We start from the raw sequence: 53,368 nt of genomic DNA, 5'->3' as shown, positions 1-53,368 counted from the left end.
AGGGATCAGAATTATCATGTAGCAATGCTGTGGGCGAAAAGTTTTACCTAAAAAAAGTTTGTTTTGTTTGTTTGAACATACAACAAAATAATAAGTGCGACATGATCATCAACTCACTCATTGTATTTACATGAAGCCTTGCATGAAACTCTTTCACATGTTCACCTAAATAAATGCAAAGCTTTGTCATATTCTCAAATCTCAATCATTTCTATTTGATTTATTTACAGGTTAAAAAATAAAACATGATCAGCAGCAGCACATTATGGTTCTGATACTGAGTTTGAGTTACCTTTGTGATTTTACATACGAGTTTCAGTTGAGTGGTGGATAATAGTACATAGTATACTCAACTGAAAGGATTCTAGCAAGCTTCAGTATTAACGAGACTGCAAATTTACACTACTATGATGACGTTTTGTATGTTATGAATATTCATCAGTGTGCCCAAATGCGCGCGCTTTCAGAGCAATACGCATGCATGATTAATGAGCGCCGCACCGCTTATGCATTTCATTGATAATCACGATGGCTGCTCGGGTGGAAAAGAGCGGAGAGGTAACTTGTTTTTCGATTTATTTCACATTTATGCGCTGATATTGATAGGAGATGAAATAGGTGGATACTATAATGTATTTTAGTTGTCTTTGAAATATTTTCATCACTTGATTATTCGTGTTTAAGGTGAAATTTTGATGATGCCGGGTGTTCATTTTTTGGTGGTCTCTGCATTTGTCTTGCAAGAATTGGGGTTTGTGTGTATACTGTATTGTGTGTGTGTGTGTGTATATACACGTTGTGTGAATGCATGCCGGCTGGTTTCCAAATGTGCGCCAGCTATGTCGATTGCACATGGTGGAAATTTTCCATTTGGCCGGAGGAGAAATAACGTAGATTTGCAGCATCAATCATTATCATATGAAAAGGCAAATGTATGATAATTTGAAAATTTAATTTTCATGGGCATGGCATATGCTCATTATGTAATATTTCTTGTTCTCGTGATTATGTTATGCCTTAAGTTATGGGCTTCAATGTCTAACTCCTTGCTTGTAAGTTGTAGTATAAATTCAAAGAAGTGGACATGATGAACATTTCATGATTTACATGTAGCCTAGATTATGTTGTGTGATTTATTTTTTTACATGAAAAATTATTTTGATCAGGTTTTACTTCGATCGTCTTCAATACGAAACTGCTTCTCAACTTGAGTAGGCCTATGCGATTTAGGGTCTTATTTTCTTAACTTTTATTCTTAACTCGATCTTAAAAAAAAGTGAACATCAAGCATCTTAATAATAACTAATACCATGGTCACATTTGTTCTACGGCGGCCGTACGGCGAGTCGAAAACAGCCGTTTTAACATTTTTTGTCAAACTACATATAGGTGGTTTGAATCAAAATTAATAAAACGGCTGTATTCGACTCGCCGTACGGCCGCCGTAGAACAAATGTGACCATGGTATTAATCATGTAAATAGTGTTTTACTTGATAAATTTAGTGATTTTACATGAAAATTTATCGGGTTTGAAATGAAATTGCTCAACTTGCGAATGAGAAGGGATGATCCAACATTAGATTAGGCCTTCATTATCTTCTTACTTGTACAGCTTTCTGATTAAGATCTAACAGATCTAATCACTTACATGACTTACTTAGTTTGAAAGACATATATTCTCAAACCGCTCAAAGGACCTTTTTAAAAGAAAATGTAAAATATTACAGAGGGAGATCGGGAGAGTGCTAGTTAATGTACGGTATGTACTCATGAAAGATGAAGGCCTTGATATTTTTCACAAAGAATGAGTTTTTTATTACAAAAAGTAAATAGATAGGCCCAACCATCTCGAAACTCTATTCATGTTAATTGTAACTGTAAGATTAGAACGTCAAGTATGATTAATTCATATTATTGCCCCTTTTCAGAAAGCTCTAAAAGAAATTAAAAAGTTGGATCCAAGATCTGAATCATAAGTCAACTCAAAGTCTAGTATCAGTACTTAGCATCTCTGACAAAGAATTTCTTTTGATTTTGATAATTTTCTCATAATATTTTTGAGTTTGAATGCAATTGCCTGGCATTTACTGAGCAGATTGATGCAGAACCAACCCACATGACCCAGGCATCAGCCCCAATTTTTGCCATAAAGTTAGCCAAACCTTAAATAGGAGAGTCGAATAACGTGAGATAGATAAATGGCAAAAGTCAAGTTAAAAAAAGTTTTGAATGCTTGGATGATCATGTTGAATTGAATAGATGAAGGCCTAATTGATGAAATTGACACCATTCAAATATGATTTTTTTTTTCAAGTAGTGAGAAAGAAAAAAAAGAGGGGGAAAGGAAAGAAGTAGGATGAAGAAGAGTATGAAAAGAGAAATCTGGGCGATTTTAATTGTAACTCTACAATTGAGAAAATAATATGGCATCACCTTTTTTATTAAGCTGTCTCCCCCCCCCCCCCCCCATTAAAGTATCCTGGTGCCATTCCTTTAAATTTGAAATCATATGATAAATGTATCTTGCATACAAATGTACACTTGAAACCAGTAGCCAGCTTGTAAAACACACACACACACCACCACCACGATTCCATGAAACAGATGGATATTGAATTACAAAATAAAAAAAAGAAAATCTTTCAATTGGCAAACAAGTAGATCTACATGTATGCTTGAAAATATAATGATTATGCTCATAACGTGCCCCGGAAGCTTGTTGTGCTGGTAGTGGTACTACATGGACATGTATGCGATGTCAGTAGCCTCCAGTGAAAAGGGCAACAGCATTAGTGATCCAATACTGTACATGTGATGAGCATCGTGCATCTTGCATCGCTGTGTGAGAGCACTAGTGTGTTTGGTCATTAGCATAGCTTGACATTTAGCAGTAGTGTAGCTGTGTGAATATTGGAGATTTCACTCCTCCTGTGAGCTTGTACTACAGTGATATGCTGTACACTGTACAGTACATGCATTCATACATTGACTGAACAACCATCTTTCATTTTGCAGTACCTTCAGAATCTTGAAATATAAAGCTTTGCAAGATGTTTTTAATTCAATTTAATGGAAAAAAAATTAACTTGAAATATCTCAACTTGTTCTCAAGACTGAATGAATATTAAAAAAATAATTTGGGCATTCATTTTTAGAGAGTTTGGAGCCAGTTTATGATGACGGTAGTTTACAATAGCAGAGAAAAATCAAATTACATTTCAGTTTCATCTACATGTATTTGCGTAGAATTCTTTGCAATTGTCTCTGCGAGGGCTGTACAATAGTGTAAAACATGTCTTTCTGTAGCTGTGGAAAGCAATAGTGCATACACATCCTGTTTTTGTGGTTGAAAGAATTTTGACTCAGTGTTGCACATTAGAGAAAGGAAATAACTGCTTTAGTGCTTTAAAAAGATAGCTATGTAATGTTTCCTCTCTAATGCGGGTACAATAATAACGGAAAATACTGTGGGAGAAATGTTAGCCTTATAACTGAAGTTATAGTTATTAGCACAATCAACAGACCGAGCTAATGAATCCAACACTTACAGGTATTCAGCGCCTTCAGAGCATTCCACAGAGGAAAACACAGAAGTGTCTTTATTGATATTCCTGATATTCATTAGGCCTAAAGATAAAACACTGGGAATGTAAGAAAGAATACTAATAAAAGTGTATGTGGCCTCCCAGTAGTTCTTAAGAAGCTTTGCCTGAATTGAAGATAATTTTGATCCTATACTCATGCTCTTCTAAGGTGAGGTGGAAAGGGGTATTACTATTTAAATAGACCATACATGTTCAAAGGATCCCCCCTCAAAAAAACTGAATTAAATTATAAAATACGAAAATTATATCATAAATTTAGATAGTGGTTTTGGCTCTTGTACAAAAGCAATTTGTGAGATTAAGTTTCTGGTCTCTTTACATCATATGTGCCATGGATGTTTAATTCATTCACTATGATGGTCTGTAAAAAATGCATGCAGAGTTAATGGTTGTCTTCCAATTTGATTTATTTGACAAGCCATTCTGTTTATAGCAAGATAGGATCTTGGTTCTTGTTTGAATAGTGATAAGAATAGGGTTATTTATCAGTCAATAATGTCCATGTATTTACTTATCCTGTAAGTCCTATTAAACCAAGTGAGTTTAAAAGGCTAATAGTAATAGTAGAGTTCGAAGTCCATTGCTTGACTTTGATATCAGATGTACAGTAGGCATATGTATACATGTTAAACTTTGTGACCTGGGTCCCGTAACACAAAGGTTAGCGATTGATCATACGCTTGATTTTACGATTGATTGTACATTGTAGTCAATGCAATCAATTGTAGAAAAATGTTTTACGATCATTGCTAAGCTTTGTGTTACGGGGCCCTGGTCATATTAAACTGTGCTTCAAGACAAAATGATCACATGGGTGTCTGACTGGGTGCTACAAATTGAAATGCAGAACTCTAAAAAAATCATTAAATGAGTGAAATTTGTAGAAAAAACATTCACACATTTTGCACTCTTTATTTGGCCAGGTATTTGTTATTTCATCAATATCTACATGTACCATTTAATTCTAAAGAAGTTTTTAAAGAAAACATAAAAGAAAGAAAATTGTTCGAATCTCTCAATTGGCAATGCTATTTAAATCATTATTCCATGCAAATTGTCAATTTTATAATTTCTTCAAGAGTTCTTTTAAAAATTCATTCTCTTTATTTCTTGTACATGGAATTTTTCAATTGAATAATGCCCCATAATTTAGAGAAAAAATAATTTAAAACTAAAAAACTGATCAAATACAGCAGCTTCATATATTACATGTATCTTATCCCACATGGAATTGAGGATTTTATTCACTTTGTGAGACCAAGGACTCCTTGGTGAGACAGATATTGAACTGATGTGACTTTGCTTTGACCTTCCTCTTTTAAATCTTTCTTTTACTGGCATTAATAGCACCTGTACTGTATAATTGGAGCTGAAATTTTCCATAAATCTGCATGTAAGTCAATCATATATTATAATTACAGTATGCACTTTGACCTACATGTACAGTACACAGCTCTTGGTATGTTTTACAAACCTTTCCACCAATAAAGATTTGATGGATACATGTGGGCCTAATTTGTTATCAAGAGATATCATCTTTAAACCATAGTATCATGTTATTTATGATTGAGTTGTGGATTACACTTTCAAAATTCCTTCCATGTTTGGATTTTATTTTATTTTGTTGTTGGTTCTGTGAGGACACTCGCAGAAAACCATTCACTTGATCTTTAAAAACCCAGCATTTAGGAATCTCCAGCTCAAAAGAATAGGTTTACCTTTTTAATTTATAAGGCGTGGCTACATTGGGATTAAAAATGCAGACCCACTTTTAATTGCTCTATTCATCTTGGGCTTTATTCGGGCACTAATTCACAGACAATTAGTCCTAATCCACTCCTCAATGTCTTTTATTAATGAAGGATCATGTGTATTCATGTCTTGAGGGGCCCTACAATGCATATGCAAGGTTTTGTGATGGATTGCAAATATGAAAGAGCTGTTCTGATTGGTTCTTGCTGGGTTTTGACAAAAAGGGGGTATGCAACAGTGATTTTGATTGGCTTTTGGTAGCATATAATTGATCTTAAGGCCCTAATATTTTGTATGGGTGCATGTTTTTCTCTTCTGGTGTGATTAAAATGCTTTAGACTTTCTGAGACAAATCAGACAATGTCATTTGCTGAATTGCAATGAGCTTCTAAGGTCTATTGAAGTTGCAACTTCAAGGCTTTATATTTATGTTCCATTCCAAATTGAAAAGGGTATCTGCTTGCTTGATTGAATCTTACTTGCTCTTTGGAAATGTCACAATCACAATATAGTCTATTCTATAGATGGTATGAAGTGTACAGTATACAGTATGATTCTGCCTACCTATGCAGTTTGTGAGGTTAATTGTATTCTTTGATGTGAAATATTTGATGATTTCTCACTTTTTGTGTCTCATTACGCCAGGTATCTTATCCTTTTATGGTCGTGTCATATCGCTAGATTTCATTGGAATTGTTTTGCCTTTTTTTAAAGAATCTGTATAGTTTTAAAAAGAACAAAAATGCAGTGGGGGGGGGGGAGTATTCCTTTTGCCTTTGTTTTATTTTAGGGTTTGAACTTTGATTAATTTTTGTAAGAAATCAGATCAAATGTAAGGTCAGGGGAGGGGTGCTTTTTTGTGTTTCATGTTTCTGAGCGAGATGCTAATTGACAATGACTACTTGGAATAGACGGTAGCGTGTGATCTGACCTGCAAAACAGGCATGTTCACACTTCCTGGAACATTGTACATTTCTTCATGTAGTCTGTTTTTTGGGGGGTATATTACTTTTTATGTCTATAAAATAGGTCCTTGGCATAATGATAGGACGCCCTCTGAGCATACACTGTACCATCTAAAATATTACCTGGGTATCCAATTTGTAAACTTTTGCATATTTCCTGCCCCTTTTCAAAGTTTTAGAAGGAATGGTGATGGAAAGGCAAATGCTTTACTGGCTTGTGGAGTGCTCAAGTTTGTGAGGCATGGTACATGATGAGTGTATGAGCTGTTTTTTTTGCTCTACTCTTTGGATATTGATAGCAATAAAAGAAAATAGAGAGAAAAAAAAATTCCATTATTATCTGACAGTATTTGCACTACATATTCAATTGAGATGTGTTTATATAAAAAAGAAAGGAATGGAATTGAACTGGAGTGAGTCTGAACAGTGTAACGTGACCTGTCTATAACCCCAATGACTCAAAATCCCCCTACTTCCCTTGCTAACAACTGCCTCCTCAACCGACCAATCAGAGACTCTCCCTATTCCCTTGTTAATAACTACCTCCTGTAATCGACCAATCACAAGCCAGGAACAAAAGGAAGTTCAATTAAAGCTTTACCATGAGTAAGCATGCCCCCATGAAGAGTATGTAACGATGTGCCTTACTTTCTGTGGTGGGGTTCACCGTGTAAGGAGTGGATTTACTTTAGGGGCAGCTTGGAGGGAGTTCTTGGTCAAGTTTTTTGGAAAAATCAAGCTCAAATATGAGCACCAAGAAGGAAAAAGTAAGTTGTTTCTGAAATTTATTTTTTTTTCATACAGGAATACCACTTAAAAAATGAAAGTAAGAGTTCTTTATTTTTCTACAATTCTTAGAAAAAGAGCCCATTCTTGAGGATTTCCTTCTCTGGCCATCTAAATCAGTTTTGATATTACATTTCAGATGAATTTGTGACTCTTGTGATGATGACTTTGCACTGTGAAATGAAGTGTTTTCTATTCATAGCCAAATCAATGTTGATATTCAGATCACGCGACTTCCTCTTTTTGTTTCACATTATGATAGCTGTATAATTTTGATACTTCAGTATGTGTGGTGCTGAACAGTTTTTAAAAATCATGCCAGATTTATTGCTTAGCACAGTAGCAACCAACTTAAAATTTCCAAATTTTATAATATCTGAGACTGAAGGCCTACAGTATCCTAAATTGATTTTTAGACAAAGGGGATTAATTAATCTGTAAAAGGCTGCAAGGCCCCTTTAGTTTTCAATACTGGTTGGTTTTGTAATTTGGAAGGGTTTCTTACATTCATTCATGTACATGTACTTCAGCTTTGTACAGTGAAAAGGGTACTGCACATTCTGAATCCACATGGTCTTTGGGATACGCCCACTAGCTAATCTCCAGCCAGGAGCCCAGGGTTATTGTTTGTTCCATATATCTTCCATTATCTGCTTCCTATTGTTAAGTAGTCTGACTTCAAGCCAAAGATTGCCCTTTCTGTCTCATTGATTTATTTTTCCGTCCAAGTTAATTTTGTATAGAATGTTGTTAATTTTCCTTAAAATCTGTAACCACATAATGTGCAATACACAGTGTAGGCCTACATTGGTTGTGGAATAAGACACTGTATCTCCCAAAATATTCTGTTGAAAAGATAACATAGAAAATATTTCCTTCCCATTTTATGAAAATATGAAGAGGCTACCTGGGATTGAGACTATTTTATTGTTGATGAACAAATAGAATGGCATGCTGAGCAAAGTTCGAGCATTGTATCTCCTACATAATGGCAAAATCTCTTTCTACCAATAACCTTTGTACCCAGTCAGACCGCAGGTCCCTATGCTAATGAGCAAAAAGGCCAGATTCATCCAAATCATCTCGTGGCTGAATCCTCCTCCTTGCAAAATCTCGTGATTCGTGAGATTTTCTTTCTCTAAGAATTTACCTATTTTAACCTCAAGTTAAATGAAATATTATTGCACCACCAGATAGAGTAAAGGTTACTCTTTGATATTGGTCATTTCTTTTGTATACAGTATTTTGTTAAATAAGTAAATTTCTGGCCTGAAAATGTGCCTCAAAACTGAATTTTCTTCCTCTGTTTTCTTTTGCAAATTGTGCAAAACTTTTTATTTTGAGCCTCAATGATATCTATATCAACATAAAGCTGAACTTCTGTACTTTCTCACAATGCCGCTCTTGATATGCGGCACCTTTTAATCGGGTCAAGATCACACTTTTCCCACCAAGGTACAAGACGAGATTTCTGAAATTTTGTACTTGCATGAAATCCAGAGTTCTGATTGGCTGGATAAGGTTCACAAAACAACAGGCGCGGGGTATTTGAGGAGATTACCACATGGGAAGTGTGACCTTCCCAAGAGCCCAGGCTCTAGAACCGTTGGAATTTGCCAGTGTGTGGTCTGTTTGACCAATCAGAGTGCAGTATTCTTGTTTTCAAGCTGCTTTATGTACTTGGCAAATGAAAAGTGTGATCTTGACCCGATTAAACCAATTCTTATTTTGAAACCTATATCATTTTAAAGCATACATATTCAGCTTTATCATGATATAAAAATCATTTGGGCTCAAACAAAAATAAAGTGTGAAAAAAGCAGCTTTTGTCAGGTGAAAATAATTATTTTGTAGCATATTTTAGATCAAAATTTTAACCTATATTACAAAATCTTTGAACAAATCTAAACACATGAGCTGAAAGAATGATTCTTCCTCTTTACAATGATACCAAATTTATGAAATTTGATGCACAATTAGAGCAGCAATGACCGAATGAAAAGAGGTGTTTTGGTCCGCATCAAGCTCATTAAATATGCAAAACATCTCAAGTCATGAATATCACTTGGATGAAAGAAGCCACTTTCTTGGGACCTGCCGTCTGACTGTACCTGATGAATAAGAATGAAAGATAAGCATGCAGAGGTGTAAAGGACTATCCATTGTTGTGCATGAGAGTACAGCTGAGAGAGGGGATTGAATTGATGAATATGATTGTATGGTTTTGTGAAATCAGCAAAATTGCAAATTCCTTCAAAAAAAAGTCATTTTGCAGGTCAGGTTGTAATTGGGAAGATGAAAAATAGGACAAATTAAGCCAAATTGCTGATTTCACTGAATAATTGTAGATTGTGATGTTGATGACTTTGATGTTGATATGGTAGATGTGTGGGGTCATTCTAATTTTTTTTTCATGTCAACCATCTTTCGCCCCACAGAAGCTTCCTAATCTGAATTAGCAAGCAGATTACCAATATTGCGGTTTTCAACTTTTAATATTAATGTTACAGATGTTAACAATTTCATTTGCATTATCACTGGCCGCCAAGCACAGAAGCGGTGCAATGGCTATCCATTAATGTTTAATATTGACCCGACTCCCAACAAAATATCACACAGACCATGAGCGGTTGCAAGGCTACAGGCTAAAAGATATACGGGGCAGTAATTTGTTTTTTTCTCTCTCTCTCTCTCTCTGAGAATGATATTGAATTCAAGCTTTCGCTCATGTTGTACTACCAGCCCTGTCAAATCCAATTGTCAAACCTCGATCGTCCCAAAAATGAATCGTCTCGAAAGGCAATCAGAGCAATCTAAATTCACGACGATGTCATGTTAGAATGACGGCTCTCTGTTTTTCTTCTTCAAAGTGTTGAGGAGTATTCTATCTACTTGTAAGTGGCTATGGCTCTATACAAAATGTCATGTATTTTATTTATTTTGTTTTCTCTCTTTTGACAGGGCCGTGGCGAAAGCTACCGTGTTGCTGTTCAGACAGAGGTCCCTGACGATGGCCGCAATGCATCGGGCCACCCCAAGAAGGGGAAGAAACAAAAGAAGAAGGATTTGGAGGAGCTCAAAAAGGAAATGGAATTTGTAAGTACAGTTCAACCTTTCAAAGCCACCATTTGTACGTACATGTACATGTACAGCTTTTGAAATTACAATTTAATAGTTACATGACCACCCCCCCCCAAAAAAAAAGAATAAAATAAAATAAAAATAAAAAACCTTTCAGGATATTAAGATTTGCATTTAATTACATTTTCAAAAAAATTCTACAGTGTTCCTTCGAAGGTGCACTTTTATTTTCAGTTAAACATGTTTCAGAATACACTTTATTCTGTGATGCTTTTACTGCCTAAAGTATGCTAAGTAATCAAAGTATCAGCCCCCAAAAATATTCATACATGCATATGATTAGAACAGACTGTTAGTATTAAAATGAGTATTTCCCTGTATGATGATACTGTTCAAGTACATGCATGTATTAAAGAAGCCACTGATCCTAAAATTAGTGACACATTAGTCTTGTCTTGCTGTATAAAAGGATCCAAGAAAAAAGACCAAGCGTGATTTGGAAGACTTGAAACAAGAAGTTGAGATGGTAAGATGAGGTTGCTCGAGTTACTGCCCTACTTGTTGCAGTCTTTTCAAGTTGACAACAGTTACTTTATATGAAAATTCCTGGTTTGAAAGTTCAATTTTCTTATTTTCCTGCTATTGATGTTTTCCTTGATATTGAAATTTCTATATTTTAATGTTTTCCTTGATATTGAAATTTCTATATTTTATAAACTTCATTGTAAAATCCTTATTGGACTTTACATGTTTGAAGCCCAATTGGACATCCCATAGAAAGTTGTTCCTTAGATGTTTTTTTTTTGTCTAATTCAATTTTGAATCATGCTATTTAACATTGATCTTGTAATTAAAACTAAACTGAGTTCCTTTTGGTTTTGCCCCTATTATCATGTTTTCTTTTACTAACTCTTAACCATTTAGCTTTCCTTTACATGTTCAATGTTGACAGTTTAAAAAACTAGGGTTTCTCCTTGGGGCAAGCTTTAGGAAAAATTAATGTGATGCATGAATTAACAAGTTTTCCTATTAAAAAAATATAAAGAATTGTAAGGTTTTTTTTTTCATATCCAATATCAGCACAGGAAATACATGAGGGCAACGGATGATTTTTGCCCTTTGGAGTGATCATTCTTTTAAGAGAAGATCTGTCATTCATAAACAATATTCAACATTATGGCAGAATGATATTGGCATTTATGGTCTGCTGCATAATTGCTTGTTGCCTCTAAAATTTAGTCCTTTAAAATGAAATAAATAGCCCCAAAAATTCTGCAATCGCCCCGATGTCGAATAAAATATATGGTAGCCCCTAAAGAATATTTCCTACCCTGTCCAAAATACTCTATTTAGATTATTTTGCTGTTATTTGATTTATTACAAAAAAGGATTATTTTGAATTCTGATCTTGCACCCCCCCCAAAAAAAAAATAAATAAATAAATAAATTAAATAAATTAATAAATAAAAATTAAATGAATAACAATAAAAAAATTTCTAAGATAACATCTTTTTTTAATGAAAAAGGCTTGATATACTGGAATCCAGAGTTGTCGATGTTCCACACTTAATTGAATTAAAAGTTGAATGGAAAACTCATGAATTTGAAATCACATTAGCCCTCTCCCCTATTGAAATTGTCCCCAAAACAAATCCCAAAACAGAAAATTGTAATATGAATATGATTATACCTTGGTGTCTTTGGCTAGGCGTTATTATACTTTTGTCACTCGTCACCCAGGTGTAAAAATACAATTCCATTATAAGAACAGGATGCCAAAGTCGATATTGCTGAGCAATATCAGATGAGATGAAAATATAAAGACAGCAGCTCTCAGATAGACTACAGAAACGATGTAAAGATTTGTATTTTTTTTTTCAGGGGTTATAAAGTAATTACACAACATGAATCATTTGTTATCCTTTTTTCATCATACTTTTTTAGTTATCTCCTTTGTTATCACTACATTTTTGCTTCCAATCATTTGCCCCTCTTATATGTACTAATGAAATGCTTTTGATTGATGGATAATTATTTGTTTTCCGCCAAGATCTGAGCCATTTTTAATGTTTCCATGAACTATTCATAATTATTATTGACTTCATTATTATTTTTTTTGTAGGATGATCACAAGATCCCCATGGATGACCTGATTGGACGTTTGAAAACCAACATCGACCGAGTAAGTTCAATCTTTGTAATTATGTACCAGAAAGAAGATAACAGACTCGGGAGCAAAGTTTCCCCCAAAAGCCCTTAAAAACTGAATAGAATCTTAAGAAATTCTGATAGGGTCCAGTGTTAACTGTAATACATTGTAGCAAATTTGGGCTCTTGGGCCTGTATTTATCTTTCTTAGGAGCTTAGCGTAAATAGCTGCAGCAAACTGGCTTCATGTTAAAGCCTTAAAAATCAAGGTTAATTTTCACCATGTCATTGATGATCTACATGATCTGGTACATCGGGAAGTGGAAACTAAATCCTGAAATCTAAGAATAATGATCACTTTGACGATATTTAACACAGATAGGCACACGTGGGACAATGTGATATTTCTATAAATGTTGCATATTATCATGATTATTATATTTGTTCCGTTACGCATTATCCAGGGTTTGACTCAAGATCAGGCTGCGGCTGTCCTTGCTCGCGATGGACCCAATGCTTTGACCCCACCACCTAAGACACCTGAATGGGTGAAGTTCTGCCAGCAGTTGTTTGGTGGTTTTGCTACTCTGTTGTGGATTGGATCTATCCTCTGTTTCTTGGCCTATGGTATCGAGGCCGGCACAAAGGATGAACCGAGCAGTGACAATGTAAGACAGCTTTTTCTTTATTTTTTCTTTGATGTTGCTTATTTCAATATAATTTCAGTTCAATTCAATTTACTGTAATATCTTTACCAACATGGAATATGATGAAAAAAGGGAGGGGGGGGTGTACTGATTTTTTAAGTACCTTTTCAATGCAGCATTTAATGCTGTTCCTGAATAAAGGCCATGATAATTACACTCTAAATTGGTAATGAAATATAATATTGTATTTGTAAAATGAAAAAAATGAAAAAATCACTGTTTCAAAATGCACGTTGGCAATTCTTTGTCCAATTTTTCTTCCACCACTCAATCTTGACCCATGCTATATCCATATTTTGATTTTTCTAATTATGAAAATAAATAGAAAATTAAAGGTTGTTGCCAATTTGACGAGAAAAATAAGATTAAACTGGAAACAACCGAATTCCAGAGCAGCTCTCTGAGAGAATCAAGAGTCTGTCTGAATCTGCACAAATACAGCTCAGCAGTCTTTGAGGAGAAAAAATGAGTCAGATGGATGTGCACAGAAGTACCTGCCAAATGTTTCTTTTAAGTAGGAATGTTCCTATTTTGAGGGGAAAGAAAATTGATATTTAATCTATCTCTGTGAATTTTTTTCTTTCGCATTGAATAGGAAATCAAAAAATGTTCCTCTCTCTGGAAATTTCCTTGTAATATGTTCTTATTACTTGGCTGTCAGCGTTGACATGTATGATGTGTTGATGACAATAACTATGTTTTTTTTTCATTGTTTATTGATTATCTTCCTGTTCTTGTTACAGTTGTACCTGGGTATTGTGCTTGCTAGTGTGGTTATCATCACCGGATGTTTCTCCTACTATCAAGAGGCTAAGAGTTCTAAGATCATGGAATCCTTCAAGAACATGGTTCCACAGGTATGTTCACTTCCTCCATCCCATAAATGAATGTGGTATTTTAAAGGGGAATCCAACCCAAAGAAAAACTTTTTGTTAGAGGAAAAAGAAAAATCAGAAAAGTTGATAGGTAAAAGTTTGAACAATATCGGACAAACAATAAGAAAGTTATGATTTTTTAAAGTTGTAAATATAGGTTATCACAATACCCATGGAGACTTCAAATTGGCCACATATGTGATGTCATAGTGATGAGGATATACAACAATATACTACTTTGGTTATATTTAGATTACTGCCCCAGGGGAATGGTTATTCAGGAAAAAACCACAAATCCCTGATAATTAAGTACATGGCCTATGGGGAAGTTGTCCTTGCCCCTTTTCATAATTTACTTACCAAGTTGCCAATTTGAAATCTACATAATCTGAAGGATCTCGATTTTAAAGTAGCCATAACTTTCTTATTGCTAGTCCGATTTCTTTCAAACTTTCACCATTCTGTTTCATTTATTTTTCTCCTTTGCAACACAACATTTTATGACGAAGGCTGGATTCCCCTTTAATAGTGTGAATCAGTTTCACATAGTCCGCTATGTGAACACATTGTATGACACAGTTAAAACCTTGTTCTGTCCATTAAAGGGGAATCCAACCCAAATAAAAACTTGTTTTTATAAGAAAAAGAAAAATCAAACAAGTTGATAGGTGAAAGTTTGAACAATATTGGACAAACAACAAGAAAGTTATGAATTTTTAAAAGTTGTAAATATTGGTAATCACTATACCCATGGAGACTTCAAATTGGCCGCATATGGGATGTCATAGTGATGTAAGGCAAGGACTACTCTTCCATGTACTCCAATACATATTATGGCTAAAATGTCATTTTCCCCAAAAGTTTTATTTCAAATTACATTTTTCTTTCATGAGGACATAAAACAATATACTACCTGGGTTATATTTAGATAACTGCCCCAGGGGAATGGGTACTTAGGAGAAAACCACAAATCCCTGATAATAAAGTACATGGCCTATGGGAAAGTTGTCCTTGCCCCTTGTCATAATTTACTTACCCAGTTGCCAATTCGAAATCTACATAGTATTAGTGATCTCAATTTTAAAGCAGCTATAACTTTCTTATTGCTTGTCCGATTTCTTTCAAACTTTCACCATTCTGTTTAATTCATTTTTCTCCTTCCCAACACATCATTCAATGGCCAAGGCTGGATTCCCCTTTAACATTTCGTCTCACAACCATTTGGTCCAATCATTTTGTCTAATCACCAGTTCATCTGTGATCATTTCATCTCATAACCAGTTGGTCTAATATTTGTTTTATTTTCATTCATTTTGCCCAATGAACACTTTTTTTAGTCTAATTAGACCAAATGATATATGGACCAAATGGCTATTGGACCAACTTGTTATTAGACAAAATGGCAATTAGACCATGTGGATATTGGACGAACTTATGGTAGACCAAATGGAGTTGGTAGTCCGACGAATTGGCATTGGACCAAATGAAAATAAAGCGATATATCGTGGGTCTATATGGTTATTCTCACCATTTACTGAATGTGACTTTCCAAACACTGAGTGAGGGATTAGAGAGTCCATCATGGACCACAAAAACCAACAAGAACTGGCATCTAAGAGGGAAAGCAAGGTTTGTTTTAAAACGGTATTTTCCATTTCTGAAGATCTGTAATCAAACTTGTTCTGAAATGGAATTTTTGTTTTGTTTTACAATATGTGCTCAGCCAACCACTTGACTTCTGCTTTGCGAAAAAAAGGTAGATTCAAAGCATTTTCAACCGACAAGTAAAGAATAACAGATTGACCATTTTGATTTACCAGTGAATGGAATATAGCCATAGCTAATACTGATTTACTGTTTGTATCATAATAGGAAGCCCTTGTGTTACGTGGTGGCGAATGGCACTCGATCAATGCTATTCACGTCGTTCGTGGTGACATCGTGGAAGTGAAGGGCGGAGACAGGATCCCAGCAGACGTCAGAGTCATTGAAGCCAAATCGTTCAAGGTAAGGAAGGCTAGATTGAAATCTTGTACGAGTTCGGAAGGTAGCAGATTAAAAAGCCTTACAAGTACAGGACTTCTACAAAACTAAAAAAAAGATTTTGTTTTCTATTCATTAACTCTTACAGCAACATCACATGGAGTGTGTCTCAATAATCTTCATTGAATGTAAAAAAGGTGGCAGCCCCCAAATGATTGTACATGGTGTGTGTTACCATGTATCATATATTCATCCTCTATTCTAAGGACATGTCCCCCTCCGTATAAGAAGACAAATAAAATGAACCTAACGAAAATAATACTTATTGGAACAATTATTTTTCACAGAAATATTATGGATATCTTTATATTTTGTATAACATATTCTTATTTTTTTTTTTTAGTCTCCAGTCCCATATGCTTGTATTGATGTACCCATTTACTTTCTATTTAGGTTGACAACTCCTCCCTGACTGGAGAATCTGAGCCCCAATCTCGCAGCCCTGACTTCACAAGTGACAACCCTCTTGAAACCAGGAACATTGCATTTTTCTCCACCAATGCCGTCGAAGGTAACATCCCCATATCACTCCCATTTCATCAAACCTTAAAACTTGATTTAAAAAAAAATTGATTTTAACACCAAGTTGAGAAGATAAGGTGGTTTTTGTCTCAAACAAGTGTCAGTGAGGTACTTCTGATGCCCTCTATATTTGGCCATGTGTTTCGAACTTGCTTTAATATTGTCTGAACAAGTTAGACCATGTTTGATCAATTTCCAGGATATTTCAGAACTCCTGTTCTCTATATAGCAAAACAATAATGATTTGCATCAATTCGAGTAAATTTCATAACCAATTACTGCCATGTCAAGATACTTGGATCAAGAAAGACCAATGATATTGCTCTTTATTGTTTCATTATGAAGCACTTCTGGTGTCAGCATTGGACATAACACTGCTTATAATATCTTGTTAATAAGAACTGCTTGTGGTGTTTTCATCAACACTCATAACACCATACATTGTTTCCTGTTAATAGGTACTGCTCGTGGTGTTGTCATTAGCACCGGTGATAACACCGTCATGGGTCGCATTGCTAACCTTGCCTCTGGACTGGACGTCGGTGAGACACCCATCGCCAAGGAGATTGAGCATTTCATCCACATCATCACTGCCGTTGCCGTCTTCTTGGGCGTGTCCTTCTTCTTCCTCTCATTCCCTCTGGGTTACAATTGGCTTGAAGCTTGCGTGTTCCTCATCGGTATCATCGTAGCCAACGTACCGGAGGGTCTCTTGGCTACCGTCACTGTAAGTTATTCTTCAAGGACTGTATTCTGAACTAGGATCTGATTTAGTTCTGGAGCCCGTAACACAAAGCTTAGCAAATTAACAATGATTGTACAACAAATGTTCACGATTGATTGCATTGACTACAATGTACAATCAATCATAAAAATCAAGCGTACGATCAATCATTAGGCTTTGTGTTATGGAGCCCAGGTTCATTACGCTTTTCGTAAGCTACAAGCAACTTCGTGAATGACTGGTAATCCTTTTTTGGGGTGCTGAAAGCATCATCAATGAAAGTTTGGGGAATATCATTTACGGTACCACAGAAATTAATGAACAGCTTTATGAAACACCCACCTGGTATAAAGTTGTGATTTATCTATGGATGGCCAACTGACAAAAATCTCTAACTTACACAAGTTCCATTTCTCAGCTTATTTGACACTCAAACCATTCAGGGTCCTGTAACAGGAAGGTATAGCGATTAATTGTATGCTTGATTTTCATGATTAATTGTGCATTGTAGTCGATGAAGCCAATCGTAGAAAAATGTTATACGATCATTGCTAAGCTTTGTGATACGGGCCCCTGAATTGTCAGGAATAATAACTGAAGTTGTTTTCTTCACCATTAATATATGGGGGGGGGAAATAAACATAAGAAACTAACAATGTAAACAAATTTTTGACATATTCAGCTTCCTATAATTTCAACATAGAGTTAGACCATGGTCTAGGTTAAACTAGACTTTAGAATGTAGACCAAAGTGATTGTTTAACTTCATTCAGCATTTAAAACAACATTTCTCTTGCAGCTAATGCTGTAGTCATTACAACCTTCAGGTCAAGAAAGGAATCACTTGACAGTTTAAAGCTAATTGGTCACTTAACTGTCAAAAGCGTCCATATGGAGGCTTGAGATTATAGGCCATGGAGGGAAAATGATAAACTTTGTACTTTTTGCGAAGCATGTGATGATATTTTTCACTTGTAAAATGGCTCTCTCTGCTCCTGTCCTTGCTGGATGGGGATCCCCTTTCTCATCCATACCTGTTGTACACATACATAATTGAAATCCTGTTTGGATGTTGTTCCGGTCACTTGTACATTATCACGTTTTTGAAGGAACAAAACGATTTCTGGATACATTTTTTCAGGGCTGCATTGTTACAACATCTGGAGACAGGTAGCAAATAGGACATTTGAAGTTGAATTATTGTCAGCCAACGTCTTTATAAGTCCATTCTATTTGTTCCAACCCACAGGTATGTCTGACTTTGACTGCCAAGCGTATGGCCAGCAAGAACTGCCTTGTGAAGAATCTGGAGGCTGTAGAAACCCTTGGTAGTACCTCAACCATCTGCTCAGATAAGACTGGTACCCTGACACAGAACAGGATGACAGTTGCTCATATGTGGTTTGATAACACCATTGTAGAGGCCGACACCACAGAAGACCAGAGTGGTAAGAATTGATTACAATCTCATCTAATTTCTTTCAACAGACAGTCTTTCCTATAGTTCAGTAAAATAAATCTGGGTTTATGAACAGCTCCAGAAAGAAAAAAAAATATGTGGGACATCATTTTTGCCAATGGGATTTAGTATTCTCATTGGTGAATATAGTAGAACTTTGCGTTGTTTTCTTAGAACCGTTTGTAAATGCTCATGACAGTTTTGGGTAAGGAGCAACTGTCTGGAGAAAATAATTAACCATGAAATTTTGGACATGTTCAGTCTTCCTTGCAAAAGTGACCAGCAAAGGCAGAGTTTTATACTTCATTTTTTTGTTTGTTCGTGTCATCATTTTTATAGAGGGCAGTACAATATGAGAGCAGTAAATTTACATGTGATTTGATCTCATTTTTTTGTCAGGTGGTCAATTCGACAAGTCATCACCTACCTGGATGGCCCTTGCTCGCATCGCTTGTCTCTGTAACCGATCTGAGTTCAAGGCTGGACAAGAAAATGTACCCATTCTGAAGCGGTAAGTCAAGTTTCAAGATGACTTATTTTTTCCCTCCATTTGCTAAACACGAAATATAAAAAGCAATGCCATAATTCAGCTTCTTTGTGCATCTGACATGCTTACTTCAAGTCATGAACTGCTCGAGCCTTGATTATTTGAGAATGTTCATTTGAACTTCTTGAATAAAGACTACACATTTCAGGGAGGTCCTACATGTAGGGGGTCATATGTATATATTTAATGGAATGCCAAAAAATGTGAAATTTCTTGTAAAAGATCATGAACTAAAATTAATATATCCTTATTGATATTGGTAGTTTCACAATTGCTTTTAATGTATTTTGATCAATATCAAGTGTATGTGGGACAATCACAGCTTTCATGAATTATGTACAAATATTGGTATTTGCTGTTCATGAAATATCATAAATCATTTGACTTTGAAAGAAAAACTACCAAACATTATGGCTTTCTCTTATTCTGGGCAGCAAAGTACAATTACAGCTTGTCTTATATTTACACATATCTACTGGAGGCTCTTCAATATTTGTTTTATTATAAAGTAATAATTCATGTCCATGCAGTATATTTGATGATTATGCAACATTTGACCTTTGACAGAGATACAACCGGAGACGCCTCTGAATCTGCCCTGGTAAAGTGCGTTGAACTTTGTATGTTCAATGTGACGGAATACCGTAAGAAGAACAAGAAAGTCTGCGAGATCCCTTTCAACTCCACCAACAAATACCAGGTATGAATGCATACCCTCTGCTTTGTAAAGTCCTACCATTGTTAAAGGACAAGTCCACCCCAACAAAACACTTGAGAAAAATTCAACAAGCATAACACTGAAAATTTCATCAAAATTGGATGTAAAACAAGAAAGTTGTGACATTTTGAAGTTTCGCTTAATTTCACAAAACAGTTATATGCACATCTTGGTCGGTATGCAAACGAGGAGACTGATGATGTCATCCACTCACTATTTCTTTTGGTTTTTATTATATGAAAAATTAAATATTCTAATTTTCTCATTGTCAGGAAAACAACGATTAATTCCTCCCTGAACATGTTGAATTAGCATTGTTAAATACTATATGGTTCGGTCAAGTTAGTTCTTATTGTCAAATCTGTAAAAAAATGAAATATTGTCTAATTCAAACAATAAAAACCAAAAGAAATAGTGAGTGGGGGACATCATCAGTCTCCTCGTTTGCATACCGACCAAGATGTGCATATAACTGTTTTGTGAAATTAAGCGAAACTTCAAAATGTCATAACTTTCTTGTTTTACATCCGATTTTGATGAAATTTTCAGCGTTGTGCTTGTCTGATTTTTCTTTATTGATTCAAATCAACATTTTTCTGAGGTGGACTTGACCTTTAAAGATTCTCTTTCTGTAATGGTATTTCCTGTTTTAATTGGGCAGGGAAGCTCTTTGTTGGTTTGAAACCTATTACATAGGAAACATGTTACTAAGTTATTCAGGCAAAGTTGGCCCCAGGTTATATGTTGGAATAAAAGTACCAAAAAAAAGAAAAATGCAAATTGCATGGTCTTCATTGTTTAAAACATCCAGTTCCATGTTCTTTGGAACATGCACAAACTGTATGAAAGCAATTGTGAATTGTGAAAATATTAGGAAAGCAGAAGTTTCAGTTATAAAAATGCTCTGCAATATGTAGTTTATTATTATTACCATCACTCACCATCATACATCATCATCATAATTATTTTCATTATGATTACTGGTATTGTTACTGTTATTGTTTTTGTTATTGTGTTAGGTGTCCATCCACGAGGCTGATGGTGATGACCGTAACCTCCTGGTCATGAAGGGCGCCCCCGAACGTATCTTGGACCGTTGTACAACAATCCTAATCAATGGCAAAGAAGAAGCAATGTCAGAAGAAATGCAGACTGCTTTCAACAACGCCTATCTTGAACTGGGAGGTCTCGGAGAACGTGTTCTCGGTATGTTCATTGTATATACTAATACACATCTTCAAGGGCGTTAGTGAGAATTATACACACACGATGCCTATGAAACAGTTCCAAGCTTGGACTGTTTCAAAGATGACAAGTGTGAGTAATTATTTCCAATACCCGAGCAAAATGATGTGTATTATATGTTTTATGAGATAGTGATTTAATCCCTGTTTTGATAAACCATTCTCATTTAAAAACATGATCGGTCAATAGAAAAAGTCATTAGTAACAGTCATTAGGGTTTTTTCGATTAGCTAATAAATGAAAAAGACTGGTCATGTTATATATTTCTGCCAATCATTTAATTAGGAATTGTATCGCCATGTTATAGGTATCACGCTTTTATGATGAAATACAGAGGGGCATCAAGTGTTATAGTTCGGTCTTCTGGAACAATTCTGTGACTGATGAGAACTAAGGTTGATTTCCTGATGGTTTTTTTTGTATTTCTTGATATTTTGGAGCATGTGCTGGTAATTTTATTAGAAAAATTCATCTTTACATTATGCCATAGCATGTAGGCTCAAGCATCTCTTATTTTACTTGGTTTCACTGAATCACTCTAAGAATTCTCCGTACCATATTCTCACTGTTGTACAGGTTTCTGCCACCTTTACCTGCCTGCTGACCAATTCCCTCGTGGCTTTGCCTTCGATGCTGATGATGTCAACTTCCCGTTGGAGAAACTCTGCTTCGTTGGTCTCATGTCTATGATCGATCCTCCACGTGCTGCTGTACCCGATGCCGTAGGAAAGTGCCGATCTGCAGGAATCAAGGTTGGTGGATCATCTTGGTGGAGCGGTGATGATGATGGTGATATTGATGATGGTGATGGTGATGATGATGGTGGTGGTGGTGGTGGTGGTGGTGATGGTGATGATGCAAGTGATGATGAAGAGGGGAGTCGCTTTGATCAAACACATCACATTTATGAAGAAAAGCATTGTGCAATTTGTATTTTCAGGGCTTTTTCAAAGTTGAAGATGCATTTTTGTAATCATCAAACTTCTAGACCAGTTAAATTTTGACATTCATTTCTCAATTATCAGGTTATCATGGTTACTGGTGACCATCCCATCACAGCCAAGGCTATCGCCAAGGGTGTCGGAATCATCTCCGAAGGTAATGAGACTCGTGATGACATCGCTCAACGTCTTGGAATCCCCATCGATGAAGTCAACCCCAAGTAAGTTTCTGAAAATAATGCAATATTTTTACAGTGGTGCTGCCACTACCTAGATTCAGTACATACCATGCTTTTGTTAAGTATTCAGTTCTAAAAACTAGGACAGTTTGATCACATTAGTTAAAGGGGGATCCAGCCTTGGCCATAAAATGTTGTGTTGGGAAGGAGAAAAATAAATTAAACAGAATGGTGAAAGTTTAAAAGAAATCGGAAAAGCAATAAAAAAGTTATAGCTGCTTTAAAATTGAGATCACTAATACTATGTAGATTTCAAATTGGCAACTGGGTAAGTAAATTATGACAAGGGGCAAGGACAAATTTCTCATAGGCCATGTACTTTATTATCAGGGATTTGTGGTTTTCTCTTAAGTACCCATTCCCCCAGGGAAGTAATCTAAATATAACCCAGGTAGAATATTTTTATGTCCTCGTGAAAGAAAAATATAATTTGAAATAAAACTTCTGGGAAAAATGACATTTTAGCCAAAATATGTATTGGAGTATATGGAAGAGTAGTCCTTGCCTTACATCACTATGACACCCCAAATGCGGCCAATTTGAAGTCTCCATGGGTAAAGTAATTTCCAATATTTACAACTTTAAAAAAATCATAACTGTCTTGTTGTTTGTCCAATATTGTTCAAACTTTTACCTATCAACTTATCTGATTTTCCTTTTCCTTATAAAAACAAGTTTTTATTTGGATTGGATTCCCCTTTAACTGAATTACCCCCATACATACCTCAATGTGTTTTTATTTGCACAATAAATTTTTGCTGATGTCATCTTTTTGCTGATATCACAAATGAAAAGATGAGCTGTAAAAGTCAATTTTATTGGCAGAACTTCACATCATATTGTTGAAGATAAAATAATTTCTACGATTGTCTTTTTTTTGGGGGGGAGGGGATATTTCTTGCAGGATACAATGTCAGCACTTCATCTTTTCACTAGATGACTTTCCACCCAGTAAAGCTATTGCATGTGTTCTTTTACAGATTTCAGTGTTTCTATCTGATGACTTGTCACAAGATTAATGATATTTTTAATTTTGGTTGCTTCCATAGGGATGCTAAAGCCATTGTTGTCCACGGTTCTGAACTCAAAGACCTCGCTCGTGACGACCTTGATGCTATCCTGAGTGATCACCCCGAGATTGTCTTCGCCCGTACCTCGCCCCAGCAGAAGCTGATCATCGTTGAAGGTTGCCAGCGTGCCGGTGCTATTGTAGCTGTGACCGGTGATGGTGTCAACGATTCGCCCGCCCTGAAGAAGGCCGACATTGGTGTGGCTATGGGTATCGCTGGCAGTGACGTCAGCAAACAGGCTGCCGATATGATCTTGCTCGATGACAACTTTGCTTCTATTGTCACCGGTGTTGAAGAAGGTACTTTTACCTCTTTATTTTTTGATCAGTTGATTCTATTCATACTTCTGATGATGGTGATGGTAATGGTATTTGTGCAAGATGACCGAATATTTTTTGATCATGCATTTTCAAATTGTGAACTGAAGGTGAAACCCCAAAAGAAGAGCTTACACCCCAACTAGAAGGGGGATGGGAAGGGAATGCAATATCAAATTTGGTCCAGAGGTTTTGTTCTCCCTTTTCCAAGGGTCTGTGGCTGAAAGTAAAAACGCAGTTGTTGTACACTGTTGTCAAACAAATTAAAGACGTGTCCTAAACGTGCAGTTGTGATGGAATGAAAATATATCTGGGTTTCATTTTTTATAGTTTTGTTTAATTGCAACATTGCACCTTAATCAAGATATTGTTTTCCCTTGGGCCATGCAGAGCTGCCAATTAGCAAAGGAGAAGAGTACTGATGGTTTCATGTGGTACTTCTTTAAAAAAACTGAAATGTTCTTGTTCGGGTTAGCATCTCTGGCTACGAACCATAGTGGTCTCCCCGCATTCATGCACTCTTAAGATAATTTTTGCCACCATCCAACCAGGTGCAGTAAATGGGTACCTGTTAGGAAAGAATACCGTAAATGCTTGAGCACCTGATCAGGGAAGCCATGCTAAAGCCTGGGTAAATGTATGCAGTGTTTCAGAAATGGTGCTATGTAATGTTGCATAGGGTATTATCCTTATGTGAAATCTTTGTTTTCTTCATCTTGTTTTCCCAGGTCGTTTGATCTTTGACAACTTGAAGAAGTCAATTGCCTACACTCTGACCAGTAACATCCCCGAGATCAGTCCCTTCCTCATCTTCATCCTGGCTTCTATCCCTCTACCATTGGGTGTCGTTACTATCCTCTGTATCGATCTTGGTACCGATCTGGTAAGTACAAACCCAACATGATATACAATATATTGGACTGACCCATTGGCAAACCTCCATACATGGAAGACAACATATTGGACTGACTAGTTTGCCAACCTCACTACATAAAAGGCAACATACGGGACTCACTCATTGGAAGACCCCCAATATGAAAGGCAACATACGGGACTTACCCATTTTCTGACCACTCAATCATTGTTAGAAACCATCTCAATATTTACTCCATACTACTGTACAATCCTACCTATTTGTCTTTTGGGAGACAATGCTTAGCAAATTCTAATTCCATGTCATTTATTCTTCATTATTACCTTCAGGTCCCTGCCATCTCTCTTGCCTATGAAGAGGCTGAGTCTGACATCATGAAGCGTCGTCCCCGTGATCCTCAGAACGACAAACTGGTTAACGAGCGTCTCATCAGTGTATCTTACGGACAAATTGGTAAGTGTACTTTCTAACTAAACTCTCAGTAGACCCAGTACTGGGCACATCTGGGAAGTTTGATGTGTAATATATTCTTTGTCTAGCAATGATATGCAGTTGAAAATCCATCTAGTTTCTAATGGCTACCAATGAGGTTAGAAGACTCTGACTCTGGCTGTGAGGTATACCAGGGCCTTGTAACAAAAAGGTTAGGAATTGATCTCGGGGGCTAATTTTTACAATTGATCATACATAATAGACATTGCAATCAGTCATATAAATCAGCCTTCAATCAATCTTTAAGTTTCTTGTAATGGGTCCAGGTGTCAGAATTAGGGCCTGTGAAGCAATCCTTTTCATAAAAATTGAACTACCTTCTCAAATGCCACTCCTTTTGGATCTCCAGAATCCCTCTATTTGTACTCGTATTCCACTCAAACTTGTCAAGCCTGTGCAAGATTTTAAGCATGTACCAACTGTATGTTTTCTTCAATTATGATCCAAGTTCTTGAGAGTTCCATCAAGATTTTTTGTCTGATAAGTCAGATCTGCAATTTTCCTAAATTTTAATTGGCTGCAAAGTTCTGTCACTATGGTAACTGTCTTATAACAAGACTTGTCAGATAAAATGTCTGACAACTCCTTTTATGAAATGCTCCCTGAGCCAATCAGATGCAAGGATTTCTGGAGCGTATGTAACAGTTGTCGATGAAGTCTAAATCTGTTCAAAGTTTCTCATCTTAACCAAGTTCCAACTCAATATATTTCTTCAGGTATGATCCAAGCTTCTGCCGGTTTCTTTGCCTATTTCGTCATCATGGGTGAGAATGGATTCCTTCCCAATGATCTGGTCATGTTGCGTAGTAAGTGGGACGACAAGGCTGTACTCAACGTAGAGGACTCCTACGGTCAACAATGGGTGAGTAGCACAGACTGGGAATGATGTATTGACATTGGAGTGAAATGACATGGGACGGGAGGGTTTCATGAAGCACCTCATCAGTGATTTTTGACTGACAGATTTGTTATGAGCCAATCAGATCCAAGGATTTCTGTACCTTGAAATAGTTGTCAGTGAAAATCACTCATTATTTCTTGGAATGTTCCCCTTGTATCTCAAAATGAGTTTGCACCAGAACTTGGCAAAATGTCCACCCAAGTGTTTGTAATGTATGCATAAATGAACAAAAATATGTGCCATATTGGGGAAGGAGGGGTGGTCACATAATTGTTATAAATTAATGATGCTTATTTATACCTATTAACCAAAATGTTCTCTAACTCATTAGAACAAGTGTTGTTTGAAGGTTTGCATGGTGGCATGTACGATCGCTGATGTGGTTTACGGTACACCATGTGGAGTGTTATAGAAACAGTTGATAGAAGAGAAGAAATGGATAGGCGAGAAAGTGGAGATTTGAGAGTAGAGTATTCTTTCTTGAAAGTAGTCCTGAAAAGGACTGTAAACCAGGAAAGTTTGATGAGTTGAGAACAGCTTGAGTAGTAGAGCTGATGAGGAGATGCTGGCTTGAGTCGGCGAGTAGAGATGATGAGTAGTAGAGAGACTCGACGTTTCGGACAGGTTGACTGCTGAAGACGGACAGTCAACCTGTCCGAAACGTTGAGTCTCTCTACTACTCATCATCTCTACTCGCCGACTCAAGCCAGCATCTCCTCATCAGCTCTACTACTCAAGCTGTTCTCAACTCATCAAACTTTCCTGGTTTACAGTCCTTTTCAGGACTACTTTCAAGAAAGAATACTCTACTCTCAAATCTCCACTTTCTCGCCTATCCATTTCTTCTCTTCTATCCACTGTTTCTATAACACTCCACATGGTGTACCGTAAACCACATCAGCGATATGTACTAAAAGAAGTCTGTTGTTTAAAATATGTCCTTTGTGCCCATTATGTCGGATTATACTATATATCTTGTTCATTATCGGTGTTTCTTTTCCTATTTAACAGGGCTTCAACCAGCGTAAGCAACTGGAGTACACCTGTCATACTGCTTTCTTTGTATCTATCGTGGTTGTACAATGGGCTGATGTCATCATCTGTAAGACTCGCCGCAACTCCCTCATCCACCAGGGAATGAAGTAAGTATACCACCTCCCAGGGAGATGTTTCATAAAATTATGCATGTATCACTTAGCAAAAGAAAGGGTCACCCGTCATTTATGAAGTTGTGGTTAGCTTACAAATAGCTTTATGAAAGGGCCGCCTCTTTCTGGAATATGAATACTAAATACAGAGCTGCTAACTGTTTAAAATAATTAGTATCCAATTTTGTTCAGGAATACAAAAGTAAGAATTAGAAAGCGAAAAGGGGGTAAAATAGTTTCTTTCATAGGAATACACAGAATATGATATCAAAACAAGCAAGCACTGAAAGAATTTAGAATGTATTATTGTCAGATGTAAACCACATTGTAGCTTGTCAAACAAAATGGTTGCATGGAAAGGGTCTATAAATTATGATGAAAAAAATATAGAATGGTCATTTGAGAAATTCTAATATGGAGGTACAAACTACATGCACTTACAAAGGATTGCAGGTATCAAGTAACTTAAAGTCTCAGTGCAGTTTTCTCCAAAGTCACTCCTTACCATAGCTTCCATGAAACATATTTTGTTTTGGCAATTGGGCAATGCTAATAAATATATCAAAATCCTTTTGAAGTGCAGAAAGATGGTTTTGAAAAAAATTGTGTGATAACAAATATTTTGTTTTCATCTCTTTTCAGCAACTGGGTGTTGAACTTCGGTCTGTTCTTCGAGACTGCTCTGGCCGCTTTCCTCTCGTACTGCCCTGGTCTTGAGAACGGTCTCCGTATGTACCCACTTAGGATCGGATGGTGGTTCGTCGCTATGCCATTCTCCCTTCTCATCTTCGTCTACGACGAGTGTCGTCGTTTCATCCTTCGTCACAACCCCGGTGGTTGGGTCGAAATGGAGACATACTACTGACTTCTTCAATCCCAATGCTCCTACCCCGTATCCCCCTATGACACAGTCCCTCCTACTACTCCTCCCCTCAAAGCCCCCACTAAGGTCCTCGCCAAGCCCAAGCCAATCGCCAAGACCCTCAGCAAGCCCAATTCTAATCAGGGCCCATCAACCGCTGCCCATTCAACAAACTTCCACCCGTATACTGCAAGTCAGCGATCATACCTCCATGCGCACCGCCCTCTACAGTCTCCAATCACTACAGTCCTCCTCCAGTCACTACCCCCTCCTGAACTCCTAGCTCCCAAACCCGATCTCCCCTCTCGCCCCGTCAAAGAAGATCGACTAGAAATGTCTGCTGCTCAATCTCTCATTCTCAAGTTCTTTGATAACCTCTGCAGACAAACTCAGCGTTGCCCCGGGAAGACGTTTTCTCGTATTCTCCACGGCACGCTAATCTTTTTACGATACCCAAGCTTCGTGACGTTATGAATCGTCAAGCTCAGAGTGTTTTATTCACAATACATTCAATTTTTATTTGTTGATGGTACTATTTTTAAAAACTTGAAATTTCTATTGTATATTGATTCAAATAACTAAATATGAAACTTATTGAAAAGTCGAGTATTCTATTTGAAATCTACATTATATTAATTTAAAAATATTGATCTTTGTATACTGCAATACGTATGCACCAAATGACAGTTGAATATCGGAGAGGTCATTTGTCTGGTATGCATGCGGAAGTGAGAATAGGATATATTTTATTAAAGGGTTATCAATGAGCTTGAGAGGAAGAAAAACTTACGAGGTAGTAGCGTTGGGTTCAGTGATCTTCATATCCTCCTTATTGGTGAATTATTCTGTGAATTTGTGATTTAGAAGCATTACATATTAAATGCAGGCTTAGTTTGCGTTGGTGTTCATTAATCATATACTAGTCAGTATTGACTTTTTTAAAGTGAGGTACAAGGTGTCAAAATCACGTAATTATCATCTTTTTGGTTGAAATGTTTGGATATATGAAATTGTATAGTTTTAGTATGTCAGTTGATGTATAATATTGCTGAAGACGTGTATGTAATGATTCATTAAATGTACAGGAGATCTGAGTGGGTCGATGCGTAAATCATCAAAAACTGCATCCATGCCAGTTACAATGAGAACTTTCAAACTTCAGTTTTTTTCATGAAATTTACATATTACTGCACACATGTGTGCAGTTTACTCACTTTATGAAAAAACATTGTTTCAAATAATAGAGTAATTGCCATGAATTTGCTCTTGGTTTCCTGTAGTTAATTATATTAATATGGACCCCCTGCCAAAACCAGTGATTTTATATTTCCCCTTTGCGAGTTGGATATTACCATGAGTTCGCCTATGGTGCCATGATACAACTCGGGCAATATATCTCTGCTAAGCTGGGCTGTTTAATATTTGGTCATTATTATACTTCACTGTTTTTGGTGTATTATGCTTAACTGCCATAAAAACCTGTACCTCTAGGTCCCGAAGGAAAGAAAAAAGAAGTTTTTAATTGTGTTTTATTTTAAACATTGTGAAAATTGTGATTGTCAAATGAATTTTGAGTGTTTTGGTTGTCCATGAATATTAAATTGGTTTTTATCATTCCCCTGAGCGATTTTGTTGATTTCTGTTTTATTTCTTGTCATAAGTTGATCAGTCAATGATAATTTAGAGCCGTCAACTTTGTGATTTTAAAGAATTAGATGAGTAGCGAAAAGTGGATGAAAGCCTGGAGTGTTGCAAGGAACTTGCGATCAATTACAAGTAAGTTTCAGGTCCCAAAATCAATCGAGTCTTGCAATTAATCTCACATTTGCAATTGATCGCTAATGTACTTTTTGTATCAACGATAAATTGATTTGCTTTAAGGCCACCGCACACCTTACGACCCGACTGGTCGGCGACTGGCTTGCGACTGAGTGAGGGAGATGAATCGCAAGGCAGTCATAAGCCTCGACACCGCACACCTTGCGATCCGATCTGCGACTCACGCATGCGCTTTTTGCTTTTTGGCATAGCATCTGAGAAATTGCGCTTACTACTGCGTATGCGCGTTGTTTATCATAATACGCGTTATGCAACTCTGCTGTCTGATTGGCTGGAAGTTGGATTGAGCTTGCGATCCAGTCATAAGGATTCGACATGTCAAATCCTTCCGATTTTCCTTGCGACTTGTCTCTGACCGGTCTGCGACTCTGAAGCTGACATGCGCTGTGACGTCACATCTCCCCTCACTCAGTCGCAAGCCAGTCGGCGACTGGTCGGGTCGTAAGGTGTGCGGTGGCCTTTAGATAAGATTGTTCTATTACTTGTAAATTTACAACCAATATCGTATTTGCAATTGATTGCAAATCTGTTCTTGCAACACTCCCTGTGACAGTAAGGCAAGCCAAGAGAAAGCAGTGTCAAAGTATGACTGAAGGAGTATTGTGTGTGAAGAATGAGAGGTTGTGTGGTAATTATCCCAATAATCAGCTAAAAATCCTAACAGCATTTCATAAAATAGTGATTTTAACCGACTAAGCTACTGAGATTTTTGCAGCCAGTTGGCTTGGAGCATAATTGTTGGTGAAAATCATTGTAGAATAAGAGATAGTATGGTAATTGTCCTAATATCATTAATCCTAATAGCATTTCATAAAATGAGTGATTTTCACCGACTAAGCTACTGAGATTCTTGCAGCTGATTGGCTCAGAACATAATTGTCAGTGAAAATCGTTTAATGAAATGCTGTAAAATGACATTGAATGGTAATTATCCCAATAACAATATAAAATCCTAATAGCATCTCATAAGATAGTGATTTTCACTGAGTGTAAGCTACTGAGATTTTTGCAGCCAATTGGCTTGGAGCATAATTGTTGGTGAAAATCATTGTAGAATTAGAGATAGTATGGTAATTGTCCTAATATCAATAATCCTAATAGCATTTCATAAAATGAGTGATTTTCACCGACTAAGCTACTGAGATCCTTGTATATGATTGACTCGGCATAATTGTCATTGAAAATGTTATTTGTGTCATGAAACGCTGTAAGATGAGAGATTGGCAATTGCAATAAGCCAGTTCACGGTTAGCTCATGATCAACTTTTCTCAAATGACCTTTGTGATTTTTCATTAGGATAAGCACTATCATTTTCAAATGTAGATGTTGCGTAAGCTTTAACGGTAGAGTATTCAAATTCTAAGAACAAAAGGCATTGTATAGACCAGTACATCAGGGATAAAGTTTGGAAATCTGTTTTATTGTCTGCCTTTGGCACATTTGACTATTGTTTAGGCTACTGTCAAATACCAGTGATTATGAAGGCTATATTTATTACTCTTCAGCTTGGATGTGATAAAATTAATATTTTGAAAGGAATACATGAATCATCATCAAATCACAAATGCCTATGTCAGTGAATTTGAAAGCCACCTTCATGGTTTATCTGAAATGACCTTTTTTCTTATCGTGCGCAGTTTACAACCATGAACAGGCTTATTGTCCCAATATCAAAAATCCTAATAGCATTTCATAAAACTTGTGATTTTGAATGACTCTTATGTCTAGCTTCCAAGATTTTTCCATCTGATTGGCTAGGAGCAAAATTGTCAATGAAAATCACTGTTTCATGAAATGTTCCCTTGGGGTCTATTACTTAATATTCTTTCTCCAACTTTTTTGCAAAATGAGGCTTAAAAAGGGCACTTATTCGATTGATTGGAGGTTGAATCGGAAAGACTCAACTTGCTCTCTTGAATATAGAAAACAAGAAAAATCCATTGAACACTCTGGTAAGGATTAATTAATGGGTCATAAAATTTGTCTTTAATTTAATACATAATTATCAAAATTGCAGGTAATTATAAAACTATGTACAATCAATTCAAAGCACACACATATTACTGCATAAGAACATGAAATACTGAAATTACACACATTAAATTGGCAATAAACATTAAATGTATACTCTTCTTACATCGCTTTAGTAGAAAATGGATTCAAATGATGTGATCCATCATTCGGTGCCCATTTAACATAAAGCTTAGCAATTGATTGCAGGCTGATTTTTATCATTAATAACATCGTTTATTGAGTATGATTAATCACAAAAGTCAGTCCAACTATAATTCTCTTAGCGTTAAAGGGGAATTTCATCCTGGCAAAAAGTTTATTTCAAAAAAATAGCAGAAAAAATAACAAAAAATATTGTTGAAGATTTTAGAAAAATCCACCAAAGAATTTAAAAGTTACTAGAATTTTAATTATTTGATTTGTGACATCATATGCATGCAGCATTCCTACATAGCGAAATTCAATGAAATGTCATTTTCTCAGATAATTGAAAATGGTTTTTACTGTACATTTTGTATGTCAATAGAAAAATCATTTCACACCTAATCATGAAAAGAAAACAAAAATCAGTCATCAGGAACCATTGAAGTGAAATTCATGCATTTTATATTGCATTACATATGGGGCCAAAACTTAAAATTCAAATAACTTTCTTAATCTTTATCAGATTTTCCTCAAACCTTCGCCAATATTTTTTAAATTATTTTTTTCTGCTATTTTTACAACAAACTTTTCTTCATATATGCTTCATATCTGCTTAAATAGCTGATAAAATTTCACTTTTTTATGGTCAACAATTTTTGTTTTGTTTTTGTTTGCATATATTTACAATGCTTATCAGAAGGCATTAATTAAAGGAGACATTCGTTAGGAATGCATGCTCCAACTGTCATATAAAGGGATTTGAATTCATTACTTATTCCTTGCTCCTTCAGTTGCGATTTCATTTTATGAAAGTTTATCACAAATATGTAAAGGCACATTAGGTTATAACACTCTGCTATTACAAGGCCCCTAATTTCCTTCACTGGAAATCGATTTGTAATTAAACATAGTTAACAACATTTATTCCATCTGAGTGTATAAACAGAGCAATGTATTATTGAAAGCTCTCATTATAATGAAAGCACATCATTATGTAAAAAAAAATCAGGAATTTTCATTTAGTATTCATGCATGCGTGTCAATTACTGCACAACCGAAACTGGGCAGCTGTCAGGTTTTTAAAAATGGGATCTGCGCATGATTACATTTATGGGAAATTGTACTCCCCTCCCACCTTCCCTTCTCAAATATATAATAAGTGCAATGAAAGCTTTGTATATATACATCTCTCCATGTTTTACATGGAAATAGATGACATTGGAAGAAACATTACATCTATTAAGACTTATTGGCCCGTATTCTGAAGCAGGGTTCTACTTAGGCCATGGTCTAACTCTGTGCTAAAATAATCGATGCCAAAAAATGTCAAAATCTTGATAGCAGTGTATTTTTCTTGTATTCAGACTGTTCTTTCGTAATGCTCTCTAATGGCAAAGGTAAACTAATTCAAGTATTATTCCCACTTTCCCAGACTGTTTAAAATGATCTGAGAGTAACAGATTAAATATAAATCAAACCTGGGCCCCGTCTTACAAAGAGTTGCGATTGATCCAATCAATCACAACTATGGAAAGCCAGCAAAGTCAACATCTAAAATGCATGTTTGTTTAAAAAAAATTTAGATATGAATGTATATTCATAAATTCATTGATTTCTTGACAATTTGGGGTATTCTCCTTTCTTTACACAAATCTCCAACAGTACAGGACCCCGTCTTACAAAGAGTTAAGATTGATCCAATCAATCGTAACTCTATGGAAATCCATCAGTGTCATCATTTTTTCTACAGGAAATTTGCAAAATGTCCTTTGTAAAGAAAGGAGAACACAATTTTAGACCAGAGTTGAAATTAAACCAGAGTTCGGATTACTTGCCATTGAATCTGTGAAACAGATACATGACTTAATATACAGACTGAACTATACTTTGAATGATAAAGTACTCGTATCAAATATCAAAATGAAATGTATAAATATCTTGGCAAAGTACTTAGCATTGAATGGCAAATATTTCTGTTCATGGCAGTCTGATATACAATGTGCACAGTGAGAAATTCATATAGATACAATTACAGGATTAAAGGATCACCCTCATCACATCATAAAGAAATATACTCCAATCATCCACCCCGTATGTACATAAAACATTTTTTTTATGCCTAATGAAACTGAGTTAACTCCAAATCATGTTTTATCTGTAATGTACCTTGGACCTAAAGCCAAGTAACTAAAAGCATGGCGATTGCTCATAGCACTGATTATTAAACATGATTGATTGCATTGCCTATTGTGTGCAATCAAGCATACAAATTAACTGTATGATTAATGAATAGGCTTTGTGGAACAGGGCCTAAGCCTACAAAAACTTATGCAATGGCAAGTTGGAGCTGCATGTATAAAGTTAGAGTTGTGATTTATCTAAGAAAATAACTGAACTCTATATTGGGCCAGTTGTAGCTTTTCAACAATGTCAAAAAAGTTTAAACCATGAAAACTATTGAATAATTTGGCTTCGAGAAAATCAACTTTTGATTTGCATATTGGTTAATGGGTAAGAGTTCACACAGTTCATACCAATCATCAGCACATCATCTTCAAAATCTCTTATGAAAATATGAAAAATCTAAATTTAAAAAAGGGTTTATTGTCGGTGGGGGACAAGGTCTTATATCTCATAATGGAGAAATATCATTTCATGGTCTTAATGACTAAATACATGTATTTAATCAAGTGATATCCAGTAGAACCCTAGCTCTCAAGGTCAACAAATAAAAGCATGACACCATGTTGAAAGGCGGAATGTCCCAACGGCTGTGGAACAACAGCCATCACTCGATGGGTGCATCGTTAAGCTGTTCACATAAAGCGCCCGACTTTACGCTTGACTTTTGAAAATTTCTTGTGCTAAATCTAAGGGCCGTTTCAAAAGCTGTTCATATATTATGCTCGGCTTTACAAACGATGGGTGATCGTTTCTTGGGCTTAATTTGGGGGCTGTTTCATAAAGCTTAGAAGGAGAAGAGGAAGACAGAGGAATAGATGGCTGGAAGGAATTACTAAAGAAACTGGAAAATCTTTGAGAGAACCAAGCATAGAACAGCATGGAGAAAGTTTGTCCATGGGGTCACCAGGATTGAAGAATGACTGAACTACTTTCACTACTACTTCATAAAGCCGTGTGTAAGTTATGCCGATCTTTATGCACTACTGGGCCCCGTCTTTACAAAGAGTTATGATTGATCCAATCAAACGTAACTATGGAACCCCATCAGTGTCATAATTTTTTCTACAGGAAATTTGCAAAATGTCCTTTGTAAACAAAGGAGAACACACCAATGAATTTATGGATATACATTCATATGCAGAGAAATTCTTGAGCAAACATGCATTTCATGTTGACTTTGTTGGCTTTCCATAGTTGCGATTGATTGAATTAATCACAACTTTTTGAAAGACTGGCCCCTGGTGACCCTTCCTTCTGCTTATCAGATGCTCTATATATGTAAAGCAGATTTTTTTGTAGATTAAAATTCTCATTGATAGCAAACATTTGAGGAAAAAGTTTATTATTTACAAGATTTGAAGAGAATTACACATAGTTCACTCCCATTATACTAAAGCAGGGTATTCGGGAGGAGCTCTTAAATAGCGCAAGAAAGGATCACCGATCATGCATAAATTATGAAGAGCATTATGAAATGGCTCCAAGGTGTAGCGAGGGAAGGGGTCAGCAGTAGTCTGTAACTTTCGAACAGCTTTATGAAATTGCTCTTGGATTTAGCACCAGAAAGGGTCAGTAATCTTGAACCTTGCAGATGTACTCTCCCAAAAGGCGTACACGTTGTCTTGGAGAGTAATGAAGCTGCTATGTTACTTAGGAACTGCCTCATGAATCATCAGCCAATTTAACTCTTTTGAGATACAAGGTTTCCTCACCCCTAGCATATTCACATACTATTCAGAGCATTTGGTCTTGACAAGCGGTTAATGCTTTGTGAAACTGCTCTTGGATTTAGCACCAGAAAACGTTACCAGTAGTCCTAACTTAGGGACAGCATGGTCAATCACCACTCCTTTAACTCTTATGAGATACCAGGTTTTCTCACCTTTGTATTGCTAATGCTATGTCCTATTCAGAATGGTTTATTTTCAATTGGTCTAATGCTATTTTGTCCAATTACCAACTTGTCTACTATCATTTGGTCTACCATCAGTTTGTCCACTATCCACATGGTCCAATTGCTATTTTGTTCACTCATCATTTCGTCTAATAATCAGTCGGTCCAATAGCCATTTAGTCCATATACCATTTGTATAATTGGACTAAGTGTATATTGCGCGAAAAGAATGAAAATGTAAAGGATATTAGACCAACTGGTTATTGGACGAAATGGTCATAGACGAACTGGTGATTAGATGAAGTGATGACTGGACCAATGGTTATTGGACCAAATGGTTGTGAGACGAAATGTTGATGGCATTAAACTAAAGAAGGTAGACCATGTAATGAGTGGACGAGTTGGCAATTTACCTTCTGAACACTGGCCTTGATAAGCAGCTACTGCATATCCTATGAATGGCAGGCAATGACAAAAGTATCACCATCGCTAATCTTGTAATTATGTAAAAACCTATTAGGGTACCTAAGCCACTCGTTACTATACAAGTGTGATTTGTCGGTAGATTCGAAGTACACGCGGAACTTATTTGGTGGGAGGCCGATGATGGCGCTGATTTGCTTGTTGAGTTGTCGAACATTGTCTTTGACGTTGATGGTGATGTCGTAGGATTTGTTATTGTATGAGATTTTACAGTCGTAAGTAGTGCGTGGGGATAGATCCACCTTGGCTAGCTCTTGGATGTTCCCATGTTTAGCGATCAGTTCATCATACCTGTCAAAGAGTATGACATGAACTATCATGAACAAATATAATCATCTGACCATTTCTATTATCCTAAAAATGTTTTTTTAAGTAATGCCATACCATGACAAATGGATTGATTGACTGATTAATTGACTGAGGTCTTACATTTTTACAATACTGCCAACAGAATGTGTCATATAAGTGTCTGAATATCAATCTGTAAATTTAAGTTAAATGTAAAGACTGGTTTTCTTTAAGAAAACCAGTGTAATTCAATCCATTAATAATGCATTGAATTACAAATAAATGGAGTAAATAAAAATGACAAACAGAAGCAACTCTGTGGAATGAGTTTTTAATAGTCGGATGAGGAATTTTGTCATTGTACTATGTGAAAATACACAGAATACATAGAATTACTTGCTGTTGAAATGTCTACATTTGAGAATTTGGGGGCTATGTGACTCAATTCCTTTAGTGTCATGTAGAGCAAATAGAAAGTATCCCCAATTTAAGAAAAAGTCAATTTTAACGGAAATCAGACTTGCTTCTTTTTGTCACAGGATGGCAGAGTACTGGAAGAGTGGGCAATTTAGAAATTCAACTACTTAGTCAGCTTGGATGAAAGTTTATTGAGCATGGGTTTCAAACAAAGCAATTCCTCTTTAAAAAAAAAACCAACTGACATTTCTGTCCCATTCCATATCAGGCTTGAACTTACCTTGTAGGTCTTTCATCACCATCTCTAAACTTCCTGATGAACATTCTCTCCGCTTGCTCCCTCTCGGTCTCTGTGATAACGCTCCTATTCAGTCTCTCTAGGTTGCCCAACCTAGCGACAACCAGCTGCCTAATCTGCTTCTCTGCCTTATCCCCCTTCCCCGTCACACACAGCAATGGGATGCCCTTGACCAGGGCTTCCGTCAGAGAAGGGAATGCATTCAACTTATCTAGTTCGTCCCACGAATCGACTAACGTCTCATTGAGGCATAAAACCTTGAGGTTTGGGAATGCATCTCCGGGATTATTCCCTAATGTCGTGATAGGGTTTTCCATGAGGATAAGCGTCTCAAGTTCAGGGAACATGTTACCTAGTTTTTCTATGTCCTGCCAGTCTCTGACTTGATTGTTATTGAACTGAAGGAGTTTCAGGTTCCCGTGAGTGCAGTCTCCTGGGGTTACCTTGCTCAACTCGTTCAGACTTAGATGAAGTTCCTTTAATCTGAAAAAAAATTATAAACCAGTAAATTAACAATTATAATTAAAGGGATGGTCCAGGCTGGAGATATTTATATTTCAATAAATACAGTAAAATTCAGAGCAAATTGCTGAAAATTTAATCAAAATCGGATAACAAATAACAAAGTTATTGAATTTTTAAGATTTGCATTATTCCTGTGAACTGTTCTAGGTATGTCTTCATTAATATACATTAGGTATATGATGATGTCATATCCCCACTTGTTCTTTTGTATTTCATTATATGAAATTAGATTTATTCAAAAAAATTCTACCAAGAACTAAAACAATTGGATTGACAACTGATTAAGTGCAGTAGTTATTTATTGCCACAAATTATTTCATCATAATGGAGACACATCATTAATACACATGTATGAAAAAATGAATGATTTCATGTTATAACATAACATCTAATGAATATCCATGATGATGTGCACATAACTGTTTTCACAAAATATTGATAAACTTTAAAATTCAATTCCTTTGTTATCTGATTTTGATTAAATTTTCAGCATTTTGCTCTGTGAATTTTACTCTATTTATTGAGATCTATATAAATATATCCAGCCTGGGCCATCCCTTTAAATAAAAGTATCCTTTTTATTAGTACTGTATATTATATTCAGTTAGTCACAAGAAAAATAGGAAGAGAGTTTGGACGAGCAACCTAGAATAAAAAAATTATGACATTAGAAAAGAAAATACCTCAGATTTATTAAATCAATTGCAACATCACTTCATGACTTAAATATTGAGTTTTGTATTATCCTAGTATCCATAAATGTACCTCTAGATTGGTTTCTATGAACTACTTTTTGGTGGACAGCCTCCGACCAATTCAATAATTCATTCATTACAGCTATTCCAATACTACAGTGATAAGGGTATAGATATTTCAATTGAATGAACAAATAAAATAATTGGTGTACAAACTGGATTTTGACATCAATACTGAAAAAGAGAAAACTTCAAACCAAAAATCTGTATTGAATATAGGAGTTCTGAGACACAGTCTCACAGAATCTATAATGCATACATGGGACGCGACAAGTGAGGCCAAGGCTTGTAAAATTTGGCCTCGAGGCCGGCCTCAATTCCATCTCTGCAGTCTACCATACATGTGACTCAACAACTGAGGCCAAGGTTTGTAAAGTTCGGTCTCGAGGCCGGCCTCAATTCCATCTCTACAGTCTACCATACATGTGACTTAACAATTGAGGCCAAGGCTTGTAAAATTCAGCCTCGAGGCCGGCCTCAATTCCATCTCTAGTCTACTTATATGTACCTACCTCTGCATAACAGTGAGAAGACTATGTATAGATTCCCAACATAGTTTGGTATTATTCAAAACCAGTCGCTGTACATTATCCATAGTGACTAGACTTCCTGCAGTTGCTAAGGGGGTTTCTAGGGGTGGGGCCAGGTGTAATGGATTTGAGCTGAGGTTGATGAACTCTAAACTCGGAAGCTTACTGGTGATGTTCACAACCTATTCAGAGAAATTCATGAAAATAAAATAATGAATCAAATTATTTTTCCATTTTTGCATGTCCATCAACTGAACTTTCATGCAAGAAAACCAAAAATAAATCAACATTTTTGTATCCAGTGTTGTTCTCAAGGATGGCCACTGGCCAGAATTACATCACACTCAAAGAAATTGTGCATACCAACTTAACAATCCTCCCCTTCCGAACTGTCAGCTAATTATTTGATCCGTTTTCAAATATCATTTAACTCTCAAAAAGCTTTCTTCTGCTTACAGCTAAACCAATAGAACCAACTCCAAACCGACCTTACAAGCTATGTCATAGGTTATGGTAATGTATTTGGTCTATCAGTCGCCAGTAACACAAAGCTTAGCAGTCATCGTATAACATTTTTCTACGATTGATTCTCTTGACCACAATGTACAATCAATCGTAAAAATCAAACGTACAATTAATCGCTAACTACGGACCCTGGAGTTGGTTTGACCAGTGTGTCTGTGGTATTCATGAAAAGACTACCTTACCTCTTGCCAGTTGTCTAGAGCATTCTCAGCTAAGTCAAGCTCTTGAACACGTTTACAGAGTTCAGCCAGCTTTTCTTCATCTCCAGCTCTCTGGATCTTGCATCGATTCAGGACCAAGATATTAGGTAGCTTTAGATCTGTTGTGTCATCTGAATAATGGAGTTCAAAGAGAGAGTATGGATGAATGATTGAGAGAGACAAATGGAAGGAGAGGGAGAGAGAACAGGAGAGAGAGAGATCATGGGGGGCGTGGAAAATTGATATTTAACTTTACGGACTACCTTTTTTTAGCTAACCAGCCAAAGTTGCAATATAATATCACAGTTTACATTGAATCAGGGGCACATTTTTATAAGTTAACCTGTTGCCATCTGGAACCGGGTTATACCTGTATAAAGTCTATGGGAATGACAAAGTTCAGTATTTAACAGGTTAAGGGCTCTCGGAGGCATATTTGGGGGGGGGGTAGGTCAAATAAGCACTGAGCCACATTACTTTTTTTTCCCTGAAGAGACATTATCTTTATCAATATCATCCTAATCAACATCAAAACCAATCATCATCCTCTTCATTATTGCCATCATCATCATTTTCATATCATAGCTATGATTATCATCAATTATGATCATTATCAATATCATTATAATTTTTTTTATCACTAGAATTTTCATTTTCACACAAAAAAGTGAAATAATCCGTGAAAATAAAAAATGATAAAAGCAATGATATAAAATGATAATGATGAAAACGATAATTGCTTTGTTTAATATGCAAAGTTAATTACGTATATCCAATATTGTCATCATTATTTTTTTTTGAAGTAGAAAGAGTAGTAGTACTACCTTGCGTTGGTTTTGATTTCTTTGCAGGAGCACTGAAATAGACCTTAACATCTCCCATATCATGAAGACCAGATTCCATGTTTCCATATTTGGTCAATATGGCATCGATCAGTGAGTTATATTCTCCTTCCTTTTCAGCCATCGTCCCTCATATACTGTAAGGGCAAACAAAATTATAAATCAAAATTAGGCCACACTTGGTCACACCAAAATTGTCTAAATTATTGCAATTGCATAAGCGGTCAAAGCAGGGAATTGCTGATTCCCTGGTAAAAAAGTTGAGGAAATGGCGCTTGACACTTGACAGCTCTAAGCAGCACAGTTGCAGTTTAGGCCAGGGCCAAAAAACAAGTTTTCAGTGATGGTAATACGTTTGTTATTCTTTTTTTATTTTAGCTTTCTCAGAATATTCACATTGAAATTAAAGCCTTGCATAGTTGAAATTCATCATGTAATATTTCTTCATCTTGCCTCCAGAGGACAGGCTGGCATCAGGTTTGTCAAATGTCTTCAGTTTATCCTGCGAGTAGTCAGTGATTGCAATTTTTATCTGCACTTTTTTGCTGCAGTAGGTGCAAGTGATCTCCATGCAGTCAATTGTGATGACTTCATTTTGGAGTTTGCAAAAACAGCAGAAGCCCTTTCTTTGTCCAGTAGGTCTACAACTGAAATTATAATCTAATTCAAATATTCCCAAATCCTGTAAGCTTTGTTTTCCTTTTTACTAGCACTGCACCTCTACCCATGCCGCTCAACACCAAATCAGTTTTAGGTGTGATGGGGTGACCATAATTTGCGCACGTTTTTAAAATTATCATGATTTTCAATAAAAAATTTCTTACAGTTCACACAAAATTAATGAAAATCATGAATACCAAACAGAACGCACAATCCCAAAGTCAAATTCGCTAGACGGAATTGTAAAGTAGGTCACAGGTTTCGTTGATATCGCAATCTCAAAATTCTATGACGATCGACTAGTGCGTGCTCAGCTAAAAGTGTCATAAAAAAGTGTGACCTTAATTTGCACACGATCGTTTTGCAAAGCTTTAGAAAATAAATCAAGCAGACAAAGGTAAGATAATTTTATCAAATGAAGTTTAAAATGACATAATTTTGGTTGGTATCTTCTTCTTCTTCTGTGCTGAATTCCACCGTTCACCGGAGAACTGCAAGCCTTTAGTTGCAGTACAGCATCACATTTTACTCAGCACTCTGTCTCTGCTTGCAAACTGGTGATTTCTTGTTCAAAGCTTGTCGAGAAGTTCCGATTTTCTCAGAGCGGACGCAAAAGGTAACAAAATTTGCAGAAGTTTTGCCAGTATTTTCACAAATTGAGGCCTTAACTTCGAGAAAATAATTATACTAAGTAATTTTGGGTTACTTTTTTTTATTCTCGGCCTGGCTTCGATCATTGAAAATGAAAATTGAAGAAAACACAATAACAATGAAACTTGAAAGAGGAAAGAAAAAAGGAATTACAAAAAAAAAGGAGAACTAGAAAAAGATATAGATCTAACCACCAATGAAGAACACAGAACATGTCCATGATATTCAGTAAAAATAACTGACTTTTGGTTAGCCCCTTAGTGATTGAGCTTTTTTACTAAGTCAGAGTGAACTTCGACTTCGGATCAAAATTTATTCTAACATGCACACAGCGAAAATTCATGCAGCAACCCACCCAGACCTCTGGCATAAATAACTCTCAGCCCTCCGCTGCAGCCGGCAACACAGTCTACGTCCTTCTGCTGAAACTCCTGAAGCTGAAACAGTGAAAGAAAAGGAACAGTGTTTAAGTCTAGAGCAAAGAGATCGATTACTTTGAGTTGCACTTACTTAGTTGTACAATAAAAATGAAAAAAGAACTAACGGAATCGAGGTCAGCTGCCGCAGCTCGGGTTCTTTCCGATGCATGTTAACGAATTACGCACGCGCGTCTAGAAATAAATATTACGTCACAATGATCGTTATGAGATCACCTTCCACGTGTCACACAAAGTTTGTAAACAAAACACAACTGTTATATTTGGGTCCTCCCCTATGCAGTAGCTACAAACAAAATCAAGAAGAAAGAAATTATAGAAAGACTGAACGGGATGGAGGAAGAAAAAAATGTTAAATTTACTTCATAATGGTGAAAAGCAAATGAGGAATAAATGGGCCTACAATGCAACTGATAAGCAGAAATGAGAGTCAGAAAGGGGGCATGGCCACAAGTTAGAATAAGGAATATAATCAAAGCAAGAAGAAAATTTCGAGCAAGAGAGAGGGAAAATGGAAGGGATGCAGATGAATCGAATGAAAGGTAAAAAAAACTGGCTCCACTATATAGCCCCTGCCCCTTAATTGGTTCCAAAAGAAGCACACATTTTTTTAAAGTGACTTTTTAGAGAGCGTGTATTAAAAAAAAAGAAAAAGAGAGACGGAGTGAGAGCTGAGGGGGGGGGGTGAATTCAAGCTACCTGGTGTCATCGGTAAGGCTTTAATTTTAAGAAATTGATAAAACTTTTAATTCTCAATTCCTTTGCCACTTGAGCTTCAAAATAAATAACTGTAGGCCCTACAGAAATGCAAGAGTCTAAAATCTATAATTTGTTCAATAGAATTTATAAGGTTTACAGAAACACTATGATCAAGTCAAAGCGCGTCATTTTAGAATGCCTTTGAGACTGATTTTCTTCTTCCTCCTTTTTTAATCCCCCAGAAAAAAAAGTTAAGAGTGAAGGGAAAAATTGAGGCATATCATAATATTTATGAATTTGTGTCAAAAGCAATCAAAATCTTAGATTTTTGTTTTTACTGGTATTATACTACAACATTTGTATTAGAAAATAAAATAAAATTGCTCGTTTCACTCGCTCACAGCTTTTTCTTATAATCTTGCCGCGAACAGTCTGCATGGCCTCTTCGAATTAATTATGCCACTGTATGGGAACATGGCCCTGGGAAGCGGGGGTGCCGCGTGTATTATTCTCTCCATAGGCTGGTAGGTATATAAACAAGATCAGAAATGTAAGCAAAATGACCTATAATTTGCAGTGAACCACCCCCACCCCCCTTTTTTTTTTGCCTGTCAAATTTACATCATGCAGCACCCCCCAGTCTAAAACCTTTCCCAGGGCCCTGACTTGGAGGCCGGGGGACGTACAAGACACAAAGATTGGTTACCAATCTGGTAACGTTACCAAATTATGATTATTGCAACTATGCGGGCTTATGATTGTCAGGCAATCACAATTTAAGATTTCCCCAATATAGTTTCTACAAGTTTAGTAAAAATTGTTCCGTATTTTCATTCTTATACCCGTTCGCCGCGCGGGGAATGGGGGGCACAAGAATAGGCCTACAAAATCGCCCGCAAAATCGCCAAAAATAAGCGGCGTCAGGATAATTACTTAATTCCAAAATGTGATGTTATATTTTGTTTTTCTCCACTGAAAAATGGAAGGCCTACTAATCATAGAATTAAAATGACCCAGACCGCTCCTTTTATGCTCACCTTCCTCCTTAATTAATTCCCGTTTCTCCCTTTCCATTAATTCGTTTTTTCTCTACATATTTTTCACTAATACTTAAGGGGAAAAAATCTTCGCGAAGCGCGGCCGGGTGCCCCCTACTGATCCTGTTATTATGTAGCCCCTATATTACAAGGACCCCCTATGGTTCCAATGCGTCTTTTGATATTTCAATATAGACCCTAGTAAGAAAAGTCAACATAAAAATATCACCTGAAAAAATTATCATTATGAGTGAAATTTCGAAAAAGGCCTTAAAATCTTTACATTTTTTTAGGACATTGAAGGTTACTTTGCCATATGGCATATTTCTATGATAGAGCATAAAATATTCAAACAATATGAATAAAGTGAGTCTACAGCCTTGGACTTCGATGGCTTCGGATTGGTTTAAGCTTTGATAACATTTTTTTTTTCATATGGGGTATACCTTGTATTTTACACTAAACAAATAGGCCTATTGTAATTCAATACGTATACCTGGGGCGGCAGAGCGAAGTTGAAAGTGGGGGGCACAGGGAAAAAGGGCACCTTTTCTTTCTAAAAGGGCACTATTGAACATGGCCGTATGCAGAAATTTTTTTTCGCGGGGGGGGGGGAGCATGAGCAGACTTTCGGAAAAAAATTAAAAGCGAGGGAGCAAAGCGACCGAGCTTATCATTGAGGTGCTTTTTATTTGCATTTTGTTAAGTGAATATTGATGGATTTTGTGCATACTTTTGGTGAATTTTGTCATAAATCTCTAGTGCAGTAAAAATTGAGTTTTCAAAATTTCGGTCCGGCCATGATCTTAAAACAAATATAAAAAAAAGAGACTTATCTATCCCCACTCACATGACTCATGAAACTTAGGATTATTTTTACAAGTTTTTCATTCATTAGGCCTGCGCTTGCAGAATGAAGCAGATCAATAGGCGCTAAATAAAGAAACCGGGTGCTCATTGGATACAGAAAAAATGTATTTCAGGGCAACTTATCTGATACGAAGAACAGGCACCTATAGGAGAAGGCAGAGGGGGCCACAATAACACTTAAAGCAGGTCCTTCTCAGGTAAAAGGGACACAGGACATGTTCCAGGGGCACTTTTCTTGGGTAAAACTTAAGGGGCACTGCACTAGAAAGGGCACCAATAAGATGGCTAAAGGGCACTTGCAAATGGCATAAAACGGATCCTTCTCAGGTGAAAGGGGCCCCAGGACATGTTCGTGAGGGGCACTTTTCTTGGGTAAAAATTAAGGGGCACTGATTCGAGAAAGGGCACTTATTACAAGGGAGCACTTGCTCAGACATAGAACGGGTCCTTCTCAGGTGAAAGGGGCACAGAACACGTTCGTGAGGGGGCATATTTTGGAAAAAAAGTGGCATTTATTCGATAAGGGGAAAAATCTAAATCTAATTAATCTGTGAAAATAAATAAATGAAAGAATGAATGAATAAATAAATAAATTAATTATCAAATAAATAAATAAATAAAACTAATATTAAATAAAATAATGAACAGCGTGCAGAAAGACCAATAAAATTACAGCATTAGCGCCATCTAGCATCAAGTTTTATATAGTTTTCAAATACTTAGCTTTACTCCAAGGCATGCAAGTATTTGATAAAAATGTATAATTAATTTTACTTTTGAAGAAAAAGTTAGTCGTGGATAAAGAGAACAAAATAAATGCTACATGAGATTTGAAAATGTTTTATTTGCACAATATAATTTTCACTAATATATCTAAAGTCATATACAAAATATTAAAAGTTCAAGAAAGCCTGAAAAAAATTAGCTACTGATCTGAACGTCAAGTTGTTGCGTTGGCAGAGAATTTGACATCGCCCTTTTTCCGTCATACATTTTTGTATTGTTTACCTTCCTGTAAATGGAGGAAGAGAAAAAGCCTGTGTTAGAGCCAGAGACAGAGAGTGAAGTTGAAAGTAAGATGAGCGACATCAAATTAGAAGGAAACATTGACGTGCCCGCTGTCCTACAAAACACTGGGTAAGTTTTACGTCGTCACTCAGCGCAACGACGAACAAGTCAACAACTGAGTCACGTCAAAGCACTGCCGAGGTGTCCCGATGCCGAAGTCTTCGGCATCGGGACACCTCGGTAGCGATGCCAAACCAGCCGCGCGTTTGCATCGGTATGCTTAGACCAAAAGCTTCGGTCTCTGTTATGTTGGTTGTTCATGCAGCTGAACTCCGTTGGCTGCACTCACCAAATACAGATGTATGAGGAGAAATTTAAAAAAAAAAAAATGTTAAAAAACTCCTCGAAACAGACGGCTGCCAGCTGTCTACGGTATGCTCTGCCCCCGTGTAAAACATGGTCTCAGAAAACTCTTTTCCAGTCTTTAAATATTCATTCAGTAATACTCTGACCCACAAAAATCCGCAGATTATCAAATTAAAATACGAAATTCTCACTTTACATTCTGATTTGAGGTTAGATTCGCCTAATATTTTGCACTTGAAATGTGTCTTGAAACCTGCCTGATCGGTAACCCAGAGAGCTCCCGCCCGCGCAGCGGGCGGGAGCCCAGAAGCTTACCGTGTATTTTACCATTGTCACCGGACTAGGGTGATTTATGGTCTAAATATTTCTCCAAATGAATTGTGAAAACAGAAAGTATACAATTACCACGATTATATGGATGAAGGTCTAACGAGTGGCAGATTCCTGACATCTGGGCACAGTCTGGAACCTCAAAAAAACGAAAAGTTCTCTCCTTCTACCCCGTCTCGATCGGCCATTTTTGTTAAAAATCGTAACAAAATGGCCGATCTAGACTGGGTAGAAGGAGAGAACTTTTGTTTTTTTGAGGTTCCAGACTGTGCCCAGATGTCAGGAATCTGCCACTCGTTAGACCTTCATCCATATAATCGTGGTATATGTATACTTTCCGTTTTCACAATTCATTTGGAGAAATATTTAGACCATAAATCACCCTAGTCCGGTGACAATGGTAAAATACACGGTAAGCTTCTGGGCTCCCGCCCGCTGTGCGGGCGGGAGCTCTCTGGGTTACCTGATCGGATGATGCGCGCGGCCATTTTGAATCGCAGAAGCCCAATGTGGAAAGTACTGCCCCTGTCATAATCATGTGACACACAATATTTTGACTTACAGCAGTGTTTGTGGCAGTTTGAATCGTTAGCTTAGTACTTTTGCTCTGAAATTGTCTTTAAAAATCTGATTTGATCATGATGTGTTGAGATTTTGTTGATATGGTGATTTGATGCACCCTAGGCCAGGGTTCATTACATGCCGCCGCGCACAGAAAATTCAAGCCATAGAAGTCGTGTGTTGTGGACCCAAGAAGTGAGATCCCAGCACGCACGACCCACTAGTTAGAAATCCACTGCCAAACGCGGTTCGTGGTGCAAGGTTAGTATACTAATACTAACCTCGCAATACGTGTGAGTGGATTTGATGATGACATGAATGTTTTGACCCCTTTATCGTACCCCTACACATGAAAAACCAAAAACTCCCAGCATCATAAGATTCTTTGAATTCTAAGCTTTGTAATGATACCAATCTTGTTGCCAATTAGTAAACCGCAAAATACCGCCAGCGGGAAAGACTGCGGCTTGCACTGTCCTCAATCTGGAAAATTTAGGGTCAATGCGGAGACTGTAGTCTGTTGAGTAGGGGTGTTTGGTTTTTGGTGATTATGTAACAGATATTGATGGACCTTTCTTGCCCTTTTAAACCCTGATTATGACCCAAGGCCCCATCTTTTTTTTGCCCAATTTACTATAGATCTATGTTTACCCCTTCCATAATTTGCCCCAGGCCCCTGCGTGGCATTACAACCCGCCCCCTCACCCATAATTGCCATTACTCACCCCGACCCAATTTTTTTTTCTTTGGGGGGGGGGGGCCCTATGTTACATGTACCCCAAACGTGACTGGCCCTTGCCCCGACCCCATTTTTTTTGGCTACCTTTACTCGTCCAACCTCACTGGTCCATGCCCCCATCCCGACCTTAATTTTTTTTTCTAGCTACATTTCAGTCGTCCAACATTACTGGCCCCTCCCCCTATCATGACCCCTTTTTTTTTTAGCTACCTTGACCTTTGTCCAACCCTACCGGCCCCTGGCCCCCATCCCGACCCCATTTTTATTTATTTATTATTTTTTTTTTTAGCTACCTTGACCTTTGTCCAACCCTACCAGCCCCCTTTTTTTTTTTTTTTTTTTTTTTTTTTTTTTTTTTTTTTTTTTTAGCTACCTTGACCTGTGTCCAACCATACCGGCCCCTAGTCCCCCCCCCCATCCCAACCCCTTTTTTTTTTTTTTTTTTTTTTTTTTTTTTAAGCTACCTTGACCTGTGTCCAACCATACCGGCCCCTAGTCCCCCCCCCCCCCATCCCAACCCCTTTTTTTTTTTTTATTATTTTTTTTTATAGCTACCTTGACCTGTGTCCAACCATACCGGCCCCTAGTCCCCCCCCCCCCATCATGACGCTAATTTTTGTTATTTATTTATTTTTTGTTACCTTCACCCAATCCCGACCCTATTTTTATTTAGTAGATGATACGTGTGATATAGTACCATTAACCGATTCATTGATCGGTGATCAGGCAGGTTTCTTGCATAATGATAATAATCAACAATGGTATTTTATTTCAAGAATGTTAACAGCATGAACTGAATTGTATAGAGCTATTACATATGAAAGAAAGCCAATTTCAGACTGGTTTGCAGTGGTAAAGGTATTTTAATCCATGAAAGACAGCCTCGCTGCAGAGACATAAATAATAAAAATACAATGTAAATACATATTGATAAAATAACATCATATGACCCATGTAAAACATTTATTCCATGTGATAATTTACAATTATTTCAATAAATAGTTTATACAATATTATGATTATAAGTCTCAATATGACATTTCTTTATTCTTGCTTCACACATAAGGGTTGATAAAAATATACATATATATCATCCATAACTAAACTGCAGTTTGGATAAAAAATGCAAAAAAACAATTCCTGCATATTACATAATAAAAAGACAGGTTTTATTGCAATACGATCCAATTAAAATAACTCACCGCCCACACCTCTCAGTATCTCTGGTTTAATGCACTCTGGTAATTACAGTATTGTTATGTTGAGCTAAAGGGAAAATAAAACAAACTACAATCAACATCATGAAACAGATCTGACGGTAAGTGGTTACAGTCGCATATTAGTGTAAAAACATTTATAAAAATCTTAACTTCAGAGGCATAAAATATGTCAGTTTACATATTAAAAATTCATATAAAGTAATCCCATAGGCATCAATAATTATTTAGTAAGAGTAAAATACATGATCACACAAAGTTTACAAGTATACAGTAGTATAATAACAATAATAATTAACTCACTTGTACTTTGACTGAAACTAACACGGGAAGACAACCTTCTTCTTCAAAAGCTCAATCTCTTCTGCCCTCTTCCCGCCAAATTTGTGCTCTAGCTGGCTTCAAAAGAAAACCTCCTACAGCTATTGGGGGTACATTATTGCTACCCCCAACTGACTCTTGATTGGTCAAGAGATCAACCCAGCCAAGTATATCCAGGGATGCTTAAATGCATACCTGAATACACTTTGAACAATAGCCATTGTTCACCAAACTACAGCAAATTTAAATAGCCTGATGCAACCCAATGGGGGTAGCCATTTTCACATTACAACACATATAAACAAAAGAAAACATAACAGTATTAGTACTTAATAAAAAATGATATCAAATTGCATTACACAAATATATACATGGATACAAAGCATGAAGAAGCATAAATCTTGTGAGGGTAATAATGGATGCAGCTGGGCAAGTGAAGTACCTCTGCTCTTGACTTGTTAATTACATATTCATCTCATTTGCATATTTACCATTTTTTTGTGGAAGATACATGTATGTAATATTCTATGAATTTGTTCTTGTGCAATTGAACATCATATCATTGATTACATTTGTATCCAATTTATTTGTAATGAAATGGCCCATACACAAGAACAAACATCATTGTAACATATACAATATGTATACTATATTGCATCATCTGATTTGCATATGCCTTTAAATTTGCATATTTTAATACATGTATTTTGTTTGAATTATATATTATACTAGTTTTTAATCAAGGAATGGGCCACTTGACATATATATTGTTGGTGGTTAATTACCTCATACATGTAGTTTGAATAGAAATATTTTTAACATACATGTTTACAATATACGTATCATTGCATCACAACCTCATTTACATATAGGATCTTTGGCATTTTAAATTTGCATATTTAACTATATGAAACACTGTTTTTTTAATAGTTTATATTGGTTTAATCAAAGAATGGGCCAATTGACATATTTTGGTGGTTAATTGCCTCAAACTCACTAGCATGGGTGAAATTACAAAGGCAAATGCACATTCCGCATGAGCGGCAGACATTTTTAATGATATGCGTGCATATTTAATTAGATATTTGCCTTATTTGCATAAATTAAGAAAAAAACGTAGTCTTATTGCAAAGAGCAGGTCACAAGCTTCAAAATGAATGGTCACAACATATGTATACAGTAAATATTTTAAAATGATGTGGCATCGCTAACCTCGGCAGCCGGCAGTGCAGTGCAGAGCTTTCTTCTGTTCTGCGGAATTCCTTCCTCGAATCCGAGGCGCGGCTTCATGTTTCCATTCACGTTGAAACTTGAATGGGATCTAGGACACCGTTCTCATTATACTTTCTAAAACTGGTTTAGCCTACATCATGGCCTACTGGAAACTAGTTCACTTCACTATTTTTATCTTCACTTCAGCAGGAAACAAGTTTGGAACTAACACAACAAAGACAAAGTTAAAGGAGAATGAAACCCTTGAAACCAGCTGAATCCATATCAAAGAGAAAAATCAAAGAAACATATTGTTGAAAGTTTGAGGAAGATTGAATGAATAATAAGAAAGTTATGAGCATTTGAAAATTGAGATCACTAATGCCATGTAGATCCTCCCATTGGCAATGCAACCAAGATCTGTGATGTCACACACGTACAATTCCCTCATTACTTTAGTACTTATTTCACTTATATTCTCACTTTTATAGAGTCTATCACAAGGTGAGGTGTTCTCTTTATGAGAGGACAAGTACAGAGGTTTCACAACATTATATCAATGATGAATCGTTTGTCATATGATTAGAATGAGCAAAAAGAGATGTTTTGGGGTACATTTTCAGTGTCCAAAAGGGGAGAGTTGTCCAGTTTTGGACACTGAAAATATGTTTACGCCGCCATCTTGTTTTTTATTGTACTTCCCCAACGTTACGCTCGCGTCCGTAACGTTGGGGAAGATGGCGGCGTAAACTTATTATTTGCCTTTGGCTTTTCTCGCGTTCCCATGCCATGGCATTTCATTTGATCACCGAGAGTGGTTTTCGAAACTACTTCACGTAAAGCAGTATTGTTGTTATATATAGACAGCTGTCTGTTTCGAGGAGTTCTTTAACATTTTTTTTTAATTTCTCCTCGTACACAGACGGCTCGCTATCGTGCAGCCCCGATGGGGCTCATAAATTTTTTTCTTTATTTCATAAAAAAAGAACTGGGCCCAAAAAAATTCTGTTTTGACCTGAAATGCACCAAAAACGGGAAAAAATAACCTTAAAGTTGAATTAAGAAGACGATTCCAAATATTGAGATATTTACATTAATAGCAACCTTACAACCCCCCAAACACTAATAGGTGATTCGACCCCCCATTTTCTTTTTTCAAAATAGTGAATTTGAATGATTTATCCCTACCCATTTTCCCTGAGTTCGCTCCTGCAATGCCTACCGAGACGGGTGTTCTTTGAGTGTGACGTCACCGGGGGGTATTCGGTCCCGGTGTAGTAATCAAGGCAGTGCCGTTTTGTGTACTATGCACGTACTCCTTCATATGGAATAACTGCAGTTGAAGTTGTATCTGCGAGCCATAGAACTTGCAAAGAGGAAATGATTAAAATATTTGTGGCCGTACTATTATTCCAAATATGTGAATTCCCTCAGAATGATACCATAGACCCTAAAGGAATAATTTCAAGGTGAATAATATGAAATTTGATCGAGATCTTCTCACCAGTCGATAACGTAGCAGACGTGTTATTATGACATATTTATCCGCGTGTGACGCGGCTCTTGCAAAAAAACACAGTTGGTTGCGGAATTGCTTTGTGCCGACCGGCCGCCCGCTCCGGCGCAGCTAGCTGTTGAGCTACCGTACCGTTCTTGTTGTCTTCAACCATAGAGATGTATACTAATTACTATTTCTGTCTTCAACTCACTTCCGAATTGCGTTTGTATGTGTGACGGTGACCCCTAGCGTAATTAAATATAGAAAACAACTCAGAAGGCCGAGAAAGAATACTATACGTTTGGTTCAAGATTGTTCTGTGGAATGAGCTATGAGTGGAAATGATCCAGAGGATATAAAAGTGGAGTCAAAGACAAAAGAAAAGAAGAAAAAACGCCAGGGGATCGCTGCACGGCCATGAACTAAGTCGACATACCAGACCATAACAGTACACTCAATGACTGGGTGTTGTGTGTACTAATTATGCGTTCAGCGCGCGCTGAGCTAGCCGCCGGAATTACTTTCCAGCTACTCACTTGATTGAACATCGTGATAAAATAAATGAGAAATAGTGAAAATATCATTCAATAACTCACTGTTTGCTATCTTACATCATGATTGAAGAGTTCATGGTGGTTATTCATACTGTTTTTTATACAGGGAAAGTAAAGATTTGTACATATCAGTCCTATTTGTTTGATTTGAGTTGCTTTGAAAAAAAATTGTAAAATATCTTTCTCTCTCTGCATAGCATTTCTGTATGACATTCAGGCACCTCTTATACTAAATTCCCCCCGGTGAC

The 53,368-nt window shown here is 36.6% G+C and overlaps 2 protein-coding genes across 11 annotated transcripts; one reads left to right on the top strand and one right to left on the bottom strand.

Moving 5' to 3' along the window:
- The first annotated feature begins 340 nt into the window (after positions 1-340).
- Positions 341-29,645, top strand: LOC129266467 (sodium/potassium-transporting ATPase subunit alpha-3-like). Of its 2 annotated transcripts, none has more exons than XM_054904322.2 (20): positions 341-558; positions 10,071-10,205; positions 12,313-12,372; positions 12,803-13,006; positions 13,789-13,902; positions 15,793-15,927; positions 16,357-16,474; positions 16,944-17,212; positions 18,459-18,657; positions 19,068-19,179; positions 19,783-19,915; positions 20,953-21,139; positions 21,755-21,930; positions 22,204-22,340; positions 23,408-23,727; positions 24,474-24,628; positions 24,949-25,072; positions 25,828-25,973; positions 27,024-27,154; positions 27,803-29,645. In XM_054904322.2, the coding sequence occupies exons 1-20, from the start codon at positions 529-531 to the stop codon at positions 28,023-28,025; spliced, it is 3,108 nt and encodes a 1,035-aa protein (XP_054760297.2). In that variant the 5' UTR covers positions 341-528; the 3' UTR covers positions 28,026-29,645. The 2 variants fall into 2 exon arrangements, with proteins under 2 accessions (XP_054760297.2, XP_054760298.1); XM_054904323.2 differs by lacking the exon at positions 341-558 and adding an exon at positions 6,836-7,090.
- A 2,819-nt stretch (positions 29,646-32,464) lies between these two features.
- LOC129266468 (tubulin-specific chaperone cofactor E-like protein) lies at positions 32,465-49,916 on the bottom strand. 9 transcript variants are annotated; one of them, XR_010294379.1, is made up of 9 exons: positions 49,839-49,916; positions 49,521-49,584; positions 42,627-42,708; positions 40,943-41,097; positions 40,101-40,249; positions 39,376-39,575; positions 37,566-38,066; positions 35,424-36,871; positions 32,465-33,544 (listed from the first exon to the last, which is right to left on the bottom strand). XR_010294379.1 is itself a non-coding variant. In XM_064103453.1 (8 exons), the coding sequence occupies exons 4-8, from the start codon at positions 41,082-41,084 to the stop codon at positions 36,550-36,552; spliced, it is 1,314 nt and encodes a 437-aa protein (XP_063959523.1). In that variant the 5' UTR covers positions 41,085-41,097; positions 42,627-42,708; positions 49,521-49,584; positions 49,839-49,916; the 3' UTR covers positions 32,465-36,549. The 9 variants fall into 9 exon arrangements, 7 of the variants coding, with proteins under 7 accessions (XP_063959523.1, XP_063959528.1, XP_063959526.1 ...); XM_064103453.1 differs by having other exon boundaries at positions 32,465-36,871; XR_010294380.1 differs by lacking the exons at positions 49,521-49,584; positions 49,839-49,916 and having other exon boundaries at positions 42,627-42,812.
- Between the last annotated feature and the right edge of the window lie 3,452 nt (positions 49,917-53,368).

This window comes from Lytechinus pictus, chromosome 8 (assembly GCF_037042905.1).
Source record: "Lytechinus pictus isolate F3 Inbred chromosome 8, Lp3.0, whole genome shotgun sequence".
NCBI lineage: Eukaryota > Metazoa > Echinodermata > Echinoidea > Temnopleuroida > Toxopneustidae > Lytechinus > Lytechinus pictus.
Note: the sequence above shows the minus strand (reverse complement) of the source record. Positions and strands in the feature narration are given on the sequence as shown.

Coding starts and splice junctions, on each gene's coding strand:
- LOC129266468 (XM_064103453.1), bottom strand. CDS start 41,084: ATGGCTGAAAAGGAAGGAGAATATAACTCACTGATCGATGCCATATTG. Junction 40,250..40,942: donor GAAATCAAAACCAACGCAAG/GTAGTACTACTA, acceptor TCCATTATTCAG/ATGACACAACAGATCTAAAG. Junction 39,576..40,100: donor CTCTAGACAACTGGCAAGAG/GTAAGGTAGTCT, acceptor TTCTCTGAATAG/GTTGTGAACATCACCAGTAA.
- LOC129266467 (XM_054904322.2), top strand. CDS start 529: ATGGCTGCTCGGGTGGAAAAGAGCGGAGAG. Junction 21,140..21,754: donor TCTCGGAGAACGTGTTCTCG/GTATGTTCATTG, acceptor ACTGTTGTACAG/GTTTCTGCCACCTTTACCTG. Junction 21,931..22,203: donor GCCGATCTGCAGGAATCAAG/GTTGGTGGATCA, acceptor CTCAATTATCAG/GTTATCATGGTTACTGGTGA.